Source organism: Mesoplodon mirus, assembly GCF_964341445.2.
Source record: "Mesoplodon mirus genome assembly, chromosome: 17".
In the NCBI taxonomy this organism is placed as follows: domain Eukaryota; kingdom Metazoa; phylum Chordata; class Mammalia; order Artiodactyla; family Ziphiidae; genus Mesoplodon; species Mesoplodon mirus.
The window spans coordinates 5,204,071-5,276,159 of NC_138993.1; the positions used below are offsets into that span (position 1 = coordinate 5,204,071).

General features: G+C 43.7%; 2 protein-coding genes across 2 annotated transcripts; both read left to right on the top strand.

Moving 5' to 3' along the window:
* The first annotated feature begins 5,765 nt into the window (after nucleotides 1-5,765).
* Nucleotides 5,766-7,373, top strand: POLR1D (RNA polymerase I and III subunit D). The gene is made up of 2 exons (XM_082602620.1): nucleotides 5,766-5,895; nucleotides 6,797-7,373. The coding sequence occupies exons 1-2, from the start codon at nucleotides 5,870-5,872 to the stop codon at nucleotides 7,170-7,172; spliced, it is 402 nt and encodes a 133-aa protein (XP_082458746.1). The 5' UTR covers nucleotides 5,766-5,869; the 3' UTR covers nucleotides 7,173-7,373.
* Nucleotides 5,766-49,071, top strand: LOC309792792 (protein POLR1D-like). Its single transcript, XM_082602619.1, has 3 exons — nucleotides 5,766-5,895; nucleotides 32,027-32,101; nucleotides 48,481-49,071. Exons 1-3 carry the CDS (start codon nucleotides 5,870-5,872, stop codon nucleotides 48,746-48,748), a joined length of 369 nt encoding a protein of 122 aa, XP_082458745.1. The 5' UTR covers nucleotides 5,766-5,869; the 3' UTR covers nucleotides 48,749-49,071.
* The last annotated feature ends 23,018 nt before the right edge of the window (nucleotides 49,072-72,089 follow it).

The window sequence follows — 72,089 nt, forward strand, 5'->3', positions numbered from 1 at the left end:
GACACATGATAGTTTATAATATACTCATCTATACAAATAAGCACAGAAACACACGATATATGTAATTCCTACAGTATACTTGTATATATATAGTACGTAAAGTTTTATTTGCCTATTGCCTATTTTCTACACTTGTTTCTATTTCTCATTTCTCCTTCCCAGTCCAATTTTGAGGAAAAAAAAATTTCCCCTACATAATTTCTCCACCGAGGGATCCTGATTATCAGAAGTAATAGTATTAAATCTCGAGGCTGGGAAGATAAAGGTATAAACTATGCTCGACCCTCTCTGCCCACACCACTTCTTCTATTCCTATCTTTTCAGCTTTTCTTATTAATCTCTTATCTGCTCTGGAGTTTTGCTAATAAGAGGACAAAGTAATCACACAGCTGTCATCAGTTTAACTCTGAACAAAGCAATATCCCTACATAAGTCTGTTCCTCCCTACTACACCCCACAACTTTCACAGTAAAGGGGGAAAAAGGAGGGAATCATGCAAATAACTATAGCAGCTGGCATTAAAATCACTGAATCTTAATAGTTATAAATTCTGTTACAGTTCCGGTATCTTCCTACAAGAACATGAAGTACTTTAAGCTTCTTTGCTGGCTCAAATCCCTTTTTTGTTTTCCCTCTGACCAGTGATTGCTCCAAAGATTTCAATAAGTCTGTGGGCCAAGACAGATCAAAGCCAATGGATCCAATTCATTTATTCATGCATACATTAATATTTATGGTTCTACAGTATTTGGGGACTCTCCTTCGGTGACCAAATCAGGGTCCCTGCTCTCACGAAGCATACATTCTGAAGGACAGGGCCTACAATACCTGCCTCTTTAAAAACATACTAACTAGATGCATTTATCACCAGAATGTATATCATGAACATTTGCTTCTTAAAAAAACTCCTCTTAATAACTTCTCAACAGTTAATACACAAAACAGCCATTTCTTCTATCCAACCAACCAAAAAGCTTACATAATCACAGATTTTTCTACTCTTTTGTACTTTCTGAGGAAAAGAGACATGACAGGAAAGCTAAAGGGGATTTATTTTGTAAATCTCCCAGGCCCCTTAACAGGGTCATTTTAGGCCTGGCTAAGTCTTCTACAACTTTAATTTTACATGAAGATACACACAGGTATACATAACGTATTTTATATATATATATATATATATATATATATATATATTTTTTTTTTTTTTTTTTTAAGAACCAACATTACTTCCTAAGTAAACCTATGAAATGAGAACTTTGATTCTTGTAGAAGCCTTGGATTTTGACATAGGAAGGTGGGCCTAGAGTGAACTTTAGCCCCATAAACAGGAAAAGTTAAATGGCTCTGCATAACAAAATTAAAAAGTACTTGGATTTGGGGGGCGCGATCAGCAAGGAGAAGAAGAGGAGGGGGAGAAGGGCATAGAGCCATCCTGATTATAGGAGCCTGGAGTTCCCTTGTGATGGTGGCCAAAATGCATTTTAAGGCTAGAGATGCCCCGTATCCGACACCAACACTCCTGGCACTGCCACATGTGAACCTCTTCTCTGTCCCCCTTCCCCCAAATCTTCCAGAAAGCTGACCACACCCACAAAGGCTTTAAGTGAACTCTTGTTTTTCTTTTCCATTCTTTCCTAGCTCCTGCCAGACACATCTATCCAACAACTGCATCACAGACTTCTCCATCACCCATGAGCACCTCAATGGGTTGGTCCAAAACTATCTTCCTTTCTCTATTCCTACCACCAATTGTTTTTAACTGTTCCTTCTCGTAACTTCTAGCATTCCGCTGGCTCGCTGAGGTTATCACCACGACAGGAACAACGAACATTTATTAAGCACGTGTAGTGGGCTAGGTACTCGCCAAGGGCATTACACGTGTAATTTCATTCGATCCTCAACCCTACAAGTACTTCGTTTTCTAAATGTTAGGGAACCAAAGTTCAGTAAGGATAGTAATTCTAAGGGTACGTGATGGAGTTCAACCCCTGTTCTGACTCCACAGCCAACTTAACCAGTATACTCCAGTGCCCTCAAGTCAAAAAACCTAGGAATCACCCCTCTCTCATTAATCATATGCAGTCACTTACCTAGTCCAACCAATCACACCTCCCAAGGGCCGCACCATCTCTACTTCCACTGCCTCCACGCAGAATAACAACGAGCATCTACCAAGTCCTTCCTATGTGCCAAGCACTATTCTAAGTAGCATACATGTTTTTCAAGTTGTATCCCCCAAACCCTATGAAATGAAGAACCTAAGGGAGAAAGAGGTTACATAATGAGCGACAGAGCCAGATTCAAACCCAGATAACGTGAATCGAAAAGTGCTGAGCACTTAAACCCTACAGTATAACAGCTCCTGCTCTGTATCCCTACTTCCCATCTGGACCCTCACCATCCTCCAGACTGTCGCAGTTACCCTGCTGGAATGCACATGTTATCGTGACATTCTCCTACTTAAAATTAGCAGCTCTGTATCACGGACTGGATAAAGTCCAAATTTCTTAATGCGGCATACAAAATCCTTCATGTTTCTGTTCAAGTCCGTTCAATAAGTATTTGAGTGCCCACTGTAAGCAAGGCAAAGTGCTCAGTGCTCAGAAATGAATAATACACCAGGCCCTGGCCACGACTCCAACCCCAGACACTGTGTGCTTCAGCCAGAGGAACCATATGCAGCTCTCATAAAGCAACACCGTACACGCTAGCCCCTTTGCCTAGAATGAAAATCTCTCGGCAATGTGAAACGCCTGTGTGAGGCCTTCCTTAACAAGCTCCAGGCAGAAATGCTCCCACTTTTAAGTTCCCACAGCACCTGTTCAAATTGCTTTCAGGTAGCTGGTGGAAGAGAGGTATGGATCAGCTTCCAAACAACACCATGAGCCAGTTCAGGGCAAGAGCTGACCTCTGCCATCCATGCCCGGCACACAGAAGACCCCCATTTGCTAGATGAATAAATAATGGAAAATGTATAACCTGATGAGAAAAAGAGAGGAACAAGTTACAGAATTATGACTGCTAACACACAGCTGGGACAAATTAAAAGCAGTGTTACTCTGCTTTGGTTCCGAGTTGGCCTACATTTTACCCCTATGGGAAAACTCACGTGTGGGACTTGGACAAGCTAAAAAGGCAAAACTTTTGTTATTCGTGGCTCAAGAAAGCTCTGACAGGCCAAAGAGGATACAAGATCAAAGTCCTTTTTCTAAAGGGGTGTGGAGATGGGAATCAAATCTACCCAAGGAAATAAAATTGACCTACTGAGACCAACTTCATCAGTGCTGCGTCACAGCACAAACAAGAAAAAAAGTAAATAAATAAAACGCAAAATCTGTCCTGGGACGAAGGCCAATCGACAGATAAGTACCACTGCTGCAAGAATGTGAAATTCTTAAAGTGAAGACAGTTCCAGTCAACCGGAGCTCACAACTGTTTCCTCCTCCTGAACCGCCGCTGCTTTTCATTCAATTTCGTTTCTGTGATTTAAAAAGAAAACAGCTACACAGTTAAGGCCACGCATGAGTGTACTGTAGCTCCTGGCAGACACGAACGTCCTAATTCATAACCTTAAATGTACACAGAAACATCAGAAGAAACACTACATCTAAGTGGAAAGTCCTTCGTCTAAAACAGGGCACGAAGCTCTGAAAAGCGAGTGATGTCTTTCCTGAATGGGGCTCTGGGTGCGACTGCTTCCAAATCAAGATCCGAATTTTGAAATTCCTCCCTCGAAGACGTCAAATCTCTCTCCCACCCTCTCCAGTCTAAAGGGAAGGGTGAGAATTCACAGGCAACAGGCTGGGGCCGAGGGTATGATCTCTCCCCACTCCTTTGCAGGGAACAAGACCAAGGTAAGGCAGCTGGCGGCACTCTCATTGACGGCAACATACAAGCAGAGAGCAAAAAACTCATCCCCACCTCTCCCCTCCCTAAAACTGGAGCAAGCGACGCAAAGACCAGCGAGACGGTGGCCGGAACCACCAAACGGTAACAGCGACGGGCACCCGATGCCGGCAGCCCGCGCCCTCCTCCCCGGACCAGCGCGGCGGCCCCACACCGGTCCGCGTCCCCGCAGCTCGGCCGAGCGAGGAGAGCGCGGAAGACGCCGCGGCGCCGCTCCGGCCGCCTCCAGGGCGCCGGGCGCCCCACACCCCACGCCGCCCGCACCTGAGGCGCGGCCGGACCCGCGAGCCGGCACAGAGCGAGGCGGGCAGGGCAAAGTTACTCACCGGGGGAGCGCGCCTGCCCGGGCACGCCCGGCTCCCGGCGCCGCAGCCCAGCGTCGGCTCCGCTTCCGCAGCCCGCTGAAGGAACGCGGGTCCGGGCGGCCTCCGCTCCGCCGGGAATCGCCGCCGCCGCCGCGGATTTCCTGGCAAGATGCAAACTCTGGCCAAGACTTCACTTCTCAACCGCCCCTGCTGCCTTTCCGCGGGCGAACGCCAGGGCCGAGCCGCGCAACCCGACACGCACCCGAGCCAATCGGCGACAGCACCGGGCGGGAGGGGGCGGGTCAGAGGGCGGCTCCGCCTATCCGAGAGCTCAGGGGGGCGGGCCAGGCCGGGGCCATCACTAGGAGTTAGAGTGAGCCCGCACCGCCCCTCGCCGCCTGCCCTCCCCCACCCCTCGGCTGTCCACGCAGCCCGCCTGATTTGCCCGCGCTCAGGAAGTGCCTCTTGCGCTCACCGCCGACGGCGGGAGGAGAGGGGAACAGCTGGGGGAGGTGGTGAACATCTAGGGGATCGGGGGTGGGGTAAGGAGAAGAGGTGGCGCAGGAAAACAGAACTGGGGGCGTGTCGGGCGGGAGGACAGCGGGGGTCGGAGGTAGGGACCGGGGCTGGCCGGGGTGATGGGGGCGAGGGGAGCAGGACCGCCAGGAGGGGAGAGGGTTATTGGCGAAGAAGAACACCTGAGAGGACGGAGAGCGGAGAGGTACGAAGGGAGAAGGAGGGCGGAGAGCGAGTCTGGGTGGTGAAAAGTTGCCTAGGCGGGGGCAGGGGCACCTGGGAACAAAGGTGAGCGGGAGGTTCCGCAGGTGAGGAGGCTTAAGAGGCCAAAAGGGTAAAGGGAAAAGGACGTCCAAAGCGAGGCAGGACATACTCCAGGGGTAGAAAGAGATCCTAGAAGAGAAAAGATGGGGAGTGGGGACAGTTTCCTTCCAAACTCTCACTCCTCCCCTCCCCCCAAAGATAAAAAAACAAACGCTTGTCCTTTGACCCAGTTAAGCTGTGCAGCTGCAAGATCCCAGATGTGACAAATACCGTGTTACACCCATGCTATTCTGTGGTGAAATTCCGCAAAGTGTGTTGCTCAACTATAGTGTAAGCCTGTCGTGCCATGAACGCCCCCGTCCCCGGGAGGTGTGGTCCTTCCTGGGATTAATCCCGTCACGCACCGGGCCAGCAGCAAGTCAGAAAGAGGCCCGATCCTGGCTCCGAGAAGGAAGGTGATCTGGGGGCGGCAGGTAAGGCCCCGCCCCCTTCGCCATCACCTGGAGGGAAGGTGCCAAGGGCTGAGCTCCGGCGCCCACTGGCCGGTCTCGGCCTCGGGGCGGGGCAGGAGCCCGACCGCACCAGTCTCCCGGCTAGCTCTGCGGGCCAACTCGCTCGGGAGCGCAGGTGAACCGCTCAGTCCTGGCCGCCGCCCTCCACGCGCCGGGGGCGGGGCCCGTGGGCGAGGCTCCGCGGCGGAGCCTCCACGCCCCGCCCAGTGGCCGGGCCCTGCCGCGCCGCTGCGGCTCCTCCTCCCTCCTTCCGTCCGCGCTCCTCCCGTCAGTCCTTTCTTCCTGTGGCGCCTGCTCGCTTCGAGGTATGGGGCAGCGCCTCCGGCCCGCCAGTACCACCTGAGGATCCCGGAAGTCGCCCCCGCCATGGAAGACGACCAGGAGCTGGAGAGGTAACGGCCGAGGAGGGGGGCGGGAGGAGCTGGCCGCGCCCTGCACCGGGAGCCCGCGGCCGACCGGGGCCTTAGCCTCTGCGGCCCGGCCTGGCAGCGAGGGCCTGGCTGGGAGGACAGTCGAGGAGGGAGCAGTGGGCGCCAGGGTGGGGAGAGGGGCCCCGATCGGGAAGGGAGAGGGGGACACCTGGGTTGCTTGCGTGGAGACACTCAGTACCCTCGATATCAAGGAGGGAACACGAGTTGTGAGACCAGAGTTAAGCCCCCTAACTGCCCACCCCCATTTGGAACAGGAAGAGTAAATAAAGCTAACGTGCACCAGGCCACGGTTCCCCGAGCGATGGCGGTGGTGTGTTGGTCGGGCCCAAGCCCCTCCTCTGTGCCGAGCGCTAACTGATCCACTCTGTGCGCTGAGTGCTTTCTCCTTCCTGCTTGGTGCTCTTCTCAGACTTTCCATTCTAGTTTCCTTACCTCCTGCAAACGGAAGCCCTAGTTGGCCCTGCACGTTGATGATCTTTAGTTTCTATTTTTATGATAATCTGCGTTTTTCTACTCCTTTCAACTTCCTTTTCATCCTTTAGCAGGGCCCACCCTGTTCTAATCCTATTCCTTTCTTGTGAGCCTACCAAAAGAAAATTTTAGCAAACTTTTTTGTTTTAAGGACACTCCCCTTGTGGCCATGTGGACGGCCAAATGGAAGAGGGAGAAATTGGAGGCAATAAATTATTGATTGGTAGAGTACGTGGAGGCAGGAAAATAATAAGGGCTAATGCTAATCGTTCTGTGTAATTGCAGTGCATTAGAGTAATAACGTGTTGCAATTGTGATATAGTAGATGAAAAAAGCTAGTTACAAAACCGTATTCAGTGTAATCTCATTTTTATAAAAAATATGTGTGTAGAAAAATATCTGGATTGAAGACCCCAATGGCTGAAGGCGAGAGGAAGACAGCCCTGGAAATGGTCCAGGCAGCTGGGACAGATAGACACTGTGTGACATTTGTATTGCACGAGGAGGACCATACCCTAGGAAATTCTCTTCGTTACATGATCATGAAGAACCCGGAAGTGGAATTTTGTGGTTACACTACAACCCATCCTTCAGAGAGCAAAATTAATTTGCGCATACAGACTCGAGGTGCCCTTCCAGCTGTTGAGCCCTTTCAGAGAGGCCTGACTGAGCTCATGAATGTCTGCCAGCATGTGCTTGACAAGTTTGAGGCCAGCATAAAGGAATATAAGGATCAAAAAGCCAGCAGAAATGAAGCCACATTCTAGTCCCTTATGCACTATACAGGGAGGACTGACCACTAGGATATTCTATTCGTGCTTTCGCAAAACCCAGAAGTAAACGTTTGTGATTACAACGTGATCTGTCCTGCAGAAAGCCCTGCTTCTAGCTCTTAACCCATTTCAGCTGTTGGAGTCCCTGCAAGAAACTGTATTCTTCTAATAAATTCCCTCTTTTATTTAAACTGATTTGAGTGGTTCTCGTTCCTTTGTCCTCGAGGTTGACTATTTTAGGTTTTTGTGGGGTTTTTTTTCTTTTAATTGAACCAACATTGAAAGTGAGGAAACTATGAGATAATCAGAGGCCTAGACAAGGACTTTGATCAAGGGAATTGAAAGGAATGTGTATGCACACCTGTGATTCGGGGCGAGGGAGAGATGCAATAGAGCATGAGCCCGGATAGGCTGTGGATAGTCTAGACAAGAAAGGTGGGAGTGAAGGGAGGACTTGGCCTCTTCCTAGATGTTTTTAGTAATTCATGAGACAACTGCATCCTTTGCTATGATTGGTAGATTGGGCAAGGGTGGGAAATAATTTGAAAGAATTGTGAGAATTCTGGTTTCACGTGAGAATGTTAGGTGGTATCAGGCTCCATCTTTATGGTAGCATTTATAGGATAGATACCAGTTCAGTGCTCTAATTTCAGGATGCTAATATATTAAAGAAGGAGAAAACTGGGATGACCAGATAATATTTTCAGTCCTTGGGTAGGTATCTCAGTATAGCCCAGGGTTACATTAAAAGGAACAGTATTGGGCTTCCCTGGCGGCGCAGTGGTTGAGAGCCCGCCTGCCGATGCAGGGGATACGGGTTCGCACCCCGGTCTGGGAAGATCCCACATGCCGCGGAGCGGCTGGCCCGTGAGCCATGGCCGCTGAGCCTGTGCGTCTGGAGCCTGTGCTCCACAGCGGGAGAGGCCCCAACAGTGAGAGGCCCGCATACCGCAAAAAAAAAAAAAAAAAAAAAAAAGAACAGTATTTGAGAAAAAGTAAGGACAGGGAAGAGGAAACTTGCATGTGGGGAAAATGATTTTTTTTGGAAAACCTAAAATATTCATAAATCACACTTAACAGCTGCCCTATTTACCTCTTCAGCCTTGTGTCTCATACCTGTCCTACCCCAACTTGACTCTTAATTCACCTTAAATATCTGTCAACCTTTGAACCTGAGCACCCCACCCGCCAGTACTCTGAGAGGGGAATCTGCTTTAGGTATGGAAGCAGAGAGGACCTTCCACAGATTACAGGAAGAGAAGGAGCTGGCTGTGCAAAAAGAAAAAGCATTCTGGGGGAATAGCACTTGCAAAAGTCCTGAAGCAGAACACCGGTGGTTTGAGGAAATAAAGGCCTTGAAAGAAGATGTGCATACCTGTAGCAGGGCCAGCAAGGAGGAGAAGGGCCTACGATAGACTCCACGGGAAGAGCTCTGGGGTGGGAAGGACTTTGGGAAGTACAATGGGAAGACATCTGAGTAACTGATCACAGCGTGTTGGAATGGATTGTAGAGAGGCCAGGGTAGAAGCAGATAAACTGTAAGAGCTGAAGTGGCCTGGAAGGGCCATAAGCTAGTGATGGAGAAAAGATTGTGGATTTGAGATACGTTTGAGAGCCAAACTGGCACAGAATTGGTAGACCTCAGGAATTGGGTGTGGAAGGTGAGGAAAGAGAAGGGTGACTCCTATCGAGGTATGGGGTGAAATTACTGACATGGGAAGCTTGTTGGGGGTGGGGATGGATTGGGAGGTAGAGAAGGTGACTGAAATCAAAAGTTCCCTGTTGAATGAGGTAATCTGTAGACAGGAGTTGGAGGCCATGAAAGAGATTTAAGTAGAGATAAACTTTGTGAGTTCTTGCCATAAAGATGAGGTAAATCCATAGAAACTGGAGTGTGATTAAGAAGAGGGCTTGGGACTTTTCCCTGGTGGTCCAGTAGTTAAGACTCTGCACTTCCACTGCAGGGGACGAGGGTTGGATCCCTGATCGGGGAACTAAGATCCCACAAGCCGTGTGGCAAGGCCAAAGAATTTAAAAAAATTTTTTTTAATAAATAAAGAAGAGGGCCCAAGCCAAGCGTTGGATAAGCTCAGTATTTAAAGGTTGGGCAAAAGAGCAACCAATGACGTGGTGGGAGAGTCTGTAGACAGTCGAGTTGTGGAAGCCAAGACTTTCAAAGAGGGGAGAATGATGAAATGAGTCACATGAGGACAGAAAAATATGGGTTGGAATTAACGGGGAGGTTGATGGGCAGCTGGCAGCCTTAGTTTAGGGCTAAAAAGGCTAAGCATTAACACTCGTACAAGAAGAATGGCTTAGTTTGGGTTTTCCAATAATGAAAATATACTGTAGGATGTCGGAGACTAAATTAAGTGGGAGCAGGAATGGATGGGGAAAGATCAAAGTTATAGGGCAGGGACAGGGAGTATTTTCCCAGGGTAATAGTAAGAGAAAGCCAATGTCAGTGTGAGGACATTAGCACTTGAAGATGTAAGGAAGTCCTAAAGGCATAGTGGTAAACAATCAAACACTTGTTTGCCTCTTCTACAATTCTGCCTATGAGTAGTTCGGTGGTGATAGTAAACAGGATTATTTAAATGAAGTTTAATGCCTATGAACCAAGACCCGTCAGGAGATGAAAGCCAAGTTTAATTAGTGGACATAGCAGTGTGGAATGGTGATAGTAGACTGAAGTTATCAATAACAGTACACCCACTGGTGGAGATGCACCCACTGGTGGCCACCTGCCACATCTCATGGCTTCATTGCTCCTAAAAAGGATTTATTGTCACTGATGATGTGGCATGCAGTCTTGAATCCGTTTAGGGTAGCCGTAAACTCGGGAACACACAAAACACCTTGACAAGGCAGATGTGGGAAAGGAAAAAACAGGGCAGGGCAGGCAGGATAACCATGACTCACTGAGGTGTGGGAGGAATCTTTGCAAAAAGTCTGTAGGAACCTAAGGGAAGGCAGAATTGGTCGATGAAAAAGTGAGGGAGATAGATATGAATCATACATTTATTTATATAAACTGAAAAAAACTTGATCAGTATCTGATTTGCTAACAGCATTTCACTCTAAATAAAATATCAATGGTTCAAGCTCAGAAATTCTGTTCAGCTATAAAGTACTGTGCCTTTTAAAGAGCCAGTTATTAAATAAAATGATTATATGTCAAAGGCTTTTAATATATAATCATTTGAGTACTTGCCTAGCACTTTCCATTTTCAAAGCACTTTACAAACTATTTATAAATTGCATATAGCTGCGACATCTAAGTGTTCTAATTAGTTGTTATAATGCATACGGGTCTACAAAATCTCTGTGGAGATGAAAAGGTGCCTACTTAGAAAGTGGTCCTATCAGTGTCATTCTGAACCGAAGAGTGTCTTGCATTTCCGGAAATACGAAAGCACACCAAATTCTACGGCCCACCATTCCCCACCCTTCTTGTTTCCTTTAAACATGTTATTAAGATTATAGGTAGGGCTTCCCTGGTGGCCCAGTGGTTGAGAGTCTGCCTGCCGATGCAGGGGACACGGGTTCGAGCCCTGGTCTGGGAAGATCCCACATGCCACGGAGCAACTAGGCCTGTGAGCCACAACTACTGAGCCTGCACGTCTGGAGCCTGTGCTCCTCAACAAAAGAGGCCGCGATAGTGAGAGGCCCGCGCACCGCAATGAAGAGTGGCCCCCACTTGCCACAACTAGAGAAAGCCCTCGCACAGAATCGAAGACCCAACACAGCCAAAAATAAATAAATAAATAAATAGAAAGCCAAGCATTTGAAGCCCTTTAAAAAAAAAAAAAAAAGACTATAGGTAGACAAAGGTCATCTTTTCCGGTTAGGAAAATTCAGAGTCAGAGACAGTCTTTGTACTATCCTTCAAACTGGGCTTCTAGGAAATTTGCCCAGATCCACTGGTCTGCTTTCAAGTACTTATTAAGACCCCAAATCCAGCTGTTTTATGCTCAGATTCTTAACATTGTTTTTTCTTTTGCCATTTGAAAATTTATAAACTACAGTTACTGTGTGGTATTATTTTTTCATAATGAAATTCCTTCCAAATCTAGATTTCTGGATCTCTATACAGCAAATATGTACCTAGTAGTGGTAACAGTCCTGAGAAATGGTGGACATAAGAGAATATGAGTCTGTCCTAAAAAGCCCTCTGCTTTTGGAGAGGGCAGACAAGAGCTGCACACATGCAAAAGGTATCAGATTGCATTTACGACCAAGTGCCCTGATGTGCAGTGTAGGGTATTATCTGCTGAACACAGAATGGAACTGGCGAGGGACACTCTTGTAGCAAAGATTGTTTCATGCGCACCCACTCTGCCAACCACTGTCCTGGGCGCTGGACAGAGAAAACCATCGGGCAGCCTGCCTTCCAGTAATTCATAGAGTACTGAAGTAGGCAAACTTATGAGAGAGATAGTGTTCCAGGATAAATGGTTTCCTTTTTCCCAGTGTAAAGAAGCCATTTGAGACTCTCAAGCTAGGGAATGCCATAAAGGTTTTGCCTTTTGGTCCTACACCTGTGCAGAATGAATGAGTGGAATGAAACGTCGGAAGATACCTGGGAGTTAGGGGGCATTTGTAACAGTCCAGGTGTAATGTAAGGGGGCACAGTTGTAGGCGTGGAGGTAAAAGGATGGATACTAGAAACCTGCTGGAAAAAAAAAAAACTTGGAGGCAGATTCTCTGTAGGGGTACAGGTGAGAGAGGTGGAGCAGGACCCCACATCCATGGCTTTCACAGCCCTTTGTTTTCCTACCACTCCCTTGCAACCAAAACCAGTAAGGCAGGATTTACCATCTCCTCTCCTAAACCTGTCCTTGATAATAGGAGTCCACCCTTACCACCTTCCCCTACCTGGTGAGAATTCACATCTTTAACAAGGTTGAGACTCCAGGACTACAGATGTGGAAATTGGGGGTGGGGAGAGGAGATGGGGCAGTGAGCTGACCGGCCCTTGCTGCCCTCTGCCTGCACCAAGTGGCTCTCCTCAAAGGGAGCATCGAATTCATTCATTCGTTTGTTCGGCAAAATCACTGAGCACACGCTAGATGCAGGCACGGTTTAGGTACTAGAGGGACAGCAGGGAACAAGTTGCCCCACGTACAGTCTATTTTCTGACAGCAGAAGTAGAAAACAAACAAGTGTATAAATATATAATGTAATTAAGGTAGTGATGTAAACAGGAAGTAAAAGAAACATGGGGTTGGAGAAGGCACGGAGAGTTTGATGAGGGCTTTTCTGAGGAGGTGACATGTGAGCAGAGAAAAGAGAGAGACCAAGGAAAAATGAGAACATGCTAAGAATTTTCTAGAAGATAAACTTAGATTACTGAGCAACGAAAAAAGCAAAATGATGAACCTTTTTAAAGGAATAAACTTTCAGCCTTGTGTGTGTGTGTAGTTTTTATTAGTGCCTAAATTCCTATCATGTGTCTTTAATCTGTATATGTACTTACCTAATAATTATAATAAAGAATTTTGAGTTATTGTGCGGGCCAGTAGGATATTGTAGGAGTTTGGGATTGGCTAATAGATGTATGTGTATTGGGAGAGTTGATCTTACTTTTGTTTTTGGTATTTTTGAAAGAAGCCTGTCTTTCTTAGAAGCAGAAGTGGTTGTGCCTGGGATCCTGCACATCTTTTCGGGCTAAATAACTGATAACTGCAAGGCAGTATCATGTAGGAGTTAAGAGCTTGCACTGTCGGAATCACACCGCCTGAGTCTTGGTCTTGGCGCTAGACGTTTTAGCTCTGTGACCTTGGACAAGCTGTTTGACCTCTCTGTGCCTGAGATTCTTCATCTGTAAGAGTGGGATAACAATAATACTTACCATATAGGGATGTTATAACTCTTAGACAGTATAGTCAAAGTGCTTAGGACAGTATCAGGCCCATATAGCATGCTCTCAATCAAGGTTAACAATGTTATTACTATAATATCCTTAATTGTGTCGAACAAGCTGGTTTCATTCATATTTCTTCTAGGTGAAAACTTGAAAACAAAAACCTTAGTACCCTCTGTTATTTTTTTTGTTTGTTTCCTCTGGCTAAATGCAGCACTATAATATAAATTTATGGACCCCTGTATGGAAGGTTATCAGTCTGCTAAAGCCATTGCTTTTTTTTTTTTTTTTTTTTTTTTTGTGGTACGCGGGCCTCTCACTGTTGTGGCCTTTCCCGTTGCGGAGCACAGGCTCCAGACGCACAGGCTCAGTGGCCATGGCTCACGGGCCCAGCCGCTCCACGGCATGTGGGATCCTCCCGGACCGGGGCACGAACCCACGTCCCCTGCATCGGCAGGCAGACTTTCAACCACTGCACCACCAGGGAAGCCCCAAGCCACTGCTTTTTAAAAAAGATAGTTTAAAATAGCATTCCTAATGTAACTGAATATAGATAAAAATCAAAGATAAATGGATTGTGTTTCTCCTCTTTTCACAAAGAGATTAAGGTTCTGATGGAATATTCATAGTCTTCCTCAAGCTGCAAGACAAAGGTTAAGCAGGAAGGAAAAGCAAGTTCTATAGCACATGGATACCTGGTTGGGTACCAGGTATCTGAATATTGATAGGAGGTCAGGGCTCAAGCTATTAGTCAGCTAAGCATAAAACTGCATAAAATAGAATATATTGGTACTTTACCTACTGATTCTCAGTAACTTCCAGGTTTGTTATGTAAGGCTCTTAATAAATGTCAAAAAGAAAAGCTACCTGTGTGCTTTTCTAAGTTTACCATGCTGACTTTGGTCAGACCTCAGAGCAACTGTAGATAATGCCTCAAACCAATTCTCTCAAAAGGGCTCCTAGAGAAAATCAAGCTGCCCAGAGCATCTAATCAGACAGGGGCTGAACCAGTTGGCTTAACAACACTTTGGGGTTTGGAGGGGTTTTTTTTTTTTTTGGTTTTTGGTTTTTCTTTTTTAAGGGTGAAAGAGGCTTTCTTTCTAGGGGCCTCTTTCGACAGTACTGTGTAGAGGTGAAGTGTAAGGACTCTGAAGGCAGAGGGCCTGGTTTGAATCTCCGCTTTACTGCTTCCTAACTTGCAAATGTGAGAGAGCCACTCAGCCTTTCTGAGCCTCAGTTTCCTTATCTATAAAACTGAGCTGATAATAATACCTACTTTATAGGGTTACTGTGAAGAATAAACGCAATAAAGCACTTAGCACGATTCCTAGCACACTTAAGTACTCAAACATTAGCTCTTGTTATCGTTGTCATGTTGGCGCTTGTTTAAGGCAGTTAGTGGTGGCTAGAACAGCAGCCTTCCAGGACTGGGTGCTTCTCTATCTGTGGGGGTCTCTGCCTGTCTCTTCTTTCCGCATCGCACTGGCCTTCGCACTTCTTTCAGACTTGCCCAGCTTGTTCTCGTTTCAGGGCCTTGGCACTTGCCCTTGACATCCCCAGCCCCTCTTCCCCCGGATCTTCACATGGCTCTTTCCAAGGTACTTACTCGGAGGCCATCCTTGACCACTGTGTCAGTTACCCGTTGCTGTATACCAAATTGTCCTAAAACTCAGCAGCTGACATCAAAAAACATTTCTCACAGTTTCTGTGGATCAGGAATCTGGTTGGAGCTGAGCTGGAGGAATCTGACTCAGGACCTCTCACAAGGCTGCAGTCAAGGTGTCACCTGGGCTGCAGCTGTCTCCAGGCCTGAATGGGGGTGATGGACTTCCAAGCTTGCTCACATGGGACGGCCTTGCACCATGGCTTCTGGCTTCCCCCAGAGCAAGGGATCCAGGGAAGAGGGAGAACGCAAGATGGAAGCTCAGTCTCTCTATACCCTCATCTCAGCAGTGACAGTCCATCACGTCTGCCCTGCTGTGTCCTTTAGAAGTGAAGGGAGGGGGTTGTACAAGGGCAGGAATGCCAGGAGGTGGGGAATCCTTAGGACCACCTCAGAGACTGCCTAACCCAAGATGACACGTGTGCCGACAGCCAGAGACCTCCATCGCTTTCTGTCCCCTGACTTGGCTTCATTCCTTCATAGTCCTCACTGTTAACTGACGTTATATTATGTATTTCTCCATGTATTGTCTAACTCCACTTGAATGTAGGCTTTCAGAAGGCAAGGACTTTGTCCTTGTTTGCTTTTGTATCCCCAGCACTTAAAACCATGCCAGGCACGCAGTAGGCTTTCGTCAGCCCTTAGTTGATGAATGAGTGAATGACTGTGTGTGCGTGACTGTCAGTGTCTGAGCACGACTGCCACAGCAGGGGGGGAAAACTGCAGTTGCACTGACATTATTTTGTACACTTACCAGCTGACACTTGCATACTCAGCCAACCACAGTAATAAGCTCCAAGAAGAAAAGGGCTTCTTGAGTGGGGCAAGGAAGCATGCCTGTCCTGTGGCTTCAGTGGGAGGAATAGCTGAGGTGATGAGCGTCGTGGAGCACCTCAGTGAAGGTGGCTATTCCTTATACTCCATCTCACTGATGTCTTCTCTATATTGCCAAGAGCCTTGGATACTGACCTCCCTTACCATCTCTGTCCCATGCAACATTTGTTATCTTTTCTCCTATTGGTCTAAAATAAAAGGCAGCACATCTCCCACTTAAGGGTGATCAAAGGACATTCTGATTTTGCAGTAACAACTATATGGAAGGGTGATATGGATTATCCTGGGGATCTTGTCCCCACAGAATTCTAGTGGAACAAACATTGTAGAATTATTATTTTGGGTACCACGAGGTGGAATTCCAAGGATTTGATTCTAAGGCATGCTGTTTTGTCAATGCCAAATACTACTTCCATTTCCTGGCCAGCTGTCTGATAAATCTATGCCATTTATTACAAGTAGCCTTGCTTTGGAAAAATACAGAATATTTGTATTTTTTTTTTCAGCAGTTATTCTAAAGTCCTGCCATGGACCAGGTACACTAGGGATACAAAGACGAATCTCCTTTGGTTCCTGCCTTCACAGAGTTTGCAACCAGGGTAAACCAAAGAGCTGTGTATTTCGGAACTAAAGGAAAGGTGTCATTTCTTCTAACTTGTCCACCTTGTTCAAAACCATAACCCCTCCCCCAACACCCTCACCCTGCAGTATTTTTTTAAATATAGCCCTATTGAATTCACCTATTTGTTGCATTTATTCTATATTAGCCATTCCTCCCCCACCCCTGCCACACACACATACTATAACGTAAGCTCCATGAAGGCAGAGACTTTTGTCTGTGTGTTCACCAATGTCTCTATAGCCCCTGGAGCAGTGCCTGAAGCATAGTGGGTGTTCAAAAAATATTTATCACATGAATGAACAGAAGATGGACACTCTGTATTTTTTCATTGAATATCCTAAGAGCTGAATTTGAATCTGTAATGCTGAAATAACTATTCTATAAGCTCTGGGGTTGAAAACCACAAGTTCGTAGTTAGTGTATGTCTTTAGCTGCATACTCTGTCCACATGGAGATGACGCAATGCTGGGACCCACGGGGAGGAGTTCACTAGGCAAAAGGTGGTCATGGCCAGAGCAGGCGGAGATGGGGTCCCAACCAAGTATCCCGCACAGTAGGAACCACCCAGATCTTACACATGTATCGACCAGGTGGTACGGGGAGTCCAGAGAAGTCACCTGAGCTAAGAAAAGCTGGCTATGTTGTTTTATTTGGATCTGAAAAGCCAGAAGTGGTTCTCACTGAGTGCATCTCACAGTCATAAGCACTGACCCCCAAGGCGGCCGCTGTTGACTCTGTGAGCACCTGCTTTACTTTACATACCAACTGCATGGTTTCAGATGTGGGGAGTTCCCTGGACAATAATATTTCAAAAAATAAAATCTAATAGGGTGAACTGACGTAGAGTCGCATAGTTTTATTTTGCCATTGAACAAGAACTTTGTTTTGGTTGGAAATTGTCAGAAATCCCAGTCTTTATATGGCCTGAGAGCACATAAAGGTCTCCAGTGTGCGTTTTCCCACACCATCAAGCAATCCGTCAAGCGATTCAATTCTGACACTGTCTGCCTGGAGATAGTATCAGAGCTCACTCAGTCCCACAAGACTGCACCTACCCAACCCCACTTCAGATGCCAGCTGCAAATCCAGGTTATTTTACCTGTGCTTCTGACCTACTGGCTATAAATTGGAAGTTCTCATGACCCCATCCCTGGGCCCAGTTAATTTGTTAGAGTGGCTCACGGAATCCAGAGAAACATTTACTTACTTTTCATCAGTTTATTATAAAGGATACAGATGAAGAGCCAGATGAAGAGGTGCATGGGCAAGGTCTGTGGGAGGGGGTGTGAAGTTTCCATGCCTTTTCTGGGCAACAACCTCTCCTCAAATCTCCACGCACTCACCAGCCCGGAAGTTCTCTGTACCCTGTCCTTTTGGGGGTTTATGGAGGCTTCATTACACAGGCATAATTGATTAAATCATTGCCATTGGTGGTGGAACGCAATCTCTAGCCCCTCGCCAGAGGTCTGCGGATGGGACTGAAAGTTCCAACTCTCTAATCAGTGGTTGGTTATCCTGGCGACCAGCCCCCATCCTTAGGTTACCCAGGGCTATCCCTAAAATCACCTCATCAACATAACAAAAGACAGCTTTATAGCTCTCATCAATTAGGAAATCCCCATGGTTTTAGGAGCTCTGTGTCAGGAATGGGAGAAAAACCAAACATATATTTCTTACTATATAAGTCAGCATATCACAAGACCAAACAGAATTAATGAAGCATCCTAGAATTTGACATCTGTTATGCCATTTTTATTACATTAGCTCCAATAAGATGCACAGACTCTTCAGTTTTCTCTTGGATCCTCAGAGGATTTGGTCCACAACTCTAATTTCTCACCACCATGGTTGGTAAATTATATGGGATTTCAGAATGAATTTTAATTGGAGCTTAGATTTCAAGATGAGGATTACGTATCATTGAGATTCCTCATCTAAAGTTATTTCAGATCCTGGTTTGCTTGCTTACTCTGTTCTGCATACTTAAGCATAAATACTGGTGTTTAGAATACTTAACAGGGTTTTTATTTAAAAGTGATTAATATTTAATTGGGGATATAAGTGTCAATTATCATCTCATTCCCTGAAGATGAAGAAAAAAGAGTATAATCATCAAATTCAGTGTCCATCAAAGTAAAAGAGTTGGATTTATGTTCTCCATCAGAGCTTGTAATCCAAGCCTTCAGGACTTGGTTCTACAGTTGTTTTCCTGTTTTTTGTTTATTTGTTTTCATGGCAAAGGCTGTACTTTGTCATTAAATGGATGGGGAGAAATGGGGATTCTAGAGCCTTATGATTAGAAACTATTCTGCTGCTGGCACTTGAAAAGATGCTCAACAACACGTATCATCAGGGAAATGCAAGTTAAAACCACAATGAGATATCACCTCACACCTGTCAGACTGGCTGTTATAAAAAAGACAAGAAATAACAAGTGCTGGTGAGGGTGTGGAGAAAGGGAACCCTCCCACACTGTTGGTGGGAATGTCAATTGGTGCAGCCACCATGGAAAACAGTATGAAGTTTCTTCAAAAAATTAAAAAGAGAACTACCATCAGCCCAGCAATTCCACTCCTGGGTATTTATGCAAAGAAAACAAAAACAGTAATTCAAAAAGATACATGCACCCCTATTTCATTGCAGCATTATTTACCAAGATAGCCAAGATATAGAAGCAACCTAAGTGCCCAGCGATAGATGAACAGATAAAGATGTGTGTATGTGTACGCGACAGAACATTACTCAGCCATAAAAAAGAATGAAATCTTGCCATTTGCAACAACGTGGATGGACCCAGAAGGTAATATGAAATAAGTCAGACAGAGAAAGACATATACTGTGTGAAATCACTTATGTGGAATCTAAAAAACAGAACAAATGAACAAACATAACTAAACAGAAACAGAGTCATAGATAGAGAGGAAAAACATAGTTGCCAGAGAGGAGGGAGCTGGGGAAAGGAGAGAAATAGGTGAGGGAGATTAAGAGGTACAAACTTTTAGTTACAAAATAAATGAGTCAGGTATGAAATGTACAGTGTGGGGAATATAATCAATAATTATGTAATATCTTTGTATGGTGACAGGTGACAACTAGACTTATCATGGTGATCATTTTGAAATGTATAAAAATATCAAATCACTGTGTTTATACCAGGAAATAACATAGTGTTGTAGGTCAATTATACTTCAAAAACAAACAAACTCATAGAAAAGTGACCAGATTTGTGGTTTCCAGAGGCAGGAAGGGAGGGGAGGGGGAACTGGATGAAAGTAGTCAAGGTACAAACTTCTAGTTATAAGATAAATAAGAACTAGGGACGTGATGTACAACACGATAAATACAGTTAACGCTGCAGTATGTTATATATGAAAGTTGGTAAGAGGGTAAATCCTAAAGAGTTCTCATCACAAGGGAAAATTTTTTTCTATTTTTTTAATGTTGCATCTCTATGAGATGATGGATGTTCCCTGAATTTACTGTGGTTGTCATTTCATGATGTATGTGAATCAAATCACTGTGCTGCACACCTTAAACTTATATAGTGCTGTATGTCAATTATATCCCAATAAAACTGGAAGAGAAAAAAAGAAACTATTCTGCTGAAAATGTCAGTCTTTAGGAGTATCAGCCTGCAGGTGTGTCACTGCCTCCTGCCCAGACTTGCAGCAAGCGTGCCAAAGGTTCCCTTTCTGTTTTCTTGTTGTAATAAGCTGGTCACCATCTGAGAGCAGTGTGCTTCAGAACAAGCCTGGACATGAAGAATCCAGCTAGGCTTATTGCTAGGCTTATTCCAAGCCAGAAGCAGACACGCAACTGTGACTGTGAAGTAAGAAGACCAGCCAGGTGGACAAACCAGTTTACACCTCCTTCAAGGCAGATGATGTTTTTCCCATTTATAGAGAAAGAAACTGAGGCCTGGAGAAGTTAAGTAACCTCCCTAAGGCTGTACGGCTAGTGAGTGGAATGAACGGAAGACAGCCTGACCCCTGAGGTTCAGCTTTCTCTGTCCATGATGTTGCCTGTGTTACCCCTGCAGGAAGACAGGAAAGCTTTGCCAGAGTGTGTGCTCCAGAGAGTTCAGTTTGAGAGACAAAACTATTGACCAGTAATCCTTGTTTATTTCTAAAGTCAGGCTGAAACATGTTGGAAATGGGACTGTTTTCTGTAAAACTTAACCATGAAAAGAGTCACTGAGTTACAGACTATCTGGTCAAGAACCTAGATATAGGCTTACTAATAGTCGCTTCCTGAAAATATCATTTTCCATATTATTAAACTTCATTGGCATCATCTTTAAATACCTTAACTTTTTAATCGATGTTATGCCAAAGCAACACTTGATCATCCTCAAAATGCAGAAGACATCTTCCTGGATGGGATAAAGTAAGGCTGTGTGTGAGCTGAGAGGACTCAGAGATGTCCAGGTCAGGTCAGGTGTCCCCTGATGGTTTGCCCCTGGACGAGGCAGCCCCCCTAAGCCTTAGTGGTCTAACACATACAAAGGGGACAATAACTGAAAAGGTTCTTCTGAGGGTCAGTGAGATCGTATGTTCTGCTCTTAACCACTGTGCACACGATACATACTATTATACGGTATTTTTGTGTTTTAGTTTACAATATAACAATCGATACTATAGACCCATTTAAAATTTTTCTTAAGATAATACATTTGTTCAGTGCTTTATAGTGACAAAGTAATTATATATATGATTGTGTTTGATCCCCATACAAACTCTGAAAGGGTAGTAGAAATATCTTCATTTTATAGATGGTGTAACCAAGATGACAAGAAAAATCACAGAGTCAGTAAGGGCAGAACTGGGATCATCCTCTCTCCACTGCACTGTGGCCGCTTCCTCATTTTCCTAAGGTGACTTGAACATGTCCTTGGTTCAAACCCAGGAAGTGGGAACTGCTGGATCCCTCTTCTAAGAGCATCAAGAGATGTGGTAGAGAATGTATAATAGTAGAACCAGTATCAGGTAATTCTACTCAGTCTGAACTTTTCAGGTGAGAGATTCTGCTCTGAAGCTTGAACTTTCCAGAGCTTGTCCCTGTATTGGTCACATCCACCAGGAAGCTGCCCAGCTGCTGACTTTGCACGGAGCAGACCTAGTTCCCCAATGAACACAACTGCCTGAAAAGCCAAAGAGCCAGGACCACTGGCTTTCTTTTTGTGCATGTGAGATAGGAGGCTTTCCTGTAATTCGTTTCTGATCACGTATTTCATAGGTCATGGGAGGGAATTCTGTTCTGACTGGGGCTCTGCCCATCTCCCTGTCATTATATACAGGACATTTCCTCTGACTTAACCACAGGAAGATAGAATTTCCTTTATATTATTTGCACTTGATAAATAATCCCTCAGCTTTTCATCAAAACAGAATTATGCAACAGATAAAAATTAACATTCTGCAAGTTTTTCTTCACAGTATAAATGAAAAGAGGAGATACTGAGATTTAAAAAAGTTTTGTTGTGGCAAATTCAGATACCTAAACGGACCTTGTCCCTCCCAGGAAACATCAATGCAAAGAAAACCCTCTACACCTCTCATCTTTTTCAGTCCTCGCAGTGCCTCTGTGAGCCGGGGCTCGGAGAGGAAACCTACTCAGAGAAGGTACTTAACTTGCCCAGAGCACCCAGGTGGCTAATGGAGCTGGCTCCCACTGTCCCACACTGTTCTCCAACATAAAACACAGTTTCCATAGTAAAAGCTTTTGATCTATCCTGCTTTGAAGTGAATAATTTAGGTACTTTTATATAGGTTTTCATTTTTATATGATTAAGCAATCACAGCAAATGACTTCAAGTAACATTTTCCAGGCTGAGTGAGTTTCAGTTACACTACCCCTGAAGGCAGCCAGGACCCAGTTTCCCGTAAACCATCACTGGGTGGGCTCTTCTAGTGTGATTCATAACACAGTTGTAGACACACTGTAGTGCTGGTTCTCGCAATGTTATACTCCAAAGGTAATGACCTTGGGCTGAAGTATCATAATTATGGTCTATCCCCTCCTAATTTCTCCCCAGGATGACTGAAACATGCCATCCAGCTTCTGGCGGGTGGGGGGTGGGGAGAAGAAATATAATTGTGAATTAAATGTTCCCCCCGCCCAAAAAAAAAGTCAGGTAACTATTTAGTTTTAGGCAAGTTATTAACCTCTCTAAACCATAATTTCCTTGGCTCTATATGATAATGTTAAATTAGATGACCTCTAACAGGAAACTTCCCTTACATTTTCATAATATAGTATTATAGTTAATGGATCTTTACCTGAACATGTTAATTCATTTTGGTTTCTTTCCTTGCCTATTATAGTAAAAAGAGCCTTGTAAATACTTGGATTTGAGGCCTCTCTGGGAACACTGAATGTGTAGGCATTAATACAGAAGTTTAGCATATGGCCCGATTTCTATCAAGCAAATGCTAAGGGAGAACTGTGAATTTCGGGGGTTGATATTTCAAATGAGCTGTGAAAGTGTGGTCCTGAACATTTGTATGGAAAACGCAGCGCCCTTTTTGTGTAAGCATACGATCGCACCTTGGGAGCAGGCCAAGCACGATCTGCCTCTCAGAATTTCCCCTGCCGTCTCAGTTGGGCACCTATTCCACTGTTAACACAGTTCTAAACTCTTCATTAGCACTGCTCCACCCAGTTAAACTGCAGCTGCTGTTCCATCCCTAAGGATGGATGGTATTTCAGTAGTAGGCAAGATGATTCTAGTATGTGCAGCTACTTAAAGCATAGCAGTAAAAAGGGACAGGAGAGGATTGTGTTAAGTGTCTCGATATTTTGTAAAATGTACAGTGAAGCGTCTGCTCCAGAACGCGCCTCCTTCCGTATTTCCCTTCTTGGCTAACACCACCACTTGGAAGTAATTTACAAGTCTGAATAATGAAGTGGGACTTCAGAGTTCACTAGTTCTTGACTGTCTTGCAGCTGGTTTCTGATGCCAAAATCACCAATTGTATTATCCTCTCTGGATTCTTTCTTTTGGCAGTTGATGTATTGTTTGCACGGTATGATATAAACCTAAAGATAGGATTAATCAGTAATGGAATTTTCCATGCTTTGGGCTTTCCTCCTGTAGCGATTAGTCCCCATGTGCTGGTTCCTACCCTTTGGCCATCTCTGCAGCCTTTCTAGTGGTCCCTCCTGTGCTGTTGAATTCAGCATCTGTAAGGATGTTTGCATTGCAACAGAGTCTATGACTTCTGCCAGCTACGAGGGAAGCATCTCGGGTCTTTATAAGTAAATGTAAAACCTTGCTTGCACAGTTGTGCAGTTTTGGCTAACTTGTCCCTTAAGCCATCTAAGTTCAGGAGAACTTTGAACTTTTATAAACATTTTCCTCAGACACTACTCCCCAAGTCTGTGTGTGTGTGTCTAACTGCTCAATTCTATTAACTACATTATGGAAATGTAGAATTTTTTCCCCAAAGCACTTGTATTATATTAACTAAGATTTTTTTTTAGTTGGAAAATGGGATTGAAAATTGCCTTGTCCTTCTTAAGTTCATTGTCATGTGCATTAGCCCCTGAAAGACAACTTGAAACTTGATGCTAAAGAGTTTACAAAGAGTCAAAAATTTACTGGTGGTTTTCAATAAATTATTTTGTATAGTAGATTCTTGTATTTAATGACTGAGGTAGAAAATGTTGTCTGTGTGTATATGTACTATTTTTTTCCAGAAACTCTCCCAGCCAGTTCTGTAGGGGAAACTACCAACCCTCTCAAAGTACCCCTTGATACCTAAAGCGTGGAAGACAGGACACTCCTGGTGCTCAAGATGAGGCTGGGTCTGGAGGTGCACGCAGTGGGGGCTGGGAGGGGCTGCGCCCTCTGTTTCGTCATCTCTTGCCTTGTACTGAGGGGCCCCCAGGCAGCCACTGAACCTGCGCTGGTCGCTAAGGAACACAGGCTTTCTCTTCCTCCCATCTCGTTGTGTATTGCGGGACTTCTAAGAATTAGAAGCATCAGTATGTTTTCTTCCTGGGTTCAACACTGCTTAATGCAGTTGAAAGGAAAACACTTTTTAAAGAGCCTGGATTAGGAAATCCTACACATTCTGGAATATTCTATATTTTCCCCATTCCTTGGCTCGTAGCTCCAAGTATAGTTTATAATCACTTGATGAATCAGACACTGAGATGTACATGGGGTGCATGGATTGTTTTCAGCAGGCTGCTGCAGCCCTGACACAGCTGAAGGAAACGCCTTCAGCGGGCTGACCAGGCCTTCTGCTGAATAGGCCGCCCTTTGGATGGGGCTGCGATCCCAGAGCTCTGAAGGGTCCTTTAGGACAGTCTGCAGACACCCGCAGATCTCTGGTATAAAATAAAGCTCTTTTAGGATTAAGAGAGTGATTTATAGACCACGCGATGGGCGAGGTGGCTTTTCGGGTGTGTGGTGTTTACCTAAGGGCAGTGCGCCAGGCGCCAGGCCTCACTGAAGAAGGCTGCGGAGGCGAGCCCTAGAGGCTTTCTATCGCAATGTTTCCCTTTGTTCAATCGTTGTGATTTTTTTCCTTTTTGCATTTCGAACAGCTATTTGGTGAGGGTTTGAATTTTATAAAGAGATAACAAAATGCTTTCACGGAGTAAGGGACCTCAATAATTATTCTGACCTTATATTCTTTGACTGAGTTTACTTCTCTCAACTAATCTTTTAGTAAGGCATGTATATACTTTATATACGTTTAAACTTAATTGACCTATCAGACAGACACGTCGTTCCTGGCAATGGTATAATTCACAGGCTTTTCTATTTAGAGTTTACTATCTTCTAAGGTAGTTCTCTGCCATCCCCACCCCACCTGCACAAAGTTTTTTCAGTAAGAGATGCTTGTCTTCACCATACACAGTTTACTGTGGCACATTTAACTAGGTCTTATAATATGAACTGAAAATGAATCACTGTATTCTCTGTGTGTGGCTCCTTAATCGGGATTTAAGAATAAATATTTGTAGAAATACTTACTACTTTGACAATGGGGTGACTTCATTATGAGGTCATTCCTCAGGTGAGGTGTTTCATGACCTGAGAGAGAAGGTTTCCCTCTAAGAGCTGAACTAATAGAAGTCAGCCCACGTATTACCTGAAGAAGTCATCTCACTGTAATAATAGGCCACCCTCAGAGGTCACGCAGGATGGGTAGCTGTGGACATTTGAGACTGTCCAAGTCCAGGTGAAGAGACGGGAGTTCTGCCTTCACCACAGCGGTCCTGTCGTGACTGCAAATAATCGCAGTAAAATGTGCTGCCAGCCCTCCCGTTGCCTTCCTCTCTCACGGGGCTCAGCTGTGTCGAGGCTGGGGTCTCGCCTTCACCAGAACTGTAGTGTCAGGGTCAGTTAAAAGTCAACTGCCCGGCTTCACATCCCAGCCCCCATTTCTTCACTCTTTCTTATTTTCTCCTTATCAATGACATAGTGGTTACCTGGAGGAGTTGTGAGCATTCAGTGTAAGACACCTGGCACACAGGTCCTGCTGCCTTCAGTATTGTTCATCATGTCCCCAGTGGTGCATATTCAGTGCTTGTTATATCCATATTCAAAGGAGAGTTTCCTTGAACCTGGGCAGCCCCATGTGTCACAAACGTGCAGATCTTCCGTCAGTGCAGTTCCTAGCCCGGAAAACACCCTCCTCTTGTTGTTGTTGTTTTTTGCGGTACGCGGGCCTCTCACTGCTGTGGCCTCTCCCGTTGCGGAGCACAGGCTCCGGACGCACAGGCTCAGCGGCCATGGCTCACGGGCCCAGCCGCTCTGTGGCACGTGGGATCTTCCCGGACCGGGGCACGAACCCGTGTCCCCTGCATCGGCAGGCGGACTCTCAACCACTGCGCCACCGGGGAAGCCCCCTCCTCTTGTTTTGACCTGCGTCCCTGAATGAAAGGAAACTGGGGGGTCCATGGCGGTGGGGGGCTGTGCCCTGTTGACGTCAGAGCGCACACTGCTTCAGAGTCCAGGAAGGATGTGAGCCGCGCAGTGTTCGGAAGAAAAAAGACACATTAACTTGTCAAAACCTTCTTTTCAGCGTGAGTGCAGGAGGTTTTGCCATAAGGAAATATTGTTTCCCAGTAGAGCTAAGCTTCCCTTTGCTTGCTTGTCTTAGGATTTCAGTTCAATGTTCTGGAGGTTCTCATGACTTAGTTCAGTATGAGGAATAATTATACTTGAAGACTAACATTTAATGTTAAATCAGATTACTCATACACTTGTATATGTGTAGGTCTTAGAGAACATACAGGAACTTTGTTACTGATTCATTAATCTACAGGGAGACTTTAAAACATTCAAAATTTAGGTTTTCAATTTTTTACATTTATGTTAATTTACATTTTGACAATATATTAAAATGTGGTCCATGTTAAATAGTTATATTTTGTTTTTTAATACTTTAGATTATTACAGTCCATAGAACTTACTTTATATGAAAATCTTGATCATAACAATATGATTAGTGATTTTGCTGAAATAAAGGCAAGAAAATAAATTTTATGGAATAAAGATATATATATATAAATTTTGTGTATCTTTATGTATTCATCTAAATATTACCAACCCATTAAGAGAATAATCAATGTGTGCAGGGAGTTAATTCTATTATCTCATATTTTGCTAACTTAAATTTTTAAAAATCATAGCTTTACACATTTTTTTGAAGTACAACTGACTTACAATTTTATATTAGCTTCAGGTGTAAAACATAGTGATTCTATATTTTTATACATTACAGAGTGGTGGCCACGACAAGTCTAGTTACCATCTATCACCATACAGAGTTTACACATTTAAATTTTTATTGTAATGAAGGTGTATTTGTCATGGTAGGAGGGATGAATATATTTTATTTAATAGTTTTTAAATGTAACTAAAATATTTAGAAGTATGGTACATGGGCCTGAAAGAAAAGGGTGGTTTTATAATATCTATTGATGAGGCACTGGTGGGGAGATGAGGAAGGGCTGGTGGAGAAGGTGACCTCTGACCTGAGCATCCGGTGGTGAGGACGTGGCTGCAGGGAGAGCCCTGGGCAGGGTGCAGCCCAGGCAAAGCTCACCACGCACATGACGGCAGATAGGGTGCTGCCGTCCAGCCGCTGTCCTGGCCAAATTGGGCTTCTGGACTAGCAAAGCTAAGGCCCGCGAATGTGCTGTCTGGCTGCTGTAATAAAAAGACCATGGACTAAGTGGTTTAAACAGCAAACATTTATTTCTAACAGTTCTGGAGGCGGGACGTCTGAGAGCCAGTTGCCAGCAGATTCAGTGTCTGGTGAGGGCCCATCTTCTCCATGTCCCCACGTGGCAGAAGAGGAAGGAGCTCTCTGCGGTCTCTTTTATAAGGGCACCAATCACCTCCCCCAAAGGCCCCACCTCCTAATACCATTACATCGGGAGCTAGGATTTCAACATCTAAGTCTGGGGAAGGAGGGACACAAACATTGAGTCCATAGCACTTTCCTTCACCATTTCTCAAGAAAGTGTATGTTGAGGTCTTTTTTTGAGCAATTACTTGATATTTAGCTTCTCTGATATTATTTCTTTAAAAATCTCATTTTCTTGTGTTCTTCATTATTTAATTTGTTGTTTCATTTTAGTTGCCTTAAATATCTTGCTACCCTTTCGCTATAGTGATATAGTTAACTCTCAGTTGATTTATGTGAGTATAAAGGACCACAGACCCAGATAACTCAAAACTAATTTGTTTGACTTTGGATTTTAAGGCGATTTTGCACCAGATTTGTGTTCCCACTCAGGTTTTATTTAAGCTGCTATTATGATCAGTGTACGTTCTACAAGCATGTACCAGCTGGCTAATGGGATGAACAGGCAGGCCTGAAGAAGCTGAGCTAGGATAGAAAATTGGCTGTGGATAATACACACATGGATCATTGAAAATCGACTGTAGCTTGTTCCCATGCCCAGGAAACTCTGCTTAATGACCTGGCTTTCTGGGACTTCTTGTTTGCACCCGACTGTCTATTCTAATACAATGGATTTGTTTTACAAAGAAGCCTTTAAGATGCTTAAAGGATCTAAGCATAAAAATTATGGTACTTAAATTTGTGTTTGAAATTTAAATGCTCAAGTCCTTGTTGTACTTAGTTCTTATATATTCTCCTACTGTTTGCTTTTCCTGTATTTTAATTGCAGTTTACACTTCTGTTTCACAATCTCATTAAAAACTATCTTGTTTCATGATGCCGATGTTTCATAATCGTTGAGAATTTAAGTATCTAGCCTCTGTGATAACGTGTGGTAGAAACTGACTTTGTTATTTCCTTACCCGAGAATTCATTAGCAAGAGTTCCAGAAAAAACAACAGAGGCTACAGGAGTGATGAAAACTACCTATCTAATTTTTCCTGTTGAGTTTGAAAGTGATGTTGTTATTTCAAGGAAAAAACACATGATTGCTAGAAGCTGCTTTCCTATTTGGAAGGAAAGCCCTGCAGAAGGAGCTCGTGCAGAGTGTGGGTGGGACACAGCGAATGCTCCACATTCTTAGGACAAAGTCTGAGCAGCCCTCCGTTCCTCTGCCTCTGCAGTTCTCTGAATGAGTGCGGAAGCAGTGGCAGCTCTGTCAGGGCTTTTTTTTCCTTTTGCATTTACTTTATTTTTTGCCTTTTAATGATAACGAGAAAAGGGCTCCTCCAGGACTTGCCGTGCAAATGTTTGTGGAGGAGGCGGGACGTATGATAGGAAGATGGAGGGCAGGTTGCCTTAAACCCACGGGTCCTTTTGTTTTGTTTTGTTCCTCCCCCCGCTCTCAGTGTCCCCGGTACCTCCTTCCTCATCTGGACACTGGTCGTGATGACTGTGTTGTCATGTTCAGAGGGGACAGTGCTTTGTAAACCATAAAGCTCGTGACAACATGAGTTGTCCAAACAGTAACAAGCGCCTCAGTCGCAGGCAGTCTGCTGGGCCTGGGTTCTCCCGTCTGCTCCCGACCTGTCACCGTCTTTCATCGCTGGTGAACTGGTTCACCCCAGGCAGTCTTTCTCATACTTACACCTTCTTTTCTCTTGGGCTGTCGCTGTAAGTCAGAAGGTATCCTTAATCACAGCAGAGAAAGTTAAGAAGAGCACTGGAGACAGTTTTCAGTGAAATCACAACTACAGAAGAATCCACGTCCAACTTCACACTCTGGAAGGTGCCTAGACTAGGCCTGCAGGATCTCGGCACAGTTCTTGACCGAGGATTGCTTCCTGCAGATGTACAGCATTCCAACTGTATCGTGACACAAACTGGCTTTCGTAGGCATGTCCAGAAAGCTGGGCAAACGTCTCAGCAGTTTTTATGGGAAAATGCATTCTACTTCATCTGTAACTGATACATAGTTTGTTCATAATTGGGGAACTGCCCAAGCAAGTTCTTTCACTGGTGATTTTTAACTGTGTCTGTTGTCAGGAGAGAGGACAGATGGGTGGATCCAAGGATGATTGATTTCCTGGTTGTTTTTTTTGTTTTTTTGAAAGCTACCACTCTAATTGATGGGAAGGCGGGGATGTATTTGGCATATTTTTACCCTTTGATTTTTTTTTTGCTTACATCTATAAGGGTGAAGAAGGATCTCTGTTTTGGAGCCAGATAGGATAAATTTTTCCTGAAATACTCTATGAGACAAAGCCCTCAGATCACATCCGTACGATGTATTATTATTTTAAAGAGATGGAAGAAGGCTATGTGGTGTCACATGCACTTAGTATTCCCGACACCAGGAGGCTGGGCTATGACACCTGATCTGATTGAGTCCAGGGGTAAGAAGCAGACAAGCTGATCACAGTGTTTCAGTTTTTCATCAGCCCATCTGTGGGCCCTCCCAGGATGGATTAGAAAGTGTCCAGCTGCTGAGTTAGCTGAAATGGCATTTTTTTAAAGATCTCACTATTAATAGGAGTTTATTAAAACTTGTTTAAATTATAGAAAAATAGCCAGATATATCTGTTGAGGATTAAGAGGGTGGTGAAATAGTTTGAAAGAATACTATTAGAAATATGGAGGTGAATACCAGGAGAAACAGATAAAAAGGAGTTGAAATTGGTTTTTTTGGTGGGTAGGGAAGGCTGATGCAGAAGACTGCTGTATTTCATTTTAAGTCTTTAAATAATATTTTTTCTCTTTAAGCTATATGCATGCTTTGATAAAATAAAAATCATTACAAAATAAAACATTCTTATAAACTAACAGAATGGTAATATCATTGAGGACTGTGTGAATTGTACCTAGAGTAGTACTATAAGAGTGTAATTAGGGCCTCCCTGGTGGCGCAGTGGTTGAGAGTCCGCCTGCCGATGCAGGGGATACGGGTTCGTGCCCCGGTCTGGGAGGATCCCATATGCCGCGGAGCGGCTGGGCCCGTGAGCCATGGCCGCTGGGCCTGCGCATCCGGAGCCTGTGCTCCGCAACGGGAGAGGCCACAACAGTGAGAGGCCCGCATACCGCAAAAAAAAAAAAAAAAAAAAAAGAGTGTAATTAAATGTTTTTATACAGAATCAATATATAATTATCCAGTTTCAAATTTTGTGATTAGAATTATAGTTCTGTCTTTGGACTATTGTTGTTTGCAACATTATACCTCTCTTTTTCTTAACGTTTTTATTGCTATATCATAGGTAATATTAAAGTCAGGGGCTTCCCTGGTGGCGCAGTGGTTGAGGGTCCACCTGCCGATGCAGGGGACACGGGTTCGTGCCCCAGTCCGGGAAGATCCCACATGCCGCAGAGAGGCTGGGCCCGTGAGCCATGGCCGCTGAGCCTGAGCGTCCGGAGCCTGTGCTCAGCAACGGGAGAGGCCACAACAGTGAGAGGCCCGCGTACCGCAAAAACAAACAAACAAACAAACAAACGTCAGGGATGACCATGGTCCTATCCTACTACTCATGACACCTTGCACAGTATCTTATACATGGTAAAGTCTCAGAGTACAGTTGATAAATATGTTTTCCAGGCTTTTAAAAAAACGCTTTCTAAAAATTACACAAATAATACAGATTCACTCTAGAAAAAACAGAAAATGCAGAGAAGCAAACAAAAAACTAAAAATCTCCCCAAAACTTATCGTTTTGGTAACATCCCTCCAGATGTTTCCCTGGGCAATAGGTACATGTAAATAAATTTAAAATAAAATTATCCTATACACACTCTTTTGTTCCCAGATTTATACACTTAACATGTTATGAATGTCTTTCTGTGCCCAGAATTTGTCTTCATTTTTAATGACTGCCTAATCTTCCGCTATATGGATATGCCATGATTTATTTAAACAATCCCTTTTTAGTAACCATTTATGCTTTCTATTCTTTTTCTTTAGCTGTTAAGTTCTTGAATGAGTATCTTTGTACACATAGTTTTATATACTTAGTTGAATTTTTCTTAGAATTAGGTGGAATTTTTAGGTCAACATGTATGTTTTATTTTTAAGGCTCTTTATCATGTTTCCAGTTGTTCTCCAGAAATGTTATATCAGCTTTAGTCCCTGTTGGTAGAGAAAAGAATATCCATTTCTCCACTCCCTCACTAACTGATGAGCAGAAACAGATTCATCATTGTTGGGTTAATTAGTATTTCTTAGAATAATAGTGCGTTTGAACATTTTTAATATGGATATAATTTGTCATTTTGCCTTTAATTTTCTCTTCAGTGTTCTTCCCCTATATGGAAAAGGTTTCTTTTTAATTTTTATGTATTCAAAACTATCAACCATTTAAAAACATTTTAAAAATTTATCCCCCAATTTTGAAATTTAATGCTTCAAAAGCTCTTTGTTTCCCAGGATCACATACATGGAACAAACTGATTTTCAGAATTTAGTGGGGTGACTAAAATTCTCTCAAATTTCTTCCTTTTTCCCACCAGGAAAGCAATAGAAGAACTACTTAAAGAGGCAAAACGTGGGAAAACAAGAGCAGAAACAATGGGAGCTATGGGCTGGTAAGTTCTTGAGTCATCTTCCTTAAAATTTAAACTCATGTATATATTAAAGAGAAAAGTTTTCTTTAGCATATACAGGGAATGTAGAACCGTGGACGTAGAGGAACTCACTCAGAGGCAAGCGGTAGAGCAGGGACACTGCTGAGGGCTGCAGCCACGGAAGTGGGCAGAGGGCTGTGGACAGAGAACACTTGTCATGGTGTTGTCACCCTTTGGTCCACAAGTCCCCAAGAGATATGATGATGCTGCTGTGCCTAAGGCCACCTGAGTGAGACTAATATTATGTCAGTGTTCATTGTTTAAGAACTTCTATCTTAATTATAGTCCTCAGTAAATTAAAATTTATAATTTTAAGTATTTTGATTTTGTGACAGTTCAGCTGTATAGAACTAAAGTTTACCTTTGCAGTTTCTATACAAAACAGAGCTTACTAAAACTTAATGATATAGACAAAGGAAGAATTTAACCTTAAGAATCAAGTCTACTCTTCTAAGCATTACTTTAGCAATAGCATTTGCATCCAGCAAATATGCTGGCTTAGGTCTTTTATCCACAATTTAAAATTCACTATAATGGAGTACTGTGGGCCGTTAAAACATGTAAAATGTAAAAATGGGACAGGAGTAGAAGCTAGATCTCTGTGGATTTGACTCTTAGAACCAAGCACAGGGTTTATGTGAAATATAAAACACGGTTCAGTCAAAGTTAAAGAAATAAGAGGGAAAAGGCAATTCCTAAAAATCAAGCAACATAAAATAAATGGACCTCAATAAGCCATTTAGTAGATGGCTTAGCCACACATGGAGAAACTGTTTCAGGTGATCTGAAATTTGACTGTATTTCCAAAGGCAAAAAAGAACTAGAAAGAAATCTTAAATTGTTTCCAGTTATCACATTGTTGGTAATAATGTTGATATTGTTATTCTGAAAATATTGTATAGCAGGATAAAGCAAATAAGTAACTATTTATTTGTTATAGATACCAAAATTTTCAGTGTAAAAGATACAAATATAAAATCAAAGATATAAAAATCTGTACTCCTAAATTTTAATTGGAAATATCAGTATGAAGTTGTGCTAGATTTTCTCTTTAAAAGAGAGAGAGAAAAGCTTTTCTAGCTCTGTTCACAGAAAAGTCCTGGAAACAATGACCATCCACTCAGTAGCAGTGAGTATCCCTGGCACCCAGGGGTGCTGTATAAATTCTACTGTGGTATATATAATTCCATTTCTCACTGAAAGAAGACAGATCCTTAGAGAAATAACTGGCTGCCGATCTGAGGCCGTTAGCCTGGAGTTAGCCAAACTGCAAGCTAGCTGTCACAGCCTCCAGCACTGCCCTCACTTTTTATGCCAACTGCAAGTTCCGGGAGCTCCCAGAACTATCCTAAGTTTCAGTAATTTGCTAGACCACATACAATTCACAGAAAGCTATTATACTTATGGTTACAGTTTATTACAGGGAAAGGATACAGATTAAAATCAGCCAAAATAAGGGATGCAAAGGGCATAGTCTGGAAAGGTTCCAGACACAAAGCTGCTGTTGTCCACTCCGTGGAGTCAGGACCCACACGTTACCCTCCCAGCACCAACATGTGACAACGCACTTGGCATACTGACAACCAAGGAAGCGTACCTGAGCCTCGGTGTCCAAAGTTTTTATTGGGGTTCCATTACTTAGGTATGACTGATTGATTGCTCACATGATTGATATCAGTCTCCAGTTTGACTAATACCACAGTACCCCAGATTCCCACCCTCAATCATGTGGTTTGTCTCTGGCATGGCCAGCCCTCCCTGTAAGACTATCAGTTGTGGCCAGCTCCACCCTAAACAAAGCCGTTTCTATCAGGTATGACATTGCCTCCCAGAATTGATATTACCTCCCAGAAGCCAGGGCAAAGGCCAGACCTCTCTGTGGGTAAGACCAAACTGTTTACTATATAGATAGGAAATGTATAAGAAGAGCCAGAAAATCTTATCAGATCAGAAAGTAAAACTGTCAAAGACTACTGTAGTCATGTCAGAAAGACACAGGAACCAACTTGAAAGGCCTCCCACTAGTCAAAGATGGGATAATTTAATCATCAAAGAATAAAGCAATAGTGATTGAGATAACCTAAAATATGTTAAAATCCATAAGGTCATAATAAAAATCACATCAAGAAACTTTTGGATGAGGCTAAGGGGTCAAATTATTATAAAACTGGTAAATAGTGAGGAAGAGCGAAGCATTTATCCTGTTCCTTGTACAAGTTATACTTCAAAGTTACAAAATAATTGGTGAAAGAAGACTTCCTTATAGAATTGCAACTGTTAAATGTAGGACTATAGAATAAGATTATCATCACTTGAATAACAACTCAATTACAAGACAAACTATCTAATTTAAAAATGGACAAAAAGGGCTTCCCTGGTGGCGCAGTGGTTAAGAATCCGCCTGCCAGTGCAGGGGACATGGGTTCAAGCCCTGGTCTGGGAAGATCCCACATGCCACGGAGCAACTAAGCCCGTGCGCCACAACTACTGAGCCTGCGCTCTAGAGCCCATGAGCCACAACTGCTGAAGCCCGCGTGCCTAGAGCCTGTGCTCCGCAACAAGAGAAGCCACCGCAATGAAAAGCCCGAGCACCTCAGTGAAGAGTAGCCCGGCTCACAGCAACTAGAGAAAGCCCGCGCGCAGCAACAAAGAGCCAACACAGCCATAAATAAATAAATTAAATTAATAAATAAATAAATAATAAAAATGGACAAAAGATTTGAATAAACACTTCACCAAAAATGATATCAAATTGGCCGAAAAGCATTTGAAAAGATGCTCAAATCATTAGTTATCAGGAAAATGCCAATTAAAACCACAGTTACTGGGCCTCCCTGGTGGCGCAGTGGTTGAGAGTCCGCCTGCCGATGCAGGGGATACGGGTTCGTGCCCCGGTCTGGGAGGATCCCATATGCCGCGGAGCGGCTGGGCCCGTGAGCCATGGCCGCTGGGCCTGCGCGTCCGGAGCCTGTGCTCCGCAACGGGAGAGGCCACAACAGTGAGAGGCCCGCATACTGCAAAAAGAAAAAAAAAAAAAAAAACCACAGTTACTTATTCACTACACATGCACTAGATTGGCCAAAATAAAAAAAGACTGACAGCACCAAATAAAGAAGAGGATCTGGAAAAACGAGGATGCTCACATATTGTTGGTGGAAATGTAAAACAACTGGCAGTTTCTTATACATATGCACTCACCATACAGAATTCTTCTTCTAACCACCTATCAGAGAGCTGACAATGTAAGCCCACACAAAAATCTGTCCAGTAATGTCCATAGCAGTTTTATTCATGATAGCTCAAAACTGGAAACAACCCAAATGACCATCAGCTGATGAGTGGATACACAGTTGTAACATCCATACATTCCATACTCATCAATAACGAGAAGGAACAGAACTGCTGATACACACTGCATGGATGAATCTCAGAAGCATTATGCTCATGACAGAAGCCAGACTCAAAACATTACACATTATAAGATTCCATTTATATGACCTTCTAGAAAAGCCAAAAACATAGGGACAGAAAACCCCTCGTTGGTTGCCAGGAGATGGGGGCTGAAGGACCGAATTTACTGCAGAACTTTTCTGGGTGCTGGGGATGCTCTGTATCTTGACTGTTGTGATGATGACATGACTACACACATTTGTCAAAACTCATCACACTATTTACTTAAAAGGATAAATTTTAGTTTGTATAAACTATACCTCAGTAAACCTGATTTAAGAATAAAAAGAATGTCGTTATTCTACAGTCCCTAACGATACACTGGATCTAGGCAAAGATCATCAACGGTTGCTAAATCTATCAGATGAGAAGCTGGTGGGGAACTTTCTGAGGAGTGGGTCGGGCTGACTACACCTGGACTCATCCATCAATCTTTATACCACAAGAAGATGCAAATAGGAAGAGGGTACCACCACTTATGGGACATCCTTGTAAAGAACTTGAACATGAATCTGATCAAGTCTCTAGTTAGGACTACTAGTTTGCAGGAAATAGAGGTCAGAGGAACATACTAAGTGATATTATAGAGATAAAATTACAAAAATGTGGGGAATTCTACAGGACAAACCAACCAGTTGCTTTAACAAATGAATTGCAAGGAGAAAAGGAGGAGGAGTATCCTATGACTTAATAGATTTGGGACACATCCATGTGTATACCTTGTTTGGATCCTTATCCAAACTAATTGAAACAAGGGTATTTGATGATATTAAGGAACTGATGTTGATTTTTTTTTAGGTGTGATAATAGGATGGCTGTTATTTTATTTTTTAAAAGCTATTATCTTTTAGAAGTTCATTCTGATATATTTATGGATGCAGTGGTATAATAAGATGAAATGATCCAATGTGAGTCAATCTTTGTGTAACATTTGTAATCATTTTAGATTTCAGTGAAATAGCGACCTCCTAGAAGGATATGTAAAAATTTGGTGAGATAATGTATGTGGAAACACTCAGCATAGTTCCCGGCATGGAGCAGTCAGTTACTAAATGTTAGTTAAATCTGCTCTTAACTTCTTTTTTCGTTTGTTTGGATTTTCTATTGCCATATAAAGTGCCATCTAACTGGTCTGGACTAAAATAAATAAAATGTTCTAGATGTACCAGGCCAGGTGGAGTGAATATCAGTTTCAATGCCAATTTCAGACAAAGGATACTCATTGAATGGTCAACGTTTTCTACCATGTCTATGAATTTTTCCTCAGATACAGTTTTTTTCATGTATAAATTTAAATGCCATATTTTTAAATATCCCACAAGATTTTTAGATACGACATTGCTATTTTTAAATTGCAGTTACAAATCTTATTTGTCAGTGACAGAATTATAATTCCTTAAAAATTAGAAGTTGTATTTACAAGAATGAGCGTATCCTTTTTTTTTTCTAGCTGGAACTAACTAAGGAGGAACATAGATTTAAATGGTTGACTGCTCCAGTTAATTGTTGATTCGTCAGATCTCCTGACTTGGTGTATATAACCACCTATGTGGTTGGCTTTTTTCCTTTTACCTTTTGACCCCTTGACTCCCCTACCCCTGCCTCTGGCGACCACCAATCTGCTCTCTGTTATCTATGAGCTTGATTTTTTTTTTTTTTTAGGATTCCACATATAAGTGAGATCATACGGTATCTGTCCTTCTCTGTTAGACTTATTTCACTTAGCGTAACGTCCTCAAGGTCCATCCGTGTTGCCACACATGGCAAGATTTCATTCTTTTTTTATGCCTGAATAGTATTCTATTGTATGTGTATACCACAATTTATCCATTCACGCATCAGTGGACACTTAGCTTGTTTCCATATCTTGGCTGTTGTAAATAAAGCTGCAATGAACACGTGGGTGCAGATATCTTTTCGAGTTAGTGTTTTCTTTTTCTTCAGATAAATACCCAGAAGTAGAATTGCTGGATCATACGGTAGTTCTATTTTTTAATTTTTTGAGGAAGCTCCATACTGCTTTCCGTAGTGGCTGCACCAATTTACATTCCCACCAACAGTGCACAAGTGTCCCATTTTCTTCACGTCTTCACCAATACATGTTATTTCTTACTTCTCTTATTTCCAGCCCTCTGTCCTTAAGAGAGGAGAGATAAGGTGCCTCTACTAATATGAATTAGATTCATGCAGACTTTGGTAGGGGCAGGCTGCTTTGGGTTTTGGTGTAAGGCAGGACCTTGATCGGGCTGACAGTAGTCACTGGTCCATTTTAATACCTTTTGTGAAAGAATCAGCCTAAAGCTAAATCATAAATTCCGATGACTTGATAAGTGGATGAGAAAATATCAGTCAGGGTTCTTGCCAGATGAGGAGTGGTGAAGGGGGTCACTTGTTACCCGGCAGCTCCCCTGATGGAAGTCATTTATCCTGACAACCTTAGAGCCACTTACTGGCTTGGTAGAACTTTCTGAGGGTCAAAGAACTGGTCTGTCAACATCAGCTCTGCTTTTGCTGAGGAGAGTTGCCATATGCACAGGCCAGCTTGAGATTTGTCGGGTACTGACTGACCTACTCTCTGGGTATCATATCAGTTAGACTGGCTGTTCCAGAGTTATGGAGGACCCGGGCTCCTTCCAGTTTTCCAAATCTCCCAACCAAAGGGTGCGATTCTTTTCCACATGTTAGTTAGCAGAAGGGAAGAAGAGGAAGAGGCATGCCCCCGCCCCCTTCAAGCACACTTCCCAGGAGTCGTCTGTGCCATTTCTACATGGACCCCATTGGCCAGAATTTAGTCTCATGTCTACACCAGCTACAAGGCCAGGAACTCAGTCTTTTTTTCTCAGTCAGTCATGTGCCAGATAAAATCTGAGGTTCTTTTACTACAGAAGAAAGGAAGAACGGATATTGGGGGGCAACTAGCAGCCTCTTCCCAAGAAGGGCGGGAGAAGGATGTTGAAAAGAGAGTAAAAAATGGCAGACAAAGTAAGACGCTCCAGATTTATAAGAGGTGGATCCTGGGAGAACAGGATGGGAAACTCACACTCTCCCATGAGGTGACAAGACAAGCAAGCATTCCTGTTGACACTGCTATTTTTTTTCAACTCTCATAACAGTAGTTCTCAAATGTTTGGGTCTTTAGGATCCTTTACACTCTTGAAAATTACTGAGGACCCCACAGAACTTTTTTACATGGGTTATATCTATCGGTATTTACTGTATTAGAAATTAAAACTGAGCAACTTTAAAGTATTTATTGATTTAAAAAAATTATAAACATGTTACATGTGTAGATAATATTTTTATAAAAATAGCTATGTTTGCAAAAATTTACCTATTCCGTAGAGTGGCACTGTTTAATATTTTTGCAAACCTCTTTAATGTCTGGCTTATCAAAGACACCTGGATTTTCCTATCTGCCTCTGCAGTCAATCTGTTGTAATATGTTATTTTGGTTGAAGTATATGAAGAGACTCTGATTTCACACAGATACGTATTTGGAAAAGGAAGCATTTTCAGAAAATGGTGGTATTCTTTTATACTGCATCACTACTTGCAAGTAACCTCAGCAAGTGGTAGTTTCTTCACATTCTTTTTAATAATGTGGATTTTCATATGCTGTTACAATAAAATCCCTTGGTCTACCTTGCACTTCTACTGGATCTTCCACTCATGCATGCTTTTGTAATATCATGAACTGGTCATCTGGAAATTGGTTCGCTGAGTTATGAAGCTCCTCCAAATGTTGACACATTTCATTATATAATATTTTTAAAACACATTTGTTAATATCACCACTAATCTCATCAGAAAAGTCATTTAAGCGTTGGGAAACTGTCAAGTTCACTGTTTTCCAAAAGTCTAATTTTCTTTCATTCGAAAGCTTCAGCTTTATCGTCAGCAGTGAATACTGTGAGTTGTTTTCTTTGAAGTGACAGCTCACTTACATCTGAATACCCAGCTAGGTCACCTTGCAGCTCAAACAGTCTCACAGAACTTTTCCTTGAGGCAGCTTTTGGTCCAGCACACCTAACAGGGACGGGCTGTGAAGGGAGGTCTGGTCCAAGGAAACCCATGACTTGCTTCTGCCCATGGTGCTGGGACAAAGAACGCCTTTCCCATCCTGCTCATTCCAGGGGAACACCTGGTTCTACATCTGTTTAAATAAGTGCACGCGTGCGTGTGTGTGTGTGTATGTGTAAATAAAACTTTTAACCACTAATCCAGTGGTTCCCAAATTTACCTGCACATTTGAAATCATCTGAGGAGCTTCCAAAAATACAAGTATCTGTTTCCCACCATCAAAGATTATTAGTTAGGGGTATGGCCTGAGCTTTGGGGTTTTAAAAAGATACCCAGGTGATTCTAAAGTGCACACAAATGTGAAAAACACTATGCTAATCCCTATTTATTAAAAAGAATGATACCAACCTGCTCTGCAGAATTGGGAGCATTCCCACACTCCTCCCAGGAGCAGACAGGTGGCCAGGTGGCCAGCCACAGGAGTCCCAAGACCCATCCCTGTCAAGTGGACAGATACCCAAAAGGAGCAGACAATCGGCCAGTTACTAGCGGGCGATGGTCTGCGTTTCTAAGCATCTAGAAGATCTTCACATTGGCTTTAAAATCTGAAACAGAGCTAGAGTGAGTGACATTATTTTCTCCTCTTGGATACTGCATGAGAGAGATCTTAAGTGAGGTAGCTGAGCCGTTGCCAGAAAGAGACTGCTGAACTAAAGAAAATGCAACTGGGATGCCATTGTTTGTAGTGTAAAGAACGAAACCATTTGGTGCTATATACTTCCTTGGATGTATTTCAGCAAAAGAATCTCTTGAGAAGCTGTTCTTGACAGAAGCCTCAGAGAAGCTGAAATATTGGCCCTCGTGACTTCCTTTCAGTCAACATAAAGGAATTTATAAGGACAAATTTCAGAAATTTGCTCAGCTTCATTGTCTACAAAGCTGTTTTTATTCTGGTCACGTTCACTTCAGCTGATCTTTGCCCAGTATAATGCTTGAGTCTACTGCCTGTATGATTTCAGCCTTATACGTTGGAGAGGCTTATGTTTTGGTACAAAAACTTCCAAAGATTGAATTTGAGAGAAAATGATTTTTCAGTTTTCTTTACCCAGTTGTTTTAAGGGGAATGACGTTTTTGGTGCTTTTCTGTTTGGCTTGGGGTCCATCTGGTGAATAGGGGGAGCACCACCTACATTTCCTTCCATTTTACGTAATCAGCTTTTGATTATTGGGAAGCAAATCATTGCCCCAGTCTCCACTGAGGCACGTGGTGTTTTTATTCGTTTGAAGATTCGCTCAGTACCAGTCGGTATGTTAAGAGGCCAGGCACAGGCAGCGGTACAGAAGCCTCACTGTCCCGGCCCTGAAGTTGCTCACGCACAGGTGGACGCGGACAAGCCTGCAGCTGAGCATCAGACCACATGCTGGAACCAGCGGGGAGGGCAGGGAGGGCTCGAGTTTCACACCGACTTGTGGGTGAGGCTCCTGGCAGTATTTCAGGGCCGCGGAGATCCAGAGCCTTTATTTTCCAGTTAAAGAACGTGGAGCCCAAAGAGGTTTCCTAAGTCCTGGTTAACTGCGGATGGGACCAGCACGGATCCTTCTTGTCTAGAGCCTCCCTTCTGTGGTTCTGCCAGCACACAGCGCCGTGAGTCCTGCCCCTGCATCCCACCTTCACATCCCCTTCCTGTCTGGTTATGAAAGTGGATCAGGGAGCCCTGAATGAGCTCTCGTTGGCTTACATGGCTACAGACACGACCTGTCCTACAGAGGGAGCAGGGGGCCAGGGATCATGCCCTATCCATCCCAGGGCCCTGCTACTCACACCCACGCCTCTGACCCTTGCCTGGTCACACCTTCTGTTCCTCCTGGCCGTCTCCTAAAGAGCGTCCACACAGACAGGTAGCCTGGTATTTATTTTTGCTGCAGGACCTAGCACAGTGCCTTACATATGAAAGGTTCTCAGATTTTTAAAAATAAATACTGCAGATATATATGTACACGTATGTCAACGATTTTTCATTACTTTTGGGTGTAGTGGTGGAGACGGAGCATACTGAAAACCTGCCTCAGGCCTGTTGTATGCAGTGTAATTAAGGATTAACAGAGTCGCTGTGGGGATTAAAACACTGTAAAAGACCTTCTCGATGGCTAAGGCTTTGATTGCCAAAGTATAACCCGTGGCGCCGTGGGTGGTTACGGTGTTCACGGCGTGTTAAACAAGATGAGCTGTAACCAACCACAGCATCAGATCAAAAGTATTACCTGGTTCCTTGGAGTGTTGAAGTGTAGCTGTGCTTCTTTCTGTGGCTGTTACTTTAGACGTACATCCGTGATCATGCAAAGCAACGTGCAGAATGGAAGATAAGATGCCGTTTGCTGGCGTGGAAAGGGCTCTGGCCGTAGAATAAAGGAATGAATCGGGGCGCAGTGCACTGAACCCGGCTTCCACGATCCCAAGCCTCTATTTCCCTAAACAGAAGAAGAGGAACCATAGTTTCCCACAGCCTGATATACTTCACAAATCTCCAAGTCACGTGTGTGCAAGGAGTTCGGTGCCTTGGTCCCTGTCTGTGTCAGACTCACCTGGGCTCCCGCACGGCCAGCGCTCTTAGCCGACTTAGATCTGCCTCTAGGAGTCTGTCCCAAACGGAGCAGCCCTGGCGGCCAGTGCGCGGACAGCTTGTCACCCGCGGTTTCCTTCCCTGCCTGCTCTGGGCCGTCTGCTGGCTCCGCAGGTGCCTTTCTCTCGTCTGCCCCTTCTGTTCCAGCTGGGATGGTGCTGGGAAGGCGGACTCTGGTTCCAGTCCCAGCTCCACGTCCTTCTGGCTTGGGAGCCTGGATAAGGCGCTTTGCCTCTTGTGCATCTGTAAGAGGGGAGACGGCGGAGAGATGGAGTGAGGCGCTGGTGACGTAAGGGCACAGGGAACTGCTCGTCAGTGTCAGCAACACCGCTGTCGTCGTTCTCATTGGCTAGTGGTCCTGTGTCACTATTTGAGGGGTCACATTCATGAAACTACTTTAGATTAAATTTATTTTTTTTTCTTTTTTTGCGGTACGCGTTCCTCTCACTGCTGTGGCCTCTCCCGTTGCGGAGCACAGGCTCCGGACGCACAGGCTCAGCGGCCATGGCTCACGGGCCCAGCCGCTCCGCGGCATGTGGGATCCTCCCGGACCGGGGCGCGAACCCGTGTCCCCTGCATCGGCAGGCGGACTCTCAACCACTGCGCCACCAGGGAAGCCCATGAAACTACTTTAGACACAAACGTGGCAGGTCTGCATCTGCAGAACATTAGCTATTACTACCTCTGTCCTTCAGCAGCAGAAAGACAGAAGTATGAAAATCAAAAAGAAAAAGAAACTGCATTTATCTTTCCCCTCTGTTCTCTAGATTTGTTTTATAATTTACTGGTTTTCCTAATTTGAGTATGATACCTGCGGGGAGAAAGAGCCTCATTTTTGCAGATGGCGTTACACAGTGTTACACAGCGTGCCTACTCGAGAAAAAGGGAAAGAAGCTGAAAAGCTTACAGCCCTGGCCTCGGAGCCCTTCATCTCAGCCTCTGGGCTCACAGCTTTGAAAGTGAAGGGACTCGCTCCCCTTGTCAGGTTTAACGTGGATAGGATGCCGGCTCTTGAGTCTGACAGTGCTGTCATGGGTACTTTCTAGAGCAGTTTTAACCAGTCTCATTCTATTTAGACTTTTATATCCATTTATGTTGTTAGCACCTTAAATCTGGCTCTTCCCACATGAGCTAGTATAACTTTCTAAAATCAAAAATGAACCCAAAACAAAAGTAACTAGCCAGCGTGAGAAAGTCAACAGAGTTGGGGTCAGAGTTCCACAGGAAAGGAGCTGCCCATCCTGTGGCCTCCTGTGGTCCCCACCCCACATCCTTGGGCGCAGCCAGGGACAAAGCCGGTACAGACCCACCCCGCAGCCAGGCCTGTGCCCGTGCCGCAGGGCTCAGGCTTTTGCCTCGATGCTGATATAAAGAAGGCTTTAGGACGGTTGAGGATCTAACGCTAGCTTATTGTGTCTGTCATCTCAGATACAGAAAAACATGGCACTAAAAGAGAGCTGAGAAACAAGGAGACAGAGAGCAATGAAATAATTTCCTAATGTGATGAAGGAGAGGACGGTCACTTTCTGAAGGGCCAACATACAGAACGTGCACGGAGAAACTCAAAAGTGGAAGGACCTTCGAGACCACCCACTTACTCCAGCCTCCAGTGTTATTTATACCCGAGGACCATCTACAAACAGAGTCTATAGACCATTAGGAAATGCAAATGATAAGCTCAGAGGTACTACCCAGTAGCCCACTGACTCTGGTATCAATGGAGAATTGAGATATCCTGGAAAGTGAAACTTGCAGATACAGAAGTTTAACCATCTGAAGTATCAAAACTTTAAAATTGTAACCATTTTTATGAACATTTCTGTAAAACATCTTATTCGTTTTTTCTTGATGGCTCAGGTTCTTTTCATTTTTTAATCATTTTTTTTCATGGAGAAACATCAGACATTCTTCTCTGTTCTTGATTAACTTATTATCCCAGGTGATTTGAGACTTAGCTGTCTTGAGTTTCCATCATGGACGAATCCCTGATGTATTAACTTGAGTGCTATATATATTCTTTTTCATGAAGGGAGAGTGAATAGTAATAATATGGGTCCACAATCCCTTGTTTAAAGCCCTCGGATCCATATAAGTTTCTAAATTTAGATATTTTCATATTTTAGATAGGTACTATAGCCCAGACAGCGTGCACAACAAATAACCCAATGGTACTTGTTCAACACCTGATCATTTCCTAAACAAAGCATATGAACGCTTCCCTCAAACGGGATACAGAGTAGAAAGAAGTGCCCAGCGTCAGGTCAGGCCAGGTCTGGCTGCCAAACGAGTTGTCGTATCAGAAAAAGAACTTGGGGGCTTCCCTGGTGGCGCAGTGGTTGAGAGTCCGCCTGCCGATGCAGGGGACACGGGTTCGTGCCCCGGTCTGGGAAGATCCCACATGCCACGGAGCGGCTGGGCCCGTGAGCCATGGCCACTGAGCCTGAGCATCCAGAGCCTGTGCTCCGCAACGGGAGAGGCCACAACCATGAGAGGCCCGCGTACCGCAAAAAAAACAAAAACAAAAAACAAACAAACAAAAAACTTGGTTTCCAAATTTTGGACTTATGCATAAGAAATCATAGCCCCATAGGTAACATTTATTGAAGATTTACCATATGCCAGGCCCTGTGCTAAGTGCTTTATGCATTATCTCATTAGACCCTTGCAATAGGTGGATACTTCTATTGCTTCCATTTACAAATAGAAAAGTAAGGCACAGAGGCATTAAGTAACTTTCCCATGGTCACAAAGCGAATTGAGTCGGAAGACTAGGACGCGCACTGAGCTAACCTTTACCAAGCACTTGTTGCGTGTCAGGCATTGTTCTGAGCACATTCTCACTCCTTTGATCTGCATCCGGTCCCCTAAAATGGTCACTATTGTCCCCATTAAATAGATGAGAGACAACAGGGAGATTATTTAACATGCCCAAGGTCTGGCCTATGATTCCAGAGCACGTGTGTATACTGTGTTGTACGACTTTGTAGCCGTAGGACAACTGGCGGTGAGATTCCACAAAATCAATGACCACATTATAGGCCAGAGCCGCTCTCTGCCAGGGATTTCCTCACGTTCAGCATTGATGTTATTCTCCTTATGCTTCAGTACATTCAGTGCAGATTTTATACTTTCTTTATATGGAATCATTGGCCACGTGTCCCTTCACATCTGCCCTCAACTGCTCCCCCCCACCGGCCCCCCAGTCTCGTTGTCCTGCCTCATGTATCGGTGGAGTGTGGGTGAGCACTTGTCACCATGTCTAAAATGTGTCCTGGCGTATCTGGGGGAGTCGCTTTCATACCCCCCCACTCCTCCCCCCACCCAAGTAAACCAAGTTCTCTCCAAGCCATGTTTGACTTTTCACCTTGAAGGTGGACACAACCTAGGCACAACAGCATTAAAACTCCCATCTTCGATGTGAAAAAGCAATGTAAAGGCCGGTTTTCTTGTGGACCTTGTTCCAGAACACCACCTCATCCTACGCTAGCTCTTCTGGTCCCTGTGTTGAGTCGGCGGGTTACACGAGCAGCGGGGCGCTAGGGATGCCTCCTCCGACGTGGCCCCCGCTCACAGCATGAACCCTGCCGGTCTCTAGCCCAGGGGGAGCTCTGTCCATCTCAGGCAAGCACGTGGTGCCGGAGATGACCTCACGTGGAAGATGGCAAAATGCAGTTGAATGTGCCAGCAGTTTCCAAAGGTTTTAATATCTTGGGTTACTGTCCCATCTGGCAGTAATCACCTTCTTTCTTTGTTTAATCCAGACAAGAACTGGCCAGTTTTACCAGCACTGACGACCCACTGCACTGAAAAGGCCCCAGAGTTCTTCTGTAGCTGGCTGTCTTGCACCAGCCGTTTCTAGTCCGCCCCGTCCAAGAGAGATCGGTACTCCGTTGCTCATGAAGATGATTGGCTTCTACACTGAGCCCTGGCCACAGCTGGCAAAGAGGGGCGCCTGGGCTCTCTGTGTTCCGCATTGCAGGGCAGTCCCCTCCCGCAGGCTGGTGCAGTTGTGCCGCCCTGTAACACACGCGTGTGTCGTGCTCTTCTGAATCTTTGCAGAGCTTGCAAATGCGGGGGTCCAGGTGTCGTCAGCCAGTCAGTGCCTGGATGCACTGATGATCCTGTAAAGTCACTGAGGTCAGAGCCTGGCCGTCCCTCCTAACTGCACAGGCGTCCTGACCCTGCACCTCTGGGAGGTACACGTGGCTGTGCCTTGGGGCCCCTGAGGAGCGTCATGCTGGCGTGCTTTTCTGGAAGCTCAGCCTCCCCCCGCCTCACGCAGAACCGGGGGTTTTCTTTGCTCTCTGTTGTTGCCTTTCTTCTTTGCTCATCACTGTGGCTTCTGAACTTCAGCAGTAAAAGAAAACCAAACCTCCGGCGCCGTCCCCACCCAGCGTTCCCACGGCTTCTGCTGCTCCCTGCGTCCTTTGCTCCCTGAGTCCGTCTCCTCCTCACCGCCGCTCATTCCCCGTCACGCTTCCCAGCCTGAGCGTTAAGCACACCAGCACGTGGGCGCGCACACCACGTCCGAGACCTCGCGGGTGCTTTCCCTCCACGCAGGCTCAAGAGCTGCTTATTCACAGCAGGAGCCATTTTCTTTTCTTTTTTCCCCTCCTCCTTTTTTTTTTTTTTTTTTTTTTTTGCGGTACGCGGGCCTCTCACTGTTGTTGCCTCTCCCGTTGCGGAGCACTGGCTCCGGACGCGCAGGCTCAGTGGCCATGGCTCACGGACCCAGCCGCTCCGCGGCATGTGGGATCTTCCCGGACTGGGGCACGAACCCGTGTCCCTTGCATCGGCAGGCGGACTCTCAACTGCTGCACCACCAGGCAAGCCCCTTTCCTCCTCCTTTTACTAACAGATTCAGTGCCATTCTGGTTGCCTGAGGTGGCCTGACCTCCATAACAGGGACACTTGGCTAGTGACCCCTTACATGTCTCTTCCACGAGAAAATCACTGCAGTGGGGCTGCTGGTGGGTTGCTTTTGAGGTACTGCGTGGGATTCTCCTTGAATCAAAGTTTGATACAAAGATGGAGATTATGGAATACTACACTCAGTTTTGTTTACTACCAGCCACCCTGAGTAACATGATTTGGACGGATCAGCATCCTCCTTGGCTCAAGGCCAAGAGAAGTATTCAGGTTTTCATCTGTGTGGGGTTTTCTTTTCTAAAATGAAAGGTTTACTACACCTGAAAAATAAAACAAATACTGAGTATATAAATATACCTAAACATGTAAATTAACGATTTAACCAGTTACATCCTTCCTCCTGGGTGAACTTGACTCACGGAGCCCCTGAAATGTACACTGCACAGAAATTCACCCAGAGGGTAGATGTGTGAACAGTGCTCCTGGACAGAGCACAGACTCTGAAACACAAAGTCCTGAAATAGAAACTTTTTTAGAGGGTAAAAGGTGATTATTGCATTTAATAGATTCTTTAGATATATATTTTTTTAATTATTATTAATTTATTTATTTATTTTTGCTGTGTTGGGTCTTCGTTTCTGTGCGAGGGCTTTCTCTAGTTGTGGCAAGCGGGGGCCACTCTTCATCGCGGTGCGCGGGCCTCTCACTATCTCAGCCTCTCTTGTTGCGGAGCACAAGCTCCAGACGCGCAGGCTCAGTAGTTGTGGCGCACAGGCCTAGTTGCTCTGCGGCATGTGGGATCCTCCCAGACCAGGGCTCGAACCCGTGTCCCCTGCATTAGCAGGCAGATTCTCAACCACTGCGCCACCAGGGAAGCCCTCTTTAGATATTTTTATTTCTAGAGTAGATCGTGTAGCTCCAGTATTCAAGATATAGCAAGGTATACTTTTTTTGTTCCTCAGGGAGGGACTGATCCTTCTTCTTTGATATTTAAAAACAAGCCACCATAAATTTAACTAAAAATGCAGATTCTGGTCAAATCAGGCATTTATGGTATAAGGAGATACTATTAAATGACTCAGGTAATTTGGGTTGTGGTCAACACCTATACATAACATTGTGGTACTTGTTGGGAAAGTTAGTCCCAACAAGGAAGAAAGGGTTAAAGTCTTCAGATAAGGTCCAGCCAGTCTGTCTCCAGAATTCTACGTGTCTGGGGTTTTCCCCCTTGTGCTCAGAGTTTACACTAGGTGGCATGCAAGGAAAGCTGAACAAATTCAGAAACTCCATTCTGTGGAAGCAGAGTTCTTTGGCACTTGCCACGAGCCGAGGGTTCAGCTTTGGAGTCAGTGTTTGATTTGTGACTGTTTTTTCCCCCAGGATGAAGTGTCCTCTTGCTGGTGCAAACAAAAGATTTCTACTTAACACAATTAAGAACACACTGCCCTCCCAGAAAGAGCAAGACCACGAACAAAAAGAGGGCAGTAAGGAACCTGAGAAAAGCCAGGACCCGAAGGAGGAAAGCCGGCAGAAGCACAGAACCCACCCGTACAGGCACAGGGTCCACGCTCGAGGCCAAGCCCGTCGTTCTCCGCCGGGGAAGCGGGCCAGCCCGGAGAAGTCCCAGAAGCGATCCAGCAAGCGGTGAGGCAGGGACGCAGGGCGAGTGCGACCGTCCCGGCACCCGGGCCTGGGCTGGTGCAGAGACGGGGCTGAGGACAGGCCGCGCTGGCAGCGCAAACACCCAAGAGGGATCTTCCAGCAGGGCCGCTGTTGTGACAGCGGAAATCACCTGAGGCTCCAAGGAAAGAGTTCAAAGGGAACGCTCTGAAGATGCCTTGGCAAGTTTAAGCTGCTTCAGCGGTGTAGTATACGTATGTGTTGATTTTATTCTGTCTTGTTTGGAAGTTGGTTTCACAATAAATCTAGAACTTAAAAGTTTTCAGAGATTATTAAAACTAGTTCCACTTATTTTTTGGTGTGCTGCACTTGTGGTCCTTTCTCAAAATTTCTCAAAAAATAAAATACTTGTAAATCCTATACTTTACTTGTTTGGGTGACAAATTTAAGTTTTAGAAATCTGGCCAGTAACCATATTTATGCAAAGGGCTAGAAATTTACCAAGAAACGCTGATAGCACTGCACCTGTGGTCCTTTAAGTGAACAATGTAGGAAAATCTCCAAATCCTCTTGAATTTAGTGCTCCCTATCCATAACCAGAGGTTGAAAAGTTGTCTCTGTGGTTTCCTTGTGCATTCTCAAACTCATTCCTGAGATAGAACAGTTTTTCTACATTTAATTTTGGGGGGGGAATATGTACGTTTTAAGTGGTGCTTTTAAAAGAACTTTCAAAAGTTGAAGCGAACATTATTTTCGTGCTATGTCTTATTTAGCTAAAGACCTACGATGCCACTCTTAGTGTAGTTGTTTCAGAAATCTGAATTTTAAATAAAAGTGTGTTTACCATGCCTGTTTTTTGTTTTTTCAGTATCGGTGTGGCTCTGTTCTAACATACAATTATAAACCTTTCAAACCTGTATTCTTCCTTGCATTCTCAGGAAAATGTCACCAAGCACCCTCTTCCCCCATCCACAAAAGGAAGAAGAATCTAAGAAGAATCTCTCTGTCCATACCACCCCCAATCTTCCAAAGCATCTGAGCTTATGCCTGGCTGCTCCCAGATAATCACTCAACGCAGTCCCACTCCCTGCTTCCTGGCAGCCGAGAAAAAACCCTTTCTAAGCGCTAGAAAGGAGCACATCCGCAAAGCTAGCTTTGGGGTGTTGGACGGACGCGCACTGCTCCCCCTGGCGAGCCGCCCTGCCACACCTGCTCAGTCTGCTCGGGGCCGAAAGCTCAGGGGCACAGCCCAGAGCTTGCCCACTCTGTGCACCCTTCTCCCCCAGACCCCGGCCTCACCCCATGACTCCGTACAAACACCCTTTCCTTTCAAACATGCAAGAGGAATCATTTGGCTCATATGACTGTAGTCCAAATCGTTACGCATCAGCCTACATCACTGTGCTAAATTTGAAATGTTTTGTATTTAAATATCTATTAGAAACAGCACAGAGTTGTGGTTTTTAAACATTCTTGTTCTAATTAAGTAAAATAAAACGGGACTGTATCATTTGTCTATGTGCTCTGTGTTTAGAGCAAACTGGCAAGCTCATTATTCTTAAAAAAGGGGATGATTATAATGAGCATATTCTTCCACTCAGAAGTAAAGGAAGCGCTTTAGCCTCATCACACTTACCCTTCTCAGACAGTCGTGTTAAAGGACAAGTGTTCCACAAAACCATTTTCCCTTTAAAAACCACTGTCCCACTTGTGAAATTTTTATTAGAATCTTTAAAACTTTCATCACAAGCAGCCATGGTTTCCTGTGTTTAAATGTCAAGAGCAAATTATCCATCTGTGTTCCATACGTATACGGTACATATCAGGGAGGGGCTGGTCCTGAGATGCAAACCCAGCCACCTCCTGCTTCTGCGGGGGACACACGGGCACGGCAGCTCCGTACTAAGAGATCATCCAGCCCAGGACAGAAGGTGGAGGGGGTTGAATCTCTGCCATTGGCTCACTGTGGGGCCTCATCTGGGCCACTTCTCTGCACGGCATCCTCCTCATCTGCAAACTAGGATGTTTGCACTGGGACTTCCCCGGCGGTCCAGTGGTTAGGACTCCACTTCCACTGCAGGGGGCCCAGGTTCGATCCCTGGTCGGGGAACTAAGATTCCACATGCCACACGGTACGGCCAAAAATAAAAAAGTAAATAAATAAAATAAAATAAGATGTTTGTGCTGAGTCTGGTTTTGAAACAAGTAGAGACAGAAGTGCATGTTTGGCCCTAAGTTTAGGAACTGCATTGCATGCTTCCACTAGAAAGCGGCAGGAGTTAAACCTAAGTGCGACCTAGCAGAATTCGTTTTCTGTTTTACCTCATTTTAGAAAACATCATCTCCAAGAAAGTAAATGAGAAGCCACGGTCTCTGCCATGTCCCGTCACCTGCTGGTGGCCAGTCTTTCTGAACAGAGCATACGTGGAGGGAGAGGGAGCCAGGGTGGGTAGTTTTCCCGAGCGTAGGCTACGTACTGAGGACGTCGCCTCAGGCCTGATTCTGGAAGGTGGCCGTGGAGCTTTTAATTTCTCTGTGATTTTTTTGGGGGGTGGGGGGAGAGGGGTGGATAGATCTGCCTCAGATCTACTAGGTGGAATTTACCATTCTGTCATTGATTACTGATGTGACAACGTGGCATTTACATGTTTATATTATTACATAATATCTGTCACTGCTAGAAGTCTTGCCACTGTCTTTGGATCATAAAGAATATCTGGTAGGTAATCAGTGCTTGTTGAACAGACATTACCTGAGGTGAACCTCAGATAAAGTGAAGCCTAGCCACTTTCCTAAGGAGTACTAAACCCACAAGTATTGCAGGCTATACGGGAACCTGCGTGGACAACAACATTCATCGTCTGTCACCTATGGGCAAACACTGTGAGGCCCTTTTTCCCCAGCTTGACTGAGATATCCAGTATTTGATATATAACGCTGTGTACATTTAAGGTACACAATATGATGATTTGATAGAAGTCCATATTGCAAAGTGATTACCACAATAAGGTTAACACAGTCATTATCTGAGTTCCCATTTTGTGTGTGCACGGTGAGAAAGCTAAGATAAGCCTTTTAAAACCCCGTGTCCAGGGGCTTCCCTGGTGGCGCAGTGGTTGAGAATCTGCCTGCTAATGCAGGAGACATGGGTTCGAGCCCTGGTCTGGGAAGATCCCACATGCCACAGAGCAACTAGGCCCGTGAGCCACAGCTACTGAGCCTGCGCGTCTGGAGCCTGTGCTCCACAACAAGAGAGGCCGCCATAGTGAGAGGCCCGCGCACCGCGATGAAGAGTGGCCCCCGCTTGCCGCAACTAGAGAAAGCCCTCGCACAGAAACGAAGACCCAACACAGCCAAAAATAAATAAATTAATTAATTAATAAAAAACCAAAACAAAACAAAAGCCCGTGTCCACATGGTTATCTTACAACCCTATGAAGAAGATGCCATCCCTCCCATTACAAATAAGCTGAGGAGAGGTTTAAAGTTTGCCCAAGGTCATGGAAGTGGCAGAAATCCTATTGGAAGCCAGACCTGTCTGAATCAAAAACTTATATTCTTTCTTCTACCTTATGATGCACTTGATCCAAACTCAGCTCCCTCAAAACACAGGACTGGGATGTCCCAACGCACTTATGTCCCAAGGATTGCCAGTTTAAGAGCCTAAAGAACTTTTGTAACCAATGCATTTCACTGGTTAAAATTTACTCCCGAGGAGATCTGAACGCAGAAGCCCTGCGGCAGGGAACATCTGCATTGCAGCAGCATCTCTGTGGGCCACTTTAGACGGCCGTCTAAATCCAAGAGAAAAACTCTTACCCTTCCGTGCTTCCGCGGTTAAACAGCAGCCCACAGGCCATAACGAGGGGACACTAGACTCTCCATGTGAAGCACATATTTTAGGTTACTTCACATTTAACCTTGTCTTTTTTCCACCCACAATAGCAAGATTTGGGAGTTAAAAAGTCTTAGAGGGGCTTCCCTCCTGGCGCAGTGGTTAAGAATCTGCCTCCCGATGCAGGGGACACGGGTTCAAGCCCTGGTCCGGGAAGATCCCACATGCCGTGGAGCAACTAAGCCCGTGCGCCACAACTACTGAGTCTGCGCTCTAGAGCCTGAGAGCCACAACTACTGAGCCTGCGTGCCACAACTACTGAAGCCCGTGAGCCTAGAGCCCATGCTCTGCAACAAGAGAAGCCACCGCAATGAGAAGCCCGTGCACCGCAACGAAGAGTAGCCCCCGCTCACCGCAACTAGAGAAAGCCCATGCACAGCAACAAGACCCAACGCAGCCAAAAAAAAGAAAAGTCTTAGAGTCAAGGTCTCATAGATTGAGCCCTGCCACATGGCTCATCCGAGTATAGAGAATGACAAGGAGAGTCTGCCGAATGGAAACTCTTGTTCTCAGCGTGGAAAACAATGCCAAGAAGCAGGCACTCACACACACAGGAACACATTTTAAAAAGTAAGTTAATTAATTAATGTACATTAAACTGGCACGACAACATAGCAAGTAGAATTCAGAGGGATTTTATAAATAAATAATTTTTATTTGGGTTGCCATGCCATAAATTCAGTAGAAGGCCCTGGGCATTATGAAAAGGCCCAATAATAAACATAGATTTAAGAGCATTATTAATAGTTGATTACATGAGCAATTTCTCCCATCTATCTAGCCCTGTATTTTCACTGCTGGCTTATATAACTTATAAAAATCTCCTAAGTGAGACAAAAACTCCAGATAGAACATATTTTATAAAATGCTGGAGGAAGATGTTTCTCCACCAGGTGAACGTACAGCCTGCCCACAGCGCTGGTCCCCTGTCTCTCCCAAATTGTTTTTTCTCATTAATTCCTCAGGCATAGTCCTCTCAAAATGAACCAGTATACACCGTCCAATTATGAACCTCTATTTACTCCAAATTATAGATCCATCAGTCAGATGGGTAGTCTTTCAAAGTTTGATGTCAGTTTACAAAGGAAAAACAGCAAGACTGGTTTTCAGTCCTACAGGGCTTTTTAAAAAATATTTATTTACCTACCTACCTACCTACCTACCTACCCTGGGTCTTAGTTGCCCCACACAGGGTCTTCAATGCCGCGAGTGGAATCTTCATTGCGGCATGCAGGATCTTTTTTTTAGTGGCAGTATGCGGGATATTTAGTTGCAGCATGTGGGATCTAGTTCCCCAACCAGGGATCGAACCTGGGCCCCCCTGCATTGGGAGCCCAGAGTCTTAACCACTGGACCACCAGGGGAGTCCCTATCCTATAGGCTTTTTAAAAAAATATATATATTTATTTATTTATTTATTTATTTTTCTTTTGGCTGCATATGGTCTTCATTGCTGTGCACAGGCTTTCTCTAGTTGTGGCCAGCGGGGGCTGCTCTTCGTTGTGGTACACGGGCTTCTCATTGCGGTGGCTCCTCTTGTTGCGGATCCGGGCACACAGGCTCAGTAGTTGTGGCTCTCGGGCTCTAGAGCGCAGGCTCAGTAGTTGTGGCACACGGGCTTAGTTAGTTGCTCCTCGGCATGTGGGATCTTTCCGGACCAGGGCTCAAACCCGTGTCCCCTGCATTGGCAGACGGATTCTTAACCACTGCACCACAAGGGCAGTCTCAGGTTTTTAATCCTATATCCTACATAAAAAACAAAGCATCACTCACTCACTCACTCATTCAGTAAACACTTAGAGAACCAAGCACATATGACAAGCACATGCTGGGCCCAGACTGGAGCAGTTTAACTCCTGTCCTCAGACTCTGCTGGGCCATGTTCATGTCTTCCAAATTCAAAGGTGTAGAATATTTGTGCAGCACGAGATTTACTTCTCAAAAATATCTTGGCCATGCCTGTATTTCAATCTTCTATATGAGAAACACTGGTGGTTGTTCATCAACACAAAAGAGCACAGATGCTTTCATTTTCATTTTTTAGGAAAAGTTTTCCATTTTGTTAAGTTCTAAAAATATGTATATATATAATGAATCTTAAAAATATGTATGTGTTTCAAAACTATAAATATTTATATATATATAATCAGCTCATGTAAGACTATTAGAAACACACTAAGAACACAATAAAATTTTGGCAAAAGATGAAACAGTCACAGAAAATACAAACATCCAATGAATATACAAAAAAAATCATCTAAAAAACAAACAAAAATGCAAATTAAAAAGATTTTTTTCATCTTTTAAATTAACAGGGTTTTTTTTTTTAAGTAATTCTGCTGACAAGTATGGTGATACAGATACTCTCAGAAAACAATTAGCAAATTAGAGAAATGCAAGTCAAAACTACAATGAGGTACCACCTCATACCATTCAGAATGGCCATCATCAAAAAGTCTACAAATAAATGCTGGAGAAGGTGTGGAGAAAAGGGAACCCTCCTACAACTGTTGGTGGGAATGTAAATTAGTGCAGCGACTATGGAAAACAGTATGGAGGTTCCTCAAAAAATGAAAAACAGAGTTGCCCTATGATCCAGCAATCCCACTCCTGGGCGTACGTCTGGACAAAACTATAATTCGAAAAGACACATGCACCCCTATGTTCATAGCAGCACTATTCACAATAGCCAAGACATGGAAACAACCTAAAGGTCCACTGACAGATGAATGGATAAAGAAGATGTGGTACATATAATGGAATACTACTCAGCCATAAAAAAGAATGAAATAATGCCATTTGCAGCAACATGGATGGATCTAGAGGTGATCATACTAAATGAATTAAGTCAGAAAGAGAAAGACAAATACCATATGATATCACATCTATGTGTAATCTAACATATGACACAAATGAACTTATCTACGAAACAGACTCACAGACATGGAGAACAGGCGTGGTGGTTGCCAAGGGGGGAGGGGAGGTGGGGGAGGGATGGATTGGGAGTTTGGGATTAGCAGATGCAAATTAATATATAGAGAATGGATAAACAACAAGGTCCTACTGTATAGCACAGGGAGCTATATTCAATATCCTGTGATAAACCACAATGGAAAAGAATATGAAAAAGAATATATATATATATATATATATATAAAACTGAAACACTCTGCTGTACAGCAGAAATTAACACAACACTGTAAATCACCTATACCTCAATAAAATAAATTAATAATAAAAAATAATTGGCAAAATTATTAGAGAAATGCAAATCAAAACTACAATGAGGTATCACCTCACACTGGTCAGAATGGCCATCATCAAAAAGTCTACAAATAATAAGTGCTGGAGAGGGTGTGGAGAGTAGGGAACCCTCCTATGCTGTTGGTGGGAATGTAAATTGGTGCAGCCACAGTATGGAGTTTCCTTTAAAAACTAAAAACAGATTTACCATATGATCCAGCAATCCCACTCCTGGGCAGATATCTGAAAACTCTAATTCGAAAAGATACATGCACCCCCAAATTGGGGTGGTCACATGAGCCAGGCTGTGCCAGTCAAACAGACTACTTCAACTCTGAAGCCAAAAAAAGATTCATCCAATCAGGGGACCTGACCAAAGACGGTGCAGACTAGGCTGATAGATTCTGAACAGAAACCTACAGAGAGAGGGCAGGTGGAGCTGCAGTCATTGGATGGTCCTGTGTTCCTGCTTCCAAGCTCCCCAAAGAACCCTCATCCTGTCTTTCCCAAAGTCTGGCTCTGAAGCTGTTTGCCACTGTCCTTCCAATAAATTCCCTTTGTGCTTTAAGTCATTGTGTAAGTTTCTACTGCTTGCAACCAAAGAACCTTGGCTAACACAACTATGCAAGTGTTAAAATAAAAGAATAAGAAGCTCCTAGATAAAGTGAAAAACAGAAAAATACAGAATGGTGTGCAGTATGTTATGGTTTGTGTAAGAAAACGAAACATCATTACATAGGCATAGAATATCTTTGGACATGCCATACTCAAGAAACTGTAAGCAGAGTGGGGGGACTGGAGTAGAAGGCAGGCCTCCTTTTTTACTGTACCTTTTTGAAATTCAAACCATGTACACTGTTTTGAAAATTATTTTAAATAAAGGCATTAAGTAGATATATATGCATCGTTATGGAAATGATAAAATTTCATGTGAAAAAAGCAAGCTGCAGCACTTTAAGCAAAATATGATCCAATTTGTGTGTTACTCTTCGGAGAGTGAGACAGTGTGTGTGTGTGTGTGTGTGTGTGTGTGTGTTAGTTTATGTACCTAGAAAACCATCTGGAACTACACCTATCAAACTGACAGCAGTGAACATTATATTCAATGGAGAAAAATGGAAACCTTTTCCTCTAAGATCAGGAACAAGACAAGAATGCCCACTATCACCATTCTTATTCAATATAGTACTTGAAGTCCTAGCTAGAGCAACTAAGCAAGACAAAGAAATAAAAGGAAACCAAATCAGAAAGGGAGAAGTAAAACTGTTGCTATTTGCAGATGATATTATTCTGTATATAGAAAATCCCAAAGGCTCAACCAAAAAACTGTTGGAACTAATAAAATATTTTGGATAAGCTGCAGGATACAGAGACAACATACAGAAATTAGAGTGTATTTCTATACACTCAGGATGAAACATCTGAAAAAGAAATAAAGAAAACTATCCCATTTACAATAGCATGAAAAATAATAAAATACTTAAGAATAAATTTAATCAAGGAAGTGAAAGATCTGTACATTAAAAACTACAAGACGTCGGTGAAAGAAATTGAAGAAAACAAATGGAAAGACATCCTGTGTTTATGGATATTGTTATGGAGTTGATATTGTTAAAATGTGCATACTAACCTTAGCCATCTATGGATTCAATACCATCAAAATACCAATGGAATTCTTTACAGAAATAGGAAAAAAAATCCTAAAATTTGTATGGAACCACAAAAAACCCTGAATAGCAAAGGAGTACTAAGAGAAAAGAACAAAGCTATAGGTATCACACCTCCTGGTTTCAAACTATACTGTAAAGCTACAGTAATCAAAACAGTATGGTAGTGGCACAAAATAGACACATAGACCAATGGAACAGAATAGAGAGCCTAGAATTGAGCCCCTGGTCATAGCCAACTAATATTTGACAAGGGAGCCAAGAGGGGAAAGGAGAGTCTCTTCAACAAATGGTGTTGGAGAAACTGGATAGACATATGCAGAGCAATGAAACTGGACCCCTACCACTCACAAAAATGAACTTGAACTGGATCAAAGACCATAAGACCATAAGACATAAGACCTGATATTATAAAACTCTTACATGAAAAGATGCTCAACATCACTAAGCATCAGGGAAATGCAAATCCAAACTACAATGAAATATTACTTCACACCTGTAAGAATGGCTATCATCAAGAATACAACAGATGGGCTACCCTGGTGGCGCAGTGATTAAGAATCCGCCTGCCAATGCAGGGGACACGGGTTCGAGCCCTGGTCCAGGAAGATCCCACATGCCACGGAGCAACTAAGCCCGTGTGCCACAACTACTGAGCCTGTGCCCTAGAGCCCATGAGCCACAACTACTGAGCCCGCATGCCACAACTACTGAAGCCCGCGTGCCTAGAGCCAGTGCTCCACAACAAGAGAAGCCACCACAATGAGAAGCCCATGCACCGCAATGAAGAGTGGTCCCCGCTGACCACAACTAGAGAAAGCCTGCTCACAGCAACGAAGACCCAATGCAGCAATAAATAAATAGATAGATACATAGATAGATAGAATATAAGAGACAACAGATGCTGGTTTCCAAGCAATTTACCTGCACTCTAGAACAAAGTTTAAGAATGATTACAAGACAGCAAAATAAATAGCCCCACCAGGCAAAATTCACAATGTCTGGTACCCAATCAAAAATTAGCAGACATGCAAAGAAGCAGAAAAATATAAGCCATCATTAGGAGAAAAATAAATCACCAGAAAATGATTCAGAGATTCTATCAGAGATGACAGAATAGCTAAAGACAATAAATATTATTTCATATGTTTATGAAGCTAGAGAAAAGATTGAACATGTTAAGCAGAGGCATAGAAGATATAAAAAAGACCCAAATCAAGTAGAGATGGAACTATAATGTCTGAGATGAAAAATATATCAGATGAGATTAGTGGCAGATTAGACACTGTAAAAGAAAATATTAATGAACTTTAAGACATAGCAATAGACCCTGTTCAAAATGAACTACGACGGGAAATGTGATTTTTTAAAAAAGGAACAAAGCATCATTGAGCTCTGAGACAAATTCAAGTGACCAAATATACTTGTAATCAGAATTCTCGAAGACAGTGACGGATAGAGAAAAATATTTGTAGAAATAATGACCATAAGTTTTCCAGATGTAAGGGAAAGTATAAATGCATGGACATAAGAAACTCAATGAGTTTCAAACATTTTAAAAAATGAAGAAAACCACACTAAAGCACATCAAAATCACATTGCTTTAAACAGACAAAGAAACTGTATTAAAGGCAGCCAAAGAAAAGAGACAGTATATTCAGAGAAACAAAGATAAGATTCAAATCAGATCTCAACAATGGAAGCTACAAGACAGTGAAAAAATATATTCAAAATAAAGAAGAAAACAGTCATCAGCCTAGAATTTTTTACCCAGTTAAAATCTTTCAAAAATGAAAGATCCTTGCCCACATCCTCATCCTCACTGTCAGGGAACCACCCACCATGCCCCCTCCTTGCACACTGGGCTCAGAGACTTTTCCTGGAGGAAGAAGCAGGACATAAAATAGATACCTCCTAATCTCTTCCCAGAGAACCTGACTTTGTTTGCAACAGAACATGGAGAAGTTCAAGCCTAATGATGCACTCAAAAACAGTGGAGGTTGTGGTGAAAGATAATTGAGAGGATACTGGTAGATTTGTTGAAGATACAGGCTAAATTGAAGACTGCTAGTTTGCAGGAGAGAATTGGGGGGGAGGGGAAGCTGGGAGTAGCTCTCCTAGGATAATCACAAATATCAAACACTGACTTCAGGAACTATTCCTTCAAAGAAGCTAGAATTTGATTGGTTTAGTCTCTGGAACAATTGATGCCGCAGGGCGTTGTTGAAGACAACAGAGCAATTATCTATCCCACAATTTGTGGCATTTAACAGCAGGGTATGATGGGGGGGAAAGAGAGCTAAAAAGAGCCCTGCCAAAGCACTGCCATCCAAGGTGGCTGTGGGCAAACCTAAGGCTGCACACCCTTGGTTGAGAAGCAACACCAAAGGCTTAACACTGTGTGTGTGTCTGTACATATGTGTGTGTGTGTATGTGTGTGTGTGTTTATGTGTGTGTGTGTGTAAAACAGACTTCACTGAAATAAAAGCTAGTCACTAAACAAGTAATCAAGCAAATGGTGGTAGTTGGGGGGGACCAGAACCCAGAATTGCTATTATAAATTATCCAAAATGTCCAATTTCCAACAAAATGTAAGAGATATACAATGAAATAGGAAAATACGGCCATACACTGGGGGACAAAAGCAACAGAAATTGCCTGTGAGAGTGACCAGATGTTGGATTAACAGATGAAGACTTCAAAGTAGTTATAAGTATATTCAAAGAACTAGTGGAAACCATGATTTACAAAATAAAGGAAGGTATGCTGACAATGTTACATCAAATAGCTAGTATCAATAAAGAGATATAAAATTTTTAAAAGAACCAAATAAAAATTCTGGAGTTGAAAAGTATAATTGAAATGAAAAATTAACTAGAGAACTTCTTGCCCAACTTCTTGCAGAAAAAAGAATTAACAGACTTGAAGATAGGTTGATAGAGATTACGCAATCCAAAGAACAAAGAGAAAAAAAAAGAATGAAGAAAAATGAACAGAGCTTCAGGAAATGTGGAATACCATTAAGTACACCAACATACATGTAATAGAAGTACCAGAAGAGAAGAGGGAAAAAGAAAAAATATTTAAAGAAATGATGGTTGAAAACATTCCTAATTTATTGAAAAACACTAATCTATACATCCACGAAGTGCAACAAATTCCACAAAGAGATCCACAAATAGACATATACAGTAAAAGAGCTGAAAGCCAAATACAAGGAGAAAATCTTGAAAGTGACCAAAAAAAAAAAAAAAAAAAAACTCGCCACTTGTAAGAAATCCAATAAGATTAGCAATTTACTTCTTATCAGAAACAGTGGAGGCCAGAAAGCAGTGGGATAACATATTCAAAGTGCAAAGAAAAAAAACAACTGTCAATCAAGAATCTGATATCCAGCAAAGCTATCTTTAAAAAATGAAGACAGGGGCTTCCCTGGTGGCGCAGTGGTTGAGAATCCGCCTGCCAATGCAGGGGACACGGGTTCATGCCCCGGTCTGGGAAGATCCCACATGCCGCAGAGCAGCTAGGCCCGTGAGCCATGGCCGCTGAGCCTGAGCATCCGGAGCCTGTGCTCCGCAGCAGGAGAGGCCACAACGGTGAGAGGCCCGCGTACTGCAAAAAAAAAAAAAAAAAAGACAAAACAAAGACATTATTGGATTAAAAAAATGAGAGTTTGTTTCTAGCACACACACCTTAATTTTTTCAGGCTAAAAGAAGTAACCCCAGAGGGTAATTTGAATTCACATGAAAAAACCAAGAGCACTGGTGAAGGCAACTATGTAATTATGAAATACAGTAAAAATTCATCTTTATTCTCCTTTCTCAAATTATTTGAAAAGCAAGTGTATAAAACTGTATGTATACAGTGATTGTTGGTCCTGTAACATATAGAAACGTAATGATTTTGCCAATAACAATGTAGAGGAGGTGAGTGGGTACAAAGCTATATGGAACTAAAACAACTCCAGATAGTAACCTGAATTCTTAAGAACAAATCAAGAGAAGCTAAAATGACACGTACAAAGGTTAATATAACAAAAGCTATAAATATATTCTTAGTTGACACCAGTGCCATTTACTCAGATCTGATCACCAGATCAGGCAAAGTGGGTCTCAAGAGTTGTAAAATTATGGGGGTATCAGGGAAGGCCCAAGAACGGGCATTCTTAGAGCCACTAGAATGTAAATTGGACCAACATACGCTCACCCATTCCTTCCAGTATGTCCCCAAATGTCCTGTACCCCTGCTGGGAAGAGATATCTAACATAAATTGGAGGCTGCTGTCCACCTAACGGAAGACAAACTGGAGGTTGGTGTCCCTGTAGACAAAGGGCACAAGAGGATGATGTTACTGGCTGAGAACAAACCTCCCTGGACAGAGTAAGTCCTGAGGTCTGGGCCCAGGGACGGGTGGGACGAACTGTAGGAGCCAGTCCCGTGACAGTGCATCTAAAACCCGTACATACATGGCCCAATAGAAAACAGTACCCTCTCCATCAGGAGGCCTTGTTGGGCATTGCCCCTGTGATACAGGACCTAAATGACCAGGGCATTATTAGTTGATCCAGTCAGCCTGTAATACCCCACTCTCCCCATAAAGAAACCCAGTGGGGAATACCGGATGGTACAGGACCTCAGGGCAGTAATGAAGCCACTGAGGATACACATCCAGTGGTCCCTAAACCCTACACCCTGCTGGCTACTCTATGTCCACCAGGACCTAATATTCTGTATTAGATTTAAAAGACACCTTCTTCTGTATTCCATTAGCCCCAAAGCCACAAGGAATTTTTGCTTTTGAGTGGCAGGACCCAAACACGCCACAAAAAACAATACTTCAGGACAGTCCTGCCCCAAGAATTCAAAAATTCCCCCATCATCTTTGGGGAAATAGCTAAAGGCCCAAAAGATCACATCTGGAGGAGGGAACCCACCATTCTGATCACTAGGCCTACTAAGGAGGCCTCTGAAAAAATACTGTAACCACCCTGAGCCACCTAGCCAATAAAGGGTATAAAGTGTCCAAGAAGAGGGCTCAAATTTCACAAGCTAGAGTCACCTACCTGGGCTTCATTCTCACAGGTCAGGGAAGCCTACCCCAGGAAAGGGAAGAAGCGTTCGCAGCCTTGCCCCTCCTAGAACTTGAGGACAGCTTAGGGGTTTCCCGGGGGTGGCTGGGTTTTGCTGCATCTGTATCCCTAGCCATAGTCTAATAGCTGGGCCTCTACATGAAATGTTGAAAGGGAAGGATGATGATCCTTTTGAATGGAATTAAGGATAGGAAGAGGCATTTCAAGAATTACAAAAGCAATTACTGCAGGCCCCTGTCCTGACCCTCCCAGATTTAGCTACTTCAACAGAGATCCAGGAAGCCATGGAGGGCTAGTTAATGAACACGGGCAGTACTTCTTTCCCCAACTGCAGCTTGTCAAGCCATTAGGGAGGCTCATCAAAGAACTCACTACAGGAGGGAAGCCCTATATAATTGGTTAGTTGGGGTCATGGAAACTCCTGGCATGAAAAGTATAATCAGTTGGATAGTTGAGACAGGACCCATCTGCACAATGAGCAACCCTAACACCTGATCCCCCCGACCAAAGCCCCCAGATATGGACCATTCAGACCAGAGGGACATATCCTGGAGAAGACAGGCACATTGATTTCACTGTCATGCTGAGGGCAGCTGGCAACTTCAGGTGTCCCTTGGTGCTAGTAAACACATTTTCTGGGTTAGACAGAAGCATTCCCTGCCAGAACTGAAAAGAAATAATCCCCAGGTCTGGGCTCCCAGGATTCGTCCAATGCAATAATGTCTCAAGTGCCCTGGGCATAAAATGGACCCTGCATGCAGCCTGGAGACCCCAATCAACGGAGAAGATAGATCCAATCAGACCTTCAAACAGGCCTTAGCCAAGCTATGTCAGGGAACTCCGACGGCCCTGCACCCCATGCAGTTGGCCCCAAGGGATAATATAAGTGCTCTTGAATTCCTGTATGGTAGACCCATTCCCCAAGCTGAAGAGAAGGGACACCTTAGACCCCCTAAAATGGAACAGCCCAAGTGTGCCCTCCAGGCAGGAGAAACCGGGAAAGCTCTCACCGAATATGGGGACCAGGTGCTCCCTGCACCCACTGACCCGGCCCCCAACCCCTTCCAGCCAGGAGCCTGAGTACATCGAAAAACCTGGAAAACTGGCAGCCTGCAAGCCCAGCTCACCCCTAAGTGGAACGGACCCTGCTTGGTGACCCTCACCACCTGCTCTGCCCAGAAGTAGCAGGGGTCACTCCGTGGGGACACTGCACTTGAGGGAAGAGGCCCCCGAGACCCAACCTCTGGAGAGAAAACCTGGGGCTACAGCCCCCTTGACTGCTTGTGCAAACCCCTCTCTGACCTGCAGCTTCTCTCCTGAAAAACAACCAAAGTTCGACCACGTACACTCAGGCCCGGTGGTGAGCCTCTGCATCGGCGCCAAAGACCTGGAGCCCCGCCTTGTCAGGAAAATTTGACAGGTGCCCGTTATTCTCTTGCTGATGTTTGGGCACGTATCTTAAACTCTCCGGGGTCCTTTGTCTCCAAGAGGTTAGACAAATGGGAATCGCTCAGGGAGATGGTCAGGGCCGAAGCCTGGGGCCACCAAACAGACCTCACGGTGACTGCAGGACAACAGGCAGAGGAGGGATTCGTCACCAGCCAAGCCCATGCACCACTCCCGGAAAATAAAAATAGAATCTGGGTAATAAAATAAAGTCTAACCTTTTTTTTCTTTTCCTTTGTGCTGAGTCTAGTTGCGCTGACTCACATGCGGAGGCCTCGCACCAGGCACTTCAGACCGGAGTTCTCCAGCGGAAGGGCTGCAGGACGCTCGGCTCAGGGGCCGTGTGCAGAGACGCCGCGCCGGCTCTGGATCTGGGGCGTGAGCGGCTGGGCTGCGCCTGCGCTGGACAGCCCCGCCCCCTCCCTACTGCGAGAACCCTATAAAGCAGCCCCGCCCACAGCCTATCAGGAGAGCGTGTGCTCTAGAGCGGGAGCTTGCCCCTCTCCATTCTTTGATCAGGGAATAAAGCTTTCTTTTGCTTCTGAACCCAACTCAGTCTCATTCTATTGGCACAGTGACACCAGGCAGGAGGACCCTTGCTGGGGTCCGACTTGAAAGGGTCGGTAACGCTTGGACTTCTATTCCTACCTGGCAGTAGTGAGGAAGCCCCCTCCTTCCAGTTCTGGGGTGGTATGAGATGAAGACAGCTAACACATAAGACTTAAATAAATACGAAAACCTCATAATATAATACCACAAATTTCCAGGTTGCAATAATAAATTGCTCATTATATCAAGAACCAGGAAGATCTCAGACTGAATGAAAAAGACAATCCATAGGTATCAACATCAAGATAACACAGGCGTTAGAATTCTTACAAAGGTTGAAAGCAAACATAAAAATGCCTCAACAATTCTAAGCACTCTCAAAATGAATTAAAAAATAGAGCATCTCAGCAAAGAAACAGAAGGTCTAAATAAGAACCAAATAGAAATTACAATAACCAAATTAAAAAAACTCAAGGACTCCACAGAGTGGAGGAGCCAGATGAAGGAAACAGTGAGCTGGAAGATAGAACAATACAAATTACCCAAACTGAACAACAGGGAGAATTCTGAGGTAAAGAAATGAATCACCAACATATTGCTGGTGGGAATGAAAAATGATCTGGCATTAAAAAAAAAAAAACTACATGCAGCTACCATATAACCCAGTGATTGCACTTCTAGGCATTATCCCAGAGAAAGGAAAACTTATGTTCTCATAAAAACCTGTACAAAAATATTTATAGCAGCTTTATTCATAATAACCAACAACAGGACCAGATGTCCTTCAGTGAGTGAGTGTTAAACAAAATGTGGTCCATCCACACCACGCGACACTACCCAGCAGTGAAAAGGAACAAGCTACAGACACACACACAACAACCTGGTTGAATCCACAGGGAATTATGCTGAATGGAAAATCCAGTCCTAAAAGGTTGCATATTATATTATTCCACTTATGTAACATTCTTGAAATGACAGAAATGGAGAACAGATTAGTGGTTGCCAGAGACTTTAAGGAAAGAGTGAGAATGAAAAGGCTAAAAGAGAAGCATGAGATATCGCTGTGGTGATGGAAATGTTCTGTGTCTTCACTGTATCAATGCCAATGTCCTAGTGGTGATATTGTCCTAGAGTTGTGCAAGATGTTACCATTGGGAGAAACTGGGTAAAGGGGACATGGAACCTCTCTGTACGATATCTTACAACTGCATATGAATCTATAATTACCCCAAAATGAAAAATTTAAATTCATTTGTAAAAAACGACAAATCACAGACTAGGAGAGGTTATTTGAAACAAAACCAAGAAAGGATTTGTTGTCAGAATTTATGAGGAATATGTAAAAATCAATAAGAAAAAGACATAAGCAGTAAAAAAAGAAAAATGAAGACAATTGTTTAAGTGTAATGTGGAAATAAATATGGCATAATGTTAAAGCTTGATAAAGCTGGGTGGTGGGTCTGTGGATGTTCCTTACACGGCCCATTTCCTCTGTTTGAAATATTCTATGTGTGATATAAATGACAATAGGTCACCACTTCTTTATGACTTGTTTCAGAGCAGTTGCAGAGGAGGGATGTTTGAAATATCTCAAAAAAATGGTGCAGTACAAAGTTTTCCAATTTCTGTTGATGGAAATTTTGGTCAACTGATCTTCTTGCTAAGATGTCGCGTCATTTGGGTCATGGGAAAAGCTGAAAAGATCTCTGATCCACTTGTCCATTTCTAGGAACCAGAGGACTTTTTCAGTGAAAAGGATGCCACATATTCTTTATTTTATCACATATACTCTAATTTTCTTTTCTGTAAATGAATAATACCTCAAGTAACTAATCATTTCCATAATTAACCCTTTTCAAGCACCTCCTAAGTTTTATTTTCATCGTAATAATCTTGTAACTTTCAATAAAAACACTTATACTTTTCCTTGAATAGTGATGTATAAGTTTCCTTGAGGATAAACAGGTATAAATCTGTATCATTGAAATAAAAAATGAATATGTACTAATATTATTACCAAAATAATACTCTTCAGAAAAATCTTATTGAGGTTTTTACCTTTTGTTTAATGTTTTTTCCCCCTTCCATGAAGAAAAATCACAATTCAACAGTGAATTTAAAAACTGATAAGCACCATTCCCATGCTACACTTTTATATACCTGCATAAAAATAAGTCTTCAAAGTTACTTACAATTTTATTGCAAACTTGTACAAAAAGGAAAGTATTCAAACTACTTATCTTTTCACTTATAATATTAATATGATGTGACTAAATGTAGTTTCCTTTTTTTTTTTGCGGTATGTGGGTCTCTCACTGTTGCGGCCTCTCCCGTTGCGTAGCACAGGCTCCGGACGCGCAGGCTCAGCGGCCATGGCTCACGGGCCCAGCCGCTCCACGGCATGTGGGATCCTCCCGGACCGGGGCACGAACCCGTCTCCCCTGCACCGGCAGGCGGACTCTCAACCACCGCGCCACCAGGGGAGCCCTGTAGCTTCCTTTATATATTTATTGTTTGGGGTATGCTGAACCTCTCACGACTATGAATTTACATATTTCCACAGATTTGGAAAGTTTTTTCCCATTGTTTCTTCAAATATTTCTCGTGCTTCATTCTCTTTGTTCTCTCCTTTGGAGATTCCAGGTCCACGTATGTCAGACTTTTTTGTATTGGGCCATAGTCTCTGAAGTTCTGATAACATTTTTTTTGAGGGGGGAGGGGTTCCTTTTCAGATTGAATGATCTTTTTGTTGTTGTGGTTCACTCTTCAGAGCCTTTACATAGTTGATATTTTTAGCTTTATTGAGATATCACTGATATATGTTAAACTGCATATGTTTTAAGGTATAATTTGATATGCTTTGGCATATATTTACACCAGTAAAACTTACAGCCATCATCAAGATAATGAACCTGTCTATCACAATCAGAGTATTCTCATGCCCCTTTTAATCCATCATCCTACCCTCTTCCACACCCTCTGTCCACAGGCACCACTGATACCGTTTCTACAACTATAGATTAATTCACATTTTCTAGAATAAGGTTGACTATGTATTCTTCCAAACTGAAAAGTACCCAAAACTTGGGGCCTGTCCAGATAGTGTTATCACAGGAAGAATGTCAAGATGATTTCCTCAGCTGCACTGACCTGGAGCTGCCTCTTGACAGCCCAGCATGAGGACCATCTCAGGGAAAAAGGAGAAGAGAGCCAACAGGGGATTGGCAAGATGGGAGGGAGATGTTGAGCGTGGTTTTGTGCAGGACCACCTTAGCTAAGCTGGAGCTGAGTTTCCCAGAATTCCCTCCCTGTATGGTTCCAGGTGAAGGGTGGCTGCAGGAGAACTTGTGCCTGACTTGAAGGGGGAAGTGAAGCAGCATCCTCGCAGCCCAGGATCGGGGCAAAGGTACAGGTGCTGCCACAGCGTCGGCCCGTGGCCGCTGACGTGCCGGCCTCCTTCTCTGTGTGGGGCAGCGGCTGGGCCCACAGCTCCCACAGCTCCTCTGAGCTCCGGACCAGGTCCAGGTGCAGCTCAGTAAGGAGAGGGCTGGCTTCTTCTGTAGGTAGCCCAGGCCCTGCAGGGGAGGGACCAGCGACACAGGTTCCAGTCTGTCTTCGCGGGTTCTGCTTGGTTCTTGCAGGTCTGGCTTGTCTTGCACTGTCCTGTCTCACGTCTGGGTTCTTCCTGGACGGCCAGCCCTGCTGACCTACAGCAAGGTTATGCCCACCACCGGACAACAGAGGCAAGCTTCCCATGGACACTTCACCAGCTCTCATAGCTGTAAAAAGCCCAATGCCCACAAAAGTCCTCTATTATGTATCTCTTGTCACGGCTCTGCTTCCTGAAATGAACCCTGAGCGGGACAGCTTGGCCTGCGGCAATGACCCCGTCTGATTGACAGGGGGAAAAGGCCTTTTTCATTACTTTGGAAAAGAAACATCCAAGAGATTAGCTTACTTTAAAAATTTACAGAGCTCTCAGCAAATCAGTGAATGTTCCTTATTGTTGGAATTTTCTCCCACGAAGTAACTCTTAAGGACCTCAAAATGAAATCTGACACATACTTATGATAAACATAGCTACTGGATTTCCTTTTAACATTTTGCAAAAATTCTAGACTTTTAAGAAAATAAAAGAAGTCAACCCACAATCAAAGTATAACATTAACCTCAAATTATTTTTATTTAGCTAAATCCTCCCCCCACCCCCACCCCCGCCCTTTACAAAGCCACTTGAGAAATCCCATTTGACAAGGGATATTATTACAGTTTGTAATACCCAACATCAGGGCAAGACTTTTTTTTTTTCTCTTTTGTAAAATCGGTTTGAGTTATTTACAATGAACTTAAAAACCATGAACTTTAATGAAAAAGCTTGACAGGTTTGATGTATGATAGACGAAAGTTTCCAAAAAAAAAGCCCAGAAAAAAATTTTTTTTTTCTTTTTGGCCGTGGAATAAAAACATGGGTCTAGCTACTCAGTCTCTTCTAAGAGAGCAGTGAAATAGAGTTGCCCGGCGATTATAAAATTTCTACAGAAAACTAGTTAACAAAAGAGATGTAAATGTTTTTCCATCAATGGAATAATGTAGCAGGAGGGGGCTGCGTTTTTCCCAACAAACAGAATCGGTTTTTGTGTGTTTGTCTGCAAGCTAGTTACTGATTACATTGTTTAGTTTATTCTATCCGGGTAGCTCCTAATATTATTTTTCAGGAGAACCACAAAATAGAAAAGGTGCAGGACACCCTTGCAGAAGAGTCTGGATTCTGGCCATCAATGGCCTGACTTACAGGATGTTTTTCAACACACTCCTTCAGGCCTTCCACTGCATTTGCACCCCAGCTCCTTGTTTTGTTAATGCCTTTGCAGTAGTTGTAAGCAGTTTCTCAGACATAATCTTCAGTGGTGTTTACTTTGACCACTGACTGTTGATTTAGAAGGAGCTCCTTTTTCAAAGGTAATCCTTCCACTTTTCCTGTGCCTACAGGCAAGAGAGAATAATTGTCATGGCACCCGGCCCCGTGTGTTTAGAGCTTTGAAATGATCACAAAATTACTTTTCCCCTTTCATTTATTTTCCTCTTAAATCCTGTTTTACAGTAATCATTCAAATGACTTCACTACATGGTCAGCCAAATAATGGCTCTAAGAGGCTGGCTATTTTAAATAGTGGGGACTAAATAGCCACTTCTCAGTACAAACCTTTTAAAAAGTGTTTGTTTAATGAACAAGAAATGTCTAGAATATGAATGAAAATGTGTCAAAAATACAATTACACTTCTTCTAAAACCCTTTTATGCAAGAAAAATGTAGATTTTATTCCTTGTTTGTAACTTTCTTGAAGGTTGTATTTGTAAATGTCTCTGCATGAAATAAAGAGGAAAAGAACGGGGCAAGATTAGAAAGGAAAACATCTTTTAAAATTATTAGTGACATCTACCTAATGCCTTACTAATTAATATTAAATCACTGACTTTGCAATATAAATATCAAAAAAGTTACTTAGCTGGGAGAATCTCTACACCCTGTGTTCTATCCTTTTCGTAAATTCTTTGACTCTATTAGGTTTATTCTTTGTGATGATGTCATTCTTTGGCTGAGTTTAATATTTAAACTACAGAAGGAATAAAACTTGGCTCACTCTAAATTAAGTTAGACTTTTCCTTCATTTTGATAATTCCTGTTCAACAGTCCCTCCCTCCCCAAGCAATGACAACAATATCAAACAACAATTGGATGCGGGGTGAGAAGATGCTTCCTAGCTGGGCTTGGGAGAAGATGGGCTCAGGGAGCCCTTTAATTGCAGAATTGACTCACAACTGCTATGATGTCCAAGAGGCTGGTAAAACTGGATATACTCAAATATATTCAGGAGGAACTTAAAGAATTGATTAACTTTGTCATTTAAAAATTGGGGACTTCCCTGGTGGTCCAGTGGTTAAGAATCCATGCTTCCACTGCAGGGGGCACAGGTTTGAACCCTGGTTGGGGAATTAGGATCCCACATGCTGCATGGTGCAGCCAAAAAAAAATTGTATTAAAAATTTTCGGGGGGGGATACTGCTTTATTTGGAAAATATCCAGATGTAGGAAGAAGCTAGAATTAGAAAATCACTGTTTGGCAGGAATTGTTTCAGTTAAGGATCATCAGTGGCTGAAAAAATTGGTGGGCAAAAGCAACATGAGAAAAAAGATATTTGCATGGTTTCAACATATATCCCCCATTGGATATGTATTAATTACAAAGGAGGAAAATAGTTAAATTCCAGTGGAGAAGCCTGGCCTCACTGAAAGCAGCTCTTTTTCCCCTTTCCTGTTTGCCCATTTCTGTTCCCCTCTAAACTTGAAAGAACCTACTTAATTCATTTTCTAGGTAAAAAGAAGTAAGAATGAAGGATTAAGTAGTTAAAGAATGACTAGCTCTCTATCCCCATCAGCCCCACTTAGCAATCCTGCGGGCAGATCACACGGGCAAGATAACATCTGAAAGTAGTCAGCCAGCCTGCACACAATGGAGAAGGATGCAGAACCCAACCTCCTGCCTTGATGACTCACTGAGATTCTTCCCTCCTTTTTCCCTTTAAAAATTGTCATGGTTGAGCAGACACTTTGGAGTTGGTCTCGGGACATGAGTCCACCTTCTCCCCAGATTGCCGCCTTTTCTGATTAAAGCACCTTTCCTTTCTGTTGACACTTGTCTCTCAAATTATTGGATTTTTAGCTGTGAGCAGCTGAACCTGAGTTTGGTAACACCACCACCTGAACTGAAGGTCAAGGTTAACTTTACCAACCAGGGAACAAAGCAACACGTGTGCCTCCAAGGACATGCAGCAATTCTCTGGTTGTCCTGCCACAAGTGTGCAACTGAATCTGATCACAGAGAAACATCCAAACTGGGGAATGTTCTACAAAATAGCTGGCTGTCACGAAAGACAATGATTGGCTGGGTGGTTCCTGATTAAAGATAACCAAATAGACAAGATGACTAAATGCAATTCACTGTAGAAAGTCAGAGAGGTTCGGAGACTGGCCTACAACATCAGTTTATGATGTGATCCAGTGCATGGAATTCAGACAGAGGTGTACGGATCAAAAACGGCAGAATAGGGGCTTCCCTGGTGGCGCAGTGGTTGAGAGTCCGTCTGTCGATGCAGGGGACACGGGTTTGTGCCCTGGTCCGGGAAGATCCCACATGCTGCAGAGCGGCTGGGCCCGTGAGCCATGGCCGCTAAGCCTGCGCGTCCGGAGCCTGTGCTCCGCAGTGGGAGAGGCCACAACAGTGAGAGGCCTGTGTACCGCAAAAAAAAAAAAAAAAAAAAAAAAGGGCAGAACAAAAATGATTTTTATCAGAGGCAATTTCATATAGTGCAAACCTATGAATTTTATAGAACAAAAGTCATGGACTACTGAATACTGTGTATTTGGCAATACACAGGCTGAGCAGGAAAGTAGAAAGAAAAGATGCACACAGGCGAGG

What these genes read in the sequence shown, in the direction of transcription:
- LOC309792792 (XM_082602619.1), top strand. Translation starts at nt 5,870, where the DNA reads ATGGAAGACGACCAGGAGCTGGAGAG. An exon ending in GACGACCAGGAGCTGGAGAG is followed by an intron (nt 5,896 to 32,026) that starts GTAACGGCCGAG and finishes TTTTCCCACCAG; the next exon opens with GAAAGCAATAGAAGAACTAC. An exon ending in ACAATGGGAGCTATGGGCTG is followed by an intron (nt 32,102 to 48,480) that starts GTAAGTTCTTGA and finishes TTTTTCCCCCAG; the next exon opens with GATGAAGTGTCCTCTTGCTG.
- POLR1D (XM_082602620.1), top strand. Translation starts at nt 5,870, where the DNA reads ATGGAAGACGACCAGGAGCTGGAGAG. An exon ending in GACGACCAGGAGCTGGAGAG is followed by an intron (nt 5,896 to 6,796) that starts GTAACGGCCGAG and finishes ATATGTGTGTAG; the next exon opens with AAAAATATCTGGATTGAAGA.